Below are 72,089 nucleotides of genomic sequence, written 5' to 3'. Positions count from 1 at the left end.
GAACGCTCTCTCCCCTGCCGTGTGAGGACACAGTGGGAAGGCAGCTCTCTGTGAGCCAGGAGGAGAGCTCTCACCACAGCCTGACCTCACTGGCACCCAGATCTCAGACTTCCAGCTTCCAAAACTGTAAAGAAATACATTTCTGTTGTTTAAATTACCCAGTCCATGATATATATATATTTTTTAAATAGAGGCCTGAGCTGACTAATGCAATCCATTAGTATTTCCTCATTGGAAATTATTTTTTCCCCGATTGTACATTAAATTTTCAGAACTTATTCATTTTATAACTGAAAGGTGTACCCTTTGACCTAGATCTCCCCATTTTCCTCCTTCCATGTTCCCCCCACCACCCAGTTAGTTCCTGGCAACCAAAATTCTACTCTGTTTCAATGACATTGGCTTAAAACAAAAGTTTCCACATACAAGTGATATTGAGGAGATAGAAGAGGGGATTGGTAGTGAGGGACGGGACCATGGGAGGAAAGGAAAATAGGGAAGTCCAAGAATAACAGGATACAGCAGTGATGGCGAACCTATGACACGTGTGTCAGGTGACACGCGCACTCATTTTTTTGGTTGATTTTTCTTTGTTAAATGGCATTTAAATATATAAAATAAATATCAAAAATATAAGTCTTTGTTTTACTATGGTTGCAAATATCAAAAAATTTCTACATGTGACACGGCACCAGAGTTAAGTTAGGGTTTTTCAAAATGCTGACACGCCGAGCTCAAAAGGCTCGCCATCACTGGGATACAGCTTGCTGACTAGTTGCAAAGGCACTCTGGCTGGGCAAAAACCCAGCTAGGAGGGAGTTGCTGGGACAACCCAACTGGGCAGGGAAGACCAACACCCCTAGACAGAGAGTTTCCCCTACCCCTAGACCAGCGGTTCTCAACCTGGGGGTCACGACCCCTTTGGCAGTCGAATGGACCTTTCACAGGGGTCTACTAAGACCATCCTGCATATCAGATATTTACATTATGATTCATAACAGTAGCAACATTACAGTTATGAGGTAGCAACGAAAATAATTTTATGGTTGGGTTACAACATGAGGAACTGTATTTAAAGGGCCAGAACCACTACCCTAGACAGAGAGTTTCCCCTACCTCTATACAAACAGCCTGCCTTAGCTACCTCGAGAGCTTCTGCAGAGGAACCAATCAGAAGCCAGCAGGGCATATATATGTCCCCCCTAGACAGAGTGCTTCGGCAGCAACCCACTTGGGTCCCCTCCGAGCTAGAGGGAGTCTGTCTATCTCTCAGTAAACTTTCACTTACCTCTTTGTCCATGAACTCATTGTTCAGTTTTGCAAGACAACAAACCCGGCAAAGTCTGAACACAGCACTTCGGTTTCAATACCACATAGAACATGTCTCTCTCTATCTGGCTTATTTCACTCATCGTAATGTCATCAAATTCCATCCATGTTGTCACAGTGGCAATAATTTCTTCTTTCTGTGCCTGAATCCATATTTTTATTGATTTCAGAGAGAGGAAGGGAGAGGGAGAGAGAGATAGAAACATCAATGATGAGAGAGAATCATTGATCGGCTGCCTCCTGCACACCCCCTGCTGGGGATTGAGCCTGCAACCCGGGCCTGCACCCTGACCTGGAATTGAACTGTGACCTCCTGGTTCATAGGTTGACACTCAACCAGGCCTGAATAATATTTTTTTGTATATACATACCACATTTTGTTTATCCAATCACCTGAGGGTAAGAGGGATTCCCCTACCAGTATCAAAGGGAGCACAGTGCTTCCAATACCATGATTTCAGACATCTAGCCTTTAGAACTGTGGACAAAAAATTCCCATTATTTTAAGCAACCCAGTCTGTGGTCCTTTGTTATGGTAGCTCTAGAAAATGATTATATTGGATCTTTATGTGCTAATCAGACTAGGTTCTAGAGAAGTTACTTATATGAATAATTTAACACCTCAGATGAAGGTATGTTCTCCCAGAGATCATTCATTTCTTTCAAAGATGATTTGTTTCTGCTTCTGGTGGCACCTGGTGGCTGTCTCTCTTAGTCTGTTCAGACTACTAGCATATCATAGACTGGATGGCATATAAAAAACATAAGTTAATTTCTCACAGTTTTGGAGGCTGGAAAGTCCAAGACCAAGGTGCCAGCAGATTCAGTGCCTTCTCACTTCCTGGTCCATGTCATAGTTGTCATCTTCCCATTGTGTTTTCACACGACAGAAGGGATGAATGGCAGAAGGGGTGAGGGCGTTCTCTGGGGTTACTTTTATAATTTTTTCCAATCCTCATTCAAGGAGTGAGGATATTCCCCATTGATTCTAGAGAGAGTGGAAGGAAGGGGGGAAGGGAGGGAGAGAGAAGGGAAGAGAGAGAGACATCCATGTGACAGAGACACACACATTGGTTGCCTCCCACATGCACCCAAACTGACTGGAGGTGAGGACCAGACCTGCAACCATAGTATGTGCCCCTGACTCAGAATTGAACCCACCACCCTCCAGTGCGCAGGCTGACACTCTAACCATCGAGCAATGCTGGCTAGGGCTCGGGGTTGCTTTTATTTTATTATTTAAAAATGTATATGTTTTTTATTTCGTAGAGGAGGGGGGGGGAGAGAGAGAGAGAGAGAGAGAGAGAGAGAGAGAGAGAGAGAGAGAGAGAAACATCAATGATGCTGCCTCCTGCACATCCCAAACTGGGAATCAAGCCCCCAACATGTGCATGTGCCTTGACTGGGAATCCAGCCATGATCTCCTGGTTCATAGGTTGACATTCAACCACTAAGTGACACTGGCCAGGCTCTGGGGTCACTTTTAAAGGGTACTGATCCCATTCATAAGACCTCTACCCTCATGAGCTAATTACCTGCCAAGGACCCCACCTCTGAACACCATCACATTAGAGGTTAGGATTTCAACATTTGAACTTTGGTGGGGACACAAAATTCAGTCCGTAACAGTGGCACTACTTGTCCAACACAACTTTAAACTGGTTAAAGATTTCTGACCACCAAGATCATGTGTACCTAGGCTGAAAATTAATATGCAGGCTGGTTCTTGCATTAATGTAAATACTGCAGTAGCAGTTTTCCTCTTTTACTTGAAAATTATTTTAAAAGTATATTTAATTTTGTTGTGGATTTTTATTGATGTTTAAGCTTCTACTATCATTTATAATTTTTTATGTTTAGAAAAATGTTTCTGAATGATGAAGAGCCTTAGCATCCACACATTACATCCCTAAGCCAACTCTGGAGGCTCAACTCCCAATACGAACACCAAGTCTATAATTCTTTGCTACTCCGAGAATAAGTAGCAGACACAATGGGAGAGCAAGAGAGTGACACTGGAGGTAGCAGGTGCATGTGGATCTCAGTGCTACAGGCTGAGCTACTGGGGAGGAGCTGAGGCTGCTATTACTTGAGGGTTGAATGCTTCAGGCTCAATCCTAGAGCACAGTCTGTGGTATATTTGAAACAGTATTTATCACAAACAACAGGAGCCAAAAGTATATTGTTTGGGGAAAAGGGATTGATTGGAAGAAGGTGGGGGAATAAGTCACATCACATAATTGTTGAGCTTATGTACCTTGGAATCAATCAGACAAATACAAGTTTGCCCCTCAATTCCTCAAAGTTCTAACTCTGTGGCCTTTGGCAAATTACTGAATCACTCTGAAGGTCAATTTATTTATCTGTGAAATGGAAATAATAAAGGGGTCTATTTCAGGGAATTGTTTAAAGGATTGATTGGGATTCAGTGCATATAAAGTTCATGGTGTGATGTAAACAAGCACCTGGCAAATGTTACCAATTGTTATGGTAGTAACAACATCCGTGGTCTCCTACTAGGAACTTTGTGTATTACTTCATTCAATCCTCCCAGCAACCTGAAGAGGGGCTAGTACTCTTATTGCAGAGGCAAAAATACTGGGGTCCAAAGGGGTTCAGTCGCTACTACTAATTGGAGAGCAGGACTATTCATCTACAAAGTCCAGCAGTCTTCACGAAGAGGGTAGGCTCTCACATGGACGATGGGAGTATTTCACTGAGGAGGACATGAGAGTCCAAGGGCTGCACTACACAACCTCTCCAAATTCCTGTCTTTCCTCCTCTCTCCTACTAGGCTGTCATCTTCTAAGGTCCTGGCCCAGAAGCTAGTGGTAGGGTGCATCTTCCCAGGGGCCCCCGGGCCCTCCCAGCACAGCACTGCTCCCGCCACCTCTCAGAATCATTATGGGGCTCCCACAGCACGGTCTCTGTGGCCCTCACTAACAAGGCCCCGGGAGAGAATGTACGTTGTTCCCGAGAATTCATTAAGAATTTGACATTTGAAAAGGCTTCTCCAGTTTCTGCCTCCTTTCTTGGGTTTCTCCCTCATCTCCAGCTTCAGAAGTCAGCTTGTCTCTGTCCACAGGTCCTATTTGGACTACACATCTGAGAGAGCCAAGTTCCCTGGGTGACAAACAACTCCCCTATGTCCTAGGCATTAAGTAGAGTTATTACAGTAACTGCCCAAATTATCCCTGAAGATTAATATGGAAAGGGGGGGTCGGAATGTTTGGAGAATTTCTAAATCACCAGAGTCATGAGACCCCACTGCTTGGCTGCTGTAGTATTAATTAGGGCTTGTATTATCTCCTGTCCTTAGCTCTCCCCCTATTCTCCTCCCCCTTCTTGGGCTAATTTTGAGGTCCCACAAGGATAATACTATGGTGGAGAAGTCCATGTCAGAAATGGTCTCAGCCTCTCTTTATCTCATTTCCATATATATGGCTCCTTATCTGCCTCCTGAGTAGCTGACGGAGCTTGGGCAGATTCTCGCCCCCTTTACATCCCTTTTCATAAAACCCCACTGACCTCTGTGCCAATGCAAGGTGAGTTCTTTCGTGGCCCTCCCTCTGCTCCCATGTAAGAGGGAAGGGACTTGAGTAGTCAAACTTCCTGGTTTTACAGATGGAGCCACCAAGGTCTCATAAGCAAAAATCAGAGACTTGCTCAGGATGACATATCAGGAAGAGCGGGGACTTTGACCCAGAGATTGGGGTTCCTCCTTCAGGCATCTTTATCAGTTCTCTCTCTTTTAGATGAAAGCTTGTTGTTTTTATTTATTCTGTTAGCGGTGAGTGAGGTGAAATTCAGTGTTTGACTTCCATGCTCAGAACCCAGTCCTTACTAGGCAGCCTGACCAGTTAGTTCCCTAAGACCAACTCCTGTAGGCCACAACGATGCCCTCTTTGTCAGAATATATTAACTTATCCATGAACGGAACATAGCTAAAATGAATTTGTGCATATAGCTCTCAAAGTTGAATCAGTCTTGAATCTTACCTAAAACGGACTGTAGGAGTACCCTGAATGACTAACTGATAGGGCCAGAAGGTGAAGTGGTGAGTGCCACATAGAAGACAAAGTGCAGCTGGAATGTTGACGATGTAACTATCACTTTAAGATGGGCACAGATCAGGGAGGCATTTCTGGAGGAGGGAGCATTTGCGCTGAGTTTTAAAAACTTTGACCATGTGATGTTGGAACAAGGACATTCTATATAGAGGAGATAGCCTGAGCAAAGATGGGGATATAGGAAGTCACAAAGTTTGCAATCTGATGACATGGGTTAAGACAAAAAGGGAAATTAAGGGGCAGCTTCTGGCTGTGACAGTGACCTACCCAAGGCACTCATCTGGACTTCAGCTACTGCAGACTGGAATCTAAAAGGGCACAGCTACACTGACGGTGGGACTGGGTCTTTGAGTCATAAGAAATAGATTTCGAGAGAATTGCAGGAGAAGGACATGGCCTTATGATCCTTGAGATACCTTGGTTTGCTTAGAGCAGCGGTATGTGTAAAGGTTAAGGGCAGGCTCTGGAGTCAGACGACATGGGTTAAAATCCTGCCTCTGCCACTTGCTTTATGTGACTTATGTGACTTAAACAGGGATTAAAAATGGTATGCATCTAATAGGAATGGAATAAATGAGTTCATACATGCAAAGCACTTAGACCTGTTCAGGGTGCCTAGTCCAGAGTCAGTGTCTTGGGAACTGTTAGCTATGATTATTATCAGGGAACGCTCCCAGGAAAGTCTGTCACAGTATTAAAGATACTGGGGCAGCCTGTGCAGTAGAAATCACAGGAGAAGTGGTTTCTGGTTTCTCTTTTGTTCAGTTAGTTTATTGTGATGTGGCACTTAATAGGCATGTCTTGATCATGCACAGGAGGTGGTATTTTATAAAATATTATTAGAATAAACGATATTCATTGTAGACACATCAGAAAGTGGAGAAGATTAGAAGGAAGATAATAAAAATCAACTGTATTATTGCTCAAATCACGGATACATTTTGGTCTTTCCTTCAAGCCTTGTTTCTCTGTGAGTGAGAGTGTGAATATTGAGTGTTTTTGTGTTAATATTAAAATGATATTATGTTGTATGGTTTTGCAGTATTGGGGTGCTTAATATTTTTCTGCTGCAGGGAAGTTTATATAGCATGAGGATATTTTATTCATTAAAGTTTAAACAAAATTTCTTTCAACAGTTTTGTGAGCCTAGAGATTGTTACTAGAGTAATTATTTTTTGATATTTTTTTCTCTGTTTAATTTGCATTTTAAGATTACTTAAAATATATTTTAATTTACATTTTTCTATAATTGTGCCTATTTACTTAAATTTTTTATTTAAGTAATATAGAGTTATAGGGAGTATTCTCTTAAAATTTATTTTTTTTCTAGTGTTTCTCTGGCTGTAATATTTTCTATATGATTGCTTGCATTTACCCATTTTTTTTCTTGCTTATACTTACTTGCCCAGATATCAGTTTATTGGCTTATTTAAATGGATTTACTTTTCTTTTGTTTTTCTAATATATTGTTTACTCATTCATTCTATCACTCTGTCTCCCACCTACTCAGTCTTCTTCCCCAGAGAAGACCAATACTTCCAGTGTCTCGAGTATTCTTCTGAATATATATTTACAAATAAAAATTCATATTATATTTTATTATATCATACTATACTATACTATATCAGTGTGCATGTGTGTGTTCTTTTCCTCCTTTTCAATGAAAACCAAAGCATACAGTATTCAGTCTACAAGTTATATTTTACATTTAATAATATGGCTTTGATATCTTTCACATCAGCACAGACAGAGCTGTTTTCTACAGCTGCATAGTATTCCTTTGTAAGGATATACCATTATGAATTTAGCCAGTCCTCTAATAATGAACAGATAGGTTATTTCAGTGATTTGCTATTACAAACAGTGCTGCAACAAACAGCCTCACACATATGGCACTTTTCACATGTGCCCATATCTCTGTTGGATAAATTCTCAGAAGTGGAATTTCTGGGTAAAAGGAAAAACACTTTTGTAATTTTGAAAAATATTGCCAAATTTCCCTTAAAAAAGATTTTTATTGACTTCGGAGAGGAAGGGAGATGGAGAGAGAGATAGGCACATCGACGATGCAAGGGAATCATTGTCTGGCCGCCTCCTGTATGTCCCACTTTGGGGATCTAGCCAGCAACCCAGGCATGTGCCCTGATGGGGAATCGAACGCTGACCTCCTGAGTCATAGGTTGATGCTCAATCTCTGAGCCACACCAGCTGGGCCCCCTTTTTCCTTTTCAATTCTATCTGATAACTACCATGCAAATTCCCCTGTGGCCAATCCTAACCTGGAAGCATACAGAGAATGGAATTTGGGAAATGTAATCCAGCTTAGCTCAATTGCTGGAATTTTGAAATTTTTATAGATTAGTCAATTTTGGTTATTTTTCAGTTTTTTTCTATTTTTTGAGTCATCCTTACACTATTAAAATTCCACATTTCCCCCAACAATTTTAATTTTGTATTTAAATATTTGATCCATTTAGAATTTTATTTTTGCAAAATATATGAGGTATGTATACAACTTACGTTTTTCCAGGATAGCTATGTTATTGCTTCTATTCATAGAATTTATTGCATAATACATTTTCCCATTCATTTAAGATGCCACTTACATCATGGATTAAATTCCTACATTACCTTAAGTCTATTCCTGGACTTGTCATTTTTTTTTAGAGCTTATAAAATGTTGTTTTATTTTAACTTTTTTTCTCAGCTTTTTTGAAATGTAACTGACAATAAAATTGTAATATGTTTGAAGTGAACATACATGATGATTACATTTGAAAGGATCCCTACAATTGAATTAGCACATACGTCACCTCGTATAGTTACTTTTTTTTGGTGAGAACATTGAAGTTCTCTTAGCAAATTTCAATGATGCAATGCAATATTATTAACCATATTATTAACCATAGTCACCATCATATACATTAGATCCTTAAACTTCATTCTTCTTTTAACTAAAAGTTTGCACCCTTTTACCAACCTCTCCCATTTCTTATCGTTTTTCTAATTTCTTGATATGATTATTTAAGCAATGTTCTTTCTTTTTGTTTTTTTATATATTTATTTAAGGTTATAAATTTTCTTCTGAACATTGATTTAGTGATAACCCTTGATCCTGGTGTGTGTTGATTTCACTATCTCCCCTTTTCCTCCCACAAATATTATTTATTGTTAGTTTTGTTTCCCTCTTTGGTCCACCTGTTTCTTAAATTTTTAAAAAATATTAGGATTTATTTGTAAAAATCATTTTTCTTCAAATTGGATTGTGATTAAATATTATTGTATGAATTATTTATTCTTTTAGAATTTGCTGAATTTCTAGTTTACATATGCTCTTTGGGGAGGGTGAATGTTTCATGGGCACTTAGAAAAGGTGAGCATATCAGTTCTACCTCTTGAATAATTAATTATATTAAAGTCTCTTAGAGCCTTACTTTTCTGTCAAATTAAGTCTATTATAAAAGTCAATAAAATCCACTAGCTATTATTTTATTTCTGCCTGAAATCCTGCACTTTTGGCTGTATGTATCAATACCAGACTGAAAGCATTCATTTGCATAACTATTGTGTCTTCTGGCACATAATAGGGGTGAGTTACTTTAGCATTTCCCTGTCTGTAATCAATGTAGATAGGTAACAGGCACTGTTTTCTTTATCCCTCACCCCAGCTTTATGTTTTGTCTACAGCCGTCAAATACAGCTTGCCTGTGAGATTTGTCATTTAGCTCTCCCCTGCTTCTTGAATCCAACTCAGGATCACAGAGGTAATGATGCCATACTATGCATCCTACTCCCATTATGGCAAAGAAGGGCTTTTGGTTTTATTCCCTAGTGAGTGCGCTTTTTCTATGGAGAATTGTACTTGTCTAGACTTTTCTATGGTCATGGATTTTATTCTTTCTGCCACTCTATTTTATGTCCACTATTCTTGAAGTCCTCTGAACTAATTTGTGCATTAAAAGTTTTGGATATTTACCAATTTCTTTGAAGATAGAATCTATATTTTTATTCTCGTTTTGTTTGTCTTGGGAAGAGATGAGATTTGAGGAGAGAAATTTCCAGATTTACTCTGCTATGTTTAAATAAAATATATACTTTCTACGTATTTATTTTTCCCAAGGGTTTTGTCCTTCAAATCTCTACAAATAGATTCTTTCACTTAAGACAGGGAGGGAGGTCTAGAGTGATGATGTCACCTGTCCATATACCTGAGAATGAAGAAAAGCTACTGAGGTGAATGTTGAGAGAGTTAAAAGTCGTGGTGTGTCCTTGGGAATAAGAAAGTCATTCCTTGGAGAGGTGGGACTAAATAGAGGGCTCAACACATAGAAAGGAGTCTATTTTCTTCTTTTTGAATAAATATATCAAGAAGAATGATTCTTTATCTCCTTGGATGTTTCCTTGCAGGAACTAATGCAGCCAAAATCTGGGGCCAATGGAACAGCTGTTACTGAATTCATCCTGCTGGGCTTGGTGGACACACCGGGGTTCCTACCACTTGTCTTTGTGCTCTTCCTCTTTGCCTACCTGCTCACAGTTGGGGGCAACCTCAGCATCCTGGCTGCCATCTTGGTGGAGCCCAAACTCCACACCCCCATGTACTTCTTCTTGGGGAACCTATCAGTGCTGGACATTGGGTGCATCACAGTCACTGTTCCCTCAATGTTGAGTCGTCTCTTGTCCCACAAGCATGCAGTTCCCTATGGAGCCTGCCTCACACAGGTTTCCTTCTTCCATCTCCTGGTTGGTGTGGACTGCTTCCTATTGACAGCCATGGCCTATGACCGGTTTCTGGCCATCTGCCAGCCCCTCACCTATAGCGCCCGCATGAGCCAGATGGTCCAGAAGATCCTGGTGGCTGTGTCCTGGGCTTGTGCCTTCACCAATGCACTGACCCACACTGTGGCCATATCCACACTCAACTTCTGTGGTCCCAATGTGATCAATCACTTCTACTGTGACCTGCCACAGCTCTTCCAGCTCTCTTGCTCCAGCACCCAACTCAATGAGCTGCTGCTCTTTGCTGTTGGTTTCATAATGGCAGGTACACCCATGGCTCTCATTGTCACCTCTTATGCTCACGTGGCAGCTGCAGTGCTACGGATCCGCTCAGTGGAGGGCAGGAAGAAGGCCTTCTCCACATGTGGCTCCCATCTCACTGTGGTTGCCATATTCTATGGTTCTGGTGTTTTTAATTACATGCGACTAGGCTCAACCAAGATTTCAGATAAGGATAAAGCTGTTGGAATTTTTAACACTGTCATCAACCCCATGCTGAACCCAGTCATCTACAGTCTCCGGAACCCCGATGTGCAGGGTGCCCTCTGGCAGGTGATCACAGGGAAGCGGGCACTGACATGATAAGGTCTCCAGTGTCACTACCTTCTTTTCTCTTCTTGGACTAAAGGAGAAATCCTCTGGGGCCAGTATCTAGGATAAACGATTCAGAACTGCTATCTCTCTGAGCATGAGAATATTTTTTTTTAAGTAAGGGATAATAATTATTGTTTCTCCAAAGATGCCCTGCCCAGCTATAGGCAATGGATATGCAAACTAATGTGTCAGTTCCCTCAACAAATTACAACCCCAGTCACTGTGTGCTCCCTTTTCTGGGTAGAAGTGAAACTTAGGGAGCCCTGAATGCTTACAGGTTCATATCCCACAGAGAATGGCTCTTTGGCCTGGTTTCCCCAAAATATCCCTGCAAGTTTCCCCACCAGGAGGTCGGGTTCAGGTATAGTTGGTCTGTTAATAAAACATAGGCCTAGAGATCGGAATTATTTTATTTTTCTCATCAGGCTTCTACAAGTCTAAAAATGCAGCTCATCTTTTTGTATCACACTAAGCTGCCCTGAGCTATAGAGGGGACAAATGGGGAGCTGAATGGTCATGTGTTCTCTAGTAACTCTGGAGAGCATGATCCCTGTGTGCAAAAAATTTGTTTTTAAATCCTCATCTAAGGATATATTTAATGATTTTGGAGAGAGGGGAAGGGAGAGAGAGAGAAATATTGATCGTTTACCTCTCACAGGTGCCCCCACTGGGGATCGAAGCCACAGTTTAGGTATGTGCCATGACCGTGAATTGAACCCACAATCCTGCTTGTCCAGGGACATATCAGAAGACACATTCTTCTTCTGTGTCCTCAGAGGTAGGCCCAACTGCAGATCTTGAAGTGACCCCATAACCCAGCTCCTACCCTTTGAAGCATAGGTAGGAACACATCTGCCTATCCAATGACTTGGAGGAAGACAGGGTCCCACAGGTAGGCCTGCCAAAATGGCCTGACTGTGGTTCTTGCAGAGGCCCTATAACCAATATCCAACTTCAAAGAGACATCTCAGCAGTTTATTGGGACCAGCTCCAGGCATCCCTGCCAGAATGTTAAATCCTGAATCCTGAAAAGTGCCCCCATGCCAGTGAACTCTTCCTGTTCAGCCTTACATTCTACCTACTTCTTCATTCCTCATGGTCCATTCCCATATTACTCCTGTATAATCTGAAGGAACTTCCAGTTTATGCCAGGACATAATAGCTAGTGTATTAGTTTCTTATTGCTCCTTTACCAAATAACTATAAAGTTGGTGACTTAAAACAAAAGAAATTTATTCTCTCATGGTTCTGGGGGCCAATCCAAAATGAGTCCTACAGAGTCAGCTTCAAGGTGTCAGCAGGGAAAGTTCTTCCTGGAGGCTCCAGGGGAGAATCCATTCTTTGTCTCCTCCATCTTCTAGTGGCTGCTGGCATTCTTTGGCTTGTGGCCACATCACTCCAATCTCTGTTTCCATCATCATATTGCATTTTCTCTTCTGTAATAAAATATCTCTCTACTTCTCTCTTATGAGGACTCTTGCAATTACTTTTAGGGCTCTCTTGGATAATCTAGGATAAGCTCCCCAGCTGAAGACTCCTAACAATCTACAAAGTCTTTTTACCATATAAAAAGATGATTTCAGGAATTTGGGCCTAGATATATATATCTGGGGGCCATTATTCAGCCTGCCACAGCCAGGCATGGGAATTCTTTTCAATGAGAAAATTATTTCCTCTTGGATTATTGATGGGATTTCTCCCCTCAGAATATGGTTAGAACTAACCCTATTTTTTTCTGGAGGCACTGTGGAGAAATGGAAGAAGTTCTTGAGGAGGACAAATATCACCTCCTTTGCATGGTCTTCAGGCAAAAGGAGGTTAACTTCCTCTAGCAAGGGAGCAGAGATATTTTTACTAGTCAAGTTAAGAAGCATTGGAGGGTTCCAAATTCTCATGCTCAGCTTCTCAAACATCTCCATTCAGGACCCAGGTTGCACTCTTTCCCTATCAGGGCTCTGGATTTAGTGTAGGAGATGCTACATATTCATCATCCCTTATAGCTCTACCACCCTTACAATTAGCTTTAGGTTGGATTTTCTGCACTGTCTGCCTTGTGGCAGCATAAGACTCATGTCTCATTCAGTGTTGCCATGGAAGTATTCTGGCTTTTACAACATACCTCAAATTGTTGGCTGGCTGACTGGGGCCCACCATTCTGTTTCGTGAAGACTTCCAAGAAAGTTAACAAACACCACCCTTTATTCTTAAAACTCCCCTATTCTTATAATTACCATGCTTCTCATAATATTAGTGTGCTAGTACTGATACACAACCCAGTGTTTCACCTTCCACACGCACCTCATCCCAACCTACCATATGCGAGTACTTATGCTAGGGGTTATCACCAGCCCCATTTACCCCAAGCAGTGGTGAATGGTCCAGTTCCAGAATTTCATTTGGAGGATATGCTTCCTAGGGCTATCCCATGGCCAGCTGTCAGAATTGGGCTCCCATCAAAGCAGAGCCCAAGACAAGATGCATATGCAGTTTAAATAGGAAGTCATCTCAGAAGCAAGAGCAAGTTTATTTATCTGGAGGTGGTCCCAGGGAGCAAGACTGAGGCGATGAAGAGAGTGAGACACAGAAGGAAGAACTGTCCCTGACTGAGGGTCATTACCAATGTCCCTGCTGTGGACAGCAGAGTCAGGATTGTGCGAGAGCATATAGAATGCCTCTCGGAATTGTCTGATGAAGAGGCAATGGGGTGTTTATCCACTGGTTCTTGTATCCTACTTTCAAGTTGTCCTTTAGTCTCTGAGCTCCACATGTGCTCAGATCTAGTGAGCTTCTCCTCACCACCCCCCCGCCCCGCCCCCTCACCCTCACCCCTGCCCTCTATCGTTCAGGGCATTAGAAGATCCCAAGGAAGTGGTTACAGTCTGTCAGCTCACAGTGAGCAGAAACCTGCAGGGAACTCTCCAACCCAGCCAGGACTGAAACCAGAAGAAGGGCCAAGCAAGACATGAGTCAGAACATCAGCTCTGAATGCTCTAATCCAGTGGTTCTCAACCTTCCTAATGCCGCGACCCTTTAATACAGTTCCTCATGTTGTGGTGACCCCCAATTTCATTGTTACAAATTGAACATAATTAAAGCATAGTGATTAATCACAAAAACAATATGTAATTATATATGTGTTTTCCGATGGTCTTAGGCGACCCCTGTGAAAGGGACATTCGACCCCCAAAGGGGTCGCGACCCACAGGTTGAGAACCGCTGCTCTAATCTACTTCATAGAATTGTTGTGAGGACAGATAGGGACTCCAGGCTTGTAAGGTTCTGACTACATTCCGTGTCTGTAACAAGCACTCATAAATGCTGTCAATTGGTATGTTCATGTACTGCTGACCCTCTACTAGTGGCTTAATGGGTCTTAGTTCATTAATAATCTTCACTAATAACCTGTGATAGAAGATATGCTCATTTCACAGATGAGGAGACTGAGTCCCTGAAGGGTGCAACAGCTTGCACACAGTCAAACAACTAGTAACCAGAGGAACAGGTCTGTCTACAGTGCTTTTCTTCCTGCACTAGGCTTCTCTGCTGGGAGGAGAGAGAGCCCTCTCTCTTGGGGGATGGGGTGTTGGGTGAGTAGTTACTGGTGGGTATAGGGGTGGGGGGAACACATCTCTCCACCTCACACATCTTCTGTTTGTTCATCTATGCCTTCACCAGGGCTTTCCATTTTCAGGGGCCTGGCCTAGATCATCATATTGGTAGGCAGCATCCCTGGGGTCCTTCTAGTAGGTAGAGCTCTTTATCACCACTTCCAGAAACATTACAGGCGCCCCAAGGCACAGTCCCAGTAGCCCCCACTAACAAGACCCCGAGGGGGAAAACACCACACTCCTGAAAACTCATTAGGAAAGTGGGTTTGGAGAAAGCTTCTCCCTCTTGCCTCTCTTCTGGGGCCTCCTCCTCATCCCAGGGCTAAGGCAAGTTTGGGAATGAGCTCCTCTCTGTTCAAAGGCCCTGCTTGGGGCTGTCCTCTGGGAAAGAAAGCCCGTCCCTAGGAAACCTGTATCTAGTCTTAATTACACCTCTACTTGGCTGGGTGACTTTAAGGACATGGACAAGTCCTGCAGGCCTCAGCAACCCACCATTAAGGGGAATTTATATCATCTGCCCCAACTCCCTGCCATAGGACAGGGCAGAGATAAGGCCTTTTGAAAGGAAATCTAACTACCAGAAGGTGTAAGACATTGTTGCTATATTTATGAAGAGCTTGAGTTGTTTACAAAACAACTTGTATCTCTCCCCAGCTGTCCCCTCTTTCCTGGGAGGGCTCATTTCTGAGGTCTCCCCAGAGGATAACACCCAGTGAAAATAGACCTTGGATAGAGAAGCTGTCAGCTTGCTTTTCCTCATTTTCTTTTATATACTGGTAGCTCCTCATTTTCTGAGTAGACAACTGAGCCTGCACAGCTCATAGCTTCTTCCCTGAAGGAAACCCACTGGCCTCTATGCTCATGTCAGGGTGAGTGTTCTCAGGGATCCTTCCTTTGCTCCTCTGCTGCCATCAGCTCAAACCCAACTCTACATAGTGCAACTGATGGGAAGCCTTTTCAGGGAAAGATCTGGGAAGATAGCATGGAGGTCCTGGTTCCTCTCTGGCCCCTTTGCCCAAGGCCCCCTTTCCTGGATGAAGCCACCTGCTCCCTGTTACTCTGAGGGGAGAGTGTGAAGGGACTCCCTGAGTCTAGTTCACTGCCCAGGACGACTTCATCAGGCAGCCTGGAGCCTTCACTCCAGTCGCAGGCGTTGTTGAGCCTTCTCATCACTAGGAGGAACTGGTGGAGTTCCAGAGTAGGGAGCTGTCTTAGCTCAGTGAGGAGAACCTGGGGCTCATTACAAGGCCCCAAGAGTGGTCATACAGGAGGGCTCCTCATGTTGGGCATCATGGTGACCCTGTCAGATCCTCTAGATGTCACTGGATGATTGGAGGTCATCTCAGAATCCCACTGATTTCAGGTAAGTTGTACCTCTGGCCACCTGAGAGTTGGCAGCAGCTGTTCTGTTGTTCTTCTATTCCTGACTATAACTTACTTATCTGGAAGGTTTCACCCACCTAAGGGGCCTTATTCTTTTGGGTGATTTACATGAAAAGAAACTTATCAGTGTGTGGATTGCTACATTTGCTGCCTGTTCCATCAAAACCAAGGAAAGCAGTAGTCCCTGCAGCAACCTCGTACCCTGCACTGGGCCCTCCCCCTCCTCTACATCAGACTAATGCATTAAAATGTCTAGTGCAAATGCAATATTTCCACAATGTCTTCCATAACAATTCCAGCTCATTCTAGAGCCTCTTTCTCTGAAATCCTATAAACACTGGAACCATCATTTATTTATCTAAGAAATATTGAGGACCTACTATGTGTGAAATATTGTGGTAAGTACTGCTATTGGAAAACTGAATCAATCTACAGAGAAGTAGGGGAGATATGCTTTTTAGAGAAGTGACTTAGCTAGAAGGTAAACAGTAATAATGTGTAGTGGTAGTTGAGATTGATCTATCTATCTATCTATCTATCTATCATCTATATATCTCTATATCTATCTATCTATCTATCTATCTATCCAGAGAGATAGAGAGAGAGAGAAAGAGAGAGAGGGGGAGACAAAGGAGAGAGTGAGATAGGGAGAGAGAGACCCTTTTGAGATGGAGACTATTTTTTTTTTTTTTTTTTACAAAGAATTCATTCATAGCCAGTATTTGAGTCAAGTCTTCATAAACTTGGCTGTGTAGAATTGGAGGGAAGCCATTGCAGGTAGAGAAAACAGCATGAGTAAAAAAAAAAAATCAGAGGGTCGTAATCGAATGCTTATGGTGAAATGGACACAAAAGGGAAAGTGAAAAGTAGTTAATTACTCTTTAATATATGGAAAGAGCTGTTATTCATCTATTGATTTGTCAACTTGCAAAGTATTTATCAATTATCAGTTTTATAAATGATGATTACCCCTGAGAATGACCCCCGTCCGCATCTCACCAAGTATGTGCGCTTAGAATTTTAAGACTATGTTAGAGTTCCCCGCATCCAACTTTTCATCCATGTGAGCTCAGGCCCTCATCACCCTTTCCCTTTTGTTAGAGTCACCAGACTCCATCCTCTGATGCTAGTGTGTTCTCTGCAAGGAATAACATAATCTTAGTGAAGCTCCAACTCTGCTTATACCATGGGCAGTAAAGGCGCATAAATATTTTGACCAGGAGTTTATTATAAGAGCTGAAGAACTTAGCTCCATCTGGCTCAACGTCTGTGCTTGCTTCATGTGGGGACCTCTCCTTAGAGCTATTGGTCAATGGACCAAGCCCGAGGGAAGGACAAGTGGAAGCTAGTGGCCTCCACTAGCAGCAACCACCAGGTAGGTTATGTTGCAATTTTTATTTCAGAAGCAGGTAGCAGATACCATAAAAACAAATCGTTTAAAATCAAGCTGTTATTCAAGGTCTAGAGGAAGGGCTTAATTAACAACAACAACACCGGCAATTTATTGACTGAGAGATTTTGAATTTATATTTCAGAGTATGTCTCTCACCTTGGGAAAATGTACTTGGCTAGAGTGTCCAACGTCTACAATCATAGGTTCGTCTCCTTGATTCCTGCCATATCTTTGCTTCATCTTCACTGTTTCTAAAAGCTTTGAGATTAGGCTATGTTTTAAAAGTCCATCGGCCGAAACTGGTTTGGCTCAGTGGATAGAGCGTCGGCCTGCGGACTGAAAGGTCCCGGGTTCGATTTCAGTCAAGGGCATGTACCTGGGTTGTGGGCACATCTCCAGTAGGAGATGTGCAGGAGGCAGCTGGTCGATGTTTCTCTCTCATCGATGTTTCTAACTCTCTATCTCTCTCCCTTCCTCTCTGTAAAAAATCAATAAAATATATATTTTTTAAAAAAGTCCATCTAGTTTTACTGGAAATATCATTAAATTTTTATTTTGAAATCTGCTTATTGGTTTGGACTAATCCCTCAGAGTAAAATGGGGAATTCCATCTTAATCTTACTACATCAAAGAGGAAGTCTGCTTTTATCTTAATGTATTTTCCCAAATATTCTGGCCCTTTCAATAAAGAGAGTATGGGAGGGGCAAGGTGATGGTGGTTCGGGGCATCTCAGCTAAGAATAGGGTACAGGCTTTGAGGTGGTGGGAGGTCAGTGAGTGAGGTAGTAGGAAGTGGGAAATCATCAGCTAGAGCACTGGGAACTTATCAGGTAGTTGTGAACATAGGTGGTTTAAACACCTATTTATCTATATATTTAAAAGACTAATATGCAAAGTGTCCCCTCGGGAGCTCGACCAGGAGACTGGGAGTTTGATTGCTCAATATGACATATGCTGACTACCAGGGGACGGCACAGAACGAAGGAAGGCCTGGCCAGCAGCCGGAAGGCCCCATTCGGCCCTGATCGCCAGCCAGGCCTAGGGACTCTACCCGTGCATGAATTCCATACACCAGTCTCTAGTGTTGAATAAATACATTAGGTAGACTGATGCTTCCACACCTGGGACATTCCCTTACAGGGACTCATGGATCCAGAAGCTGGGACCAATGGGACTGCTGTTACTGAGTTCATTCTGCTGGGCCTCGTTGAAACAGAGAAGCTGCAGTCTCCGGTCTTTGTGCTCTTCCTCTCTGCCTACCTGCTCACAGTTGGGGGCAACCTCAGCATCCTGGCTGCCATCTTGGTGGAGCCCAAACTCCACACCCCCATGTACTTCTTCTTGGGGAACCTATCAGTGCTGGACATTGGGTGCATCACAGTCACTGTTCCCTCAATGTTGAGTCGCCTCTTGTCCCACAAGCGTGCAGTTCCCTATGGAGCCTGCCTCACACAGGTTTTCTTCTTCCATCAGTTGGCTGGTGTGGACTGCTTCCTGTTGACAGCCATGGCCTATGACCGATTTCTGGCCATCTGTCGGCCCCTCACCTACAGCGCCCGCATGAGCCATTCAGTCCAGTGGATACTGGTGGCTGTGTCCTGGGCCTGTGCCCTCACCAATGCACTGATCCACACTATTGCCCTAACTACACTCAACTTCTGTGGTCCCAATGAGGTCAATCACTTCTACTGTGACCTGCCACAGCTCTTCCAGCTCTCTTGCTCCAGCACCCAACTCAATGAGCTGCTGCTCTTTGGTCTGGGTTTCCTTATGACAGGTGCACCTGTGGTTCTTATTGTCACCTCCTACATCCACGTGACAGCTGCAGTGCTACGAATCCGCTCAGTGGAGGGCAGGAAGAAAGCCTTCTTCACATGTGGCTCCCATCTCACTGTGGTTTGCCTCTTCTATGGTACTGGTATCTTCAACTACATGCGTCTGGGTACAGAGGAGGCTTCAGACAAGGATAAAGGGGTTGGGATTTTCAACACAGTTATCAACCCCATGCTGAACCCACTTATCTACAGCCTCAGGAACCCTGATGTTAAGGGTGCCCTGTGGCGGGTCCTTGTCGGTAGGCGGTTACTGAACTGAGGGGTGATGGGGTCTCTTCTTTCCTGCCTTTTTTTGGGTTGAGGAAAATTTCCCATGAAGTCAGTAACTCGAGAAATGATTATGAACCATTCATTTATAGATCCTCATGTTGAAAAATTTTGTGTGATGTGTTTGTCCTGCAAAGAAATCCTGCATAATTTATTCATACAATAAACATTTATTGAATTGCTTCTATGATCCAAACACTCTTCTAGGGCACTGGTGAACAAAATAGACAAAGTTTTTACACTCAAGCAACTCACATTCTAATGAAGGGAGAAAAAAAGATATGAAATAAATAGGCATCCTATATGATAGATCACATAGTGATACATACTATAGAGAAAAACAAGTAGATAAGGGGACATGCGGTCAGGATCTGCAAAGCAAGTGTCCCTGGCAAGCTGTTCCTTGTATTTAGTTATGCTCACTTTCCGGGTAGAGTTGAAACCTTGGAAACCAGGTAGTTCTGGGTAGCGAGGAAGGATTATTCGCTTAATCACTCCGTAATTTCCTATATCACTGTGAAGTCTTCTTCTTGTGGTAAATGTGAGATTCCTTCTAGAAAAGAGTGCAGAAAGCTGTTTTAAACCAGTGCTAAGGAAGATTCTATTCTACTGTTCACCTTTCACCTCCAAGAAAATCAGTTCCTTCTTTTTACTAACATAGATTCCCATAGGATGTCTAGGTGATAGGTAGGGCCTAGAAAGGGAAATAGCCTATTAAATAAAAGCTACATTAATGCATAAGGGACAGACACAGCTTCAGGTCGAAAAAGGTGTGCTTCATCTCCATCCTCCGCCATATTTTTCTCTCTTATTGAGTCATCTTCCTCACATATATGGCAAAGCCTTTGAAAGAGTAAGCACTTATGCTCCAACCAGATCCCGAGACTTTTCAATGTAGAATGTCCAACATAACCTTCTCCTCCAAAGTCTTACTTTTCTCTCCCAAACCTCCTAGTTCAGAAAATATCCATCATGTTGTCCCTGGGAGTAATGCTTCTTTCTGAATTTACTTTCCTGATTTGTGTCTCTTCTCCAGCCTCCATCGGAAGGCTACTTACCTTGTCCTGGCAGTTCTGCTGTGATATCCCTCAGCTGTATCACTCCTAAAATTGCCCCATGGCTACACCTGAAGCTCATCTGCTCTCTGACCTCTTCTTGGAGCCAAGGAACTGGAAGAATGAGCTGGAATGGGATGGAGAAAAAGACATGAGAGTGGGAAGTGGGACAAGATTGGGTGTGGAGGTATGAAGATGAGATGTGAGGAGATAGGGAGGGATGGGACAGGACGGCGAGCTGAACCCAGAAAGAAGGATAGAAAATAGGGAAAGGACATGAGAAAATGGGAGATGAGAAAGGGTGGGAGAATTAGGAGCATCAAGCAAGATGACTAAGGAATGTTGAGGTCAAAGATGGATATAGAGAAAAAGCAGAATGAGCAGGGGTTGGAGATAAGAACAAAATTCATACTACGGAACGACTTCCCATTAGCTGTGCCCATGTAATAAACAGCAAATTTGATGTTAATGTTAGCCCCCACCTTTCCCAGCAGAAAAAAAATGTTTAAGTTTTACCAAAGGAATAATGATGCAAAAATGTCTGGGAACTCCTCCGATGCTTCCTCTGGCTGGCTGACCATCTTAGAAGGTCAGGGTAGGACTGACAGATGGAGGAGAGGGAGGAAAGATGTGTTTGGTGAAGGTTTATCCTCCACAGCCCCCCTGGGCCATCTAAGTCACCAGCCTCCTGCCTTTGCGGGCAGCACCTGCCAGTACAGTCTAATGAGCAGAGGTGAAGTGTGTCGCTTTCCTGACACTCTTGGTTCTGCAGACACTGTGGGGTTGGAGAGAATGAGCTTCTCTCATAGGGCAAAATTCTTGTTGAAGAAAACCAGGCATGTGGGCTGTAACCACTGCTCTGTGACCTTAGACTCGCAGGGGTGGGCAAACTTTTTGACTCGAGGGCCACAATGGGTTCTTAAACTGGACCGGAGGGCCAGAACAAAAGCATGGATGGAGTGTTTGTGTGAACTAATATAAATTCAAAGTAAACATCATTACATAAAAGGGTACGGTCTTTTTTTTTAGTTTTATTCATTTCAAACAGGCCGGATCCGGCCCGCGGGCCGTAGTTTGCCCACGGCTGCCTTAGAGACTTCCTTTCTGTGGGCGGGCTTGTTTCTACCTTTCCCATAAGGACCCAGACCAGATCATCTCTCCATGGTTCTTCACATTTAACTACCTTTGGTTATACTATTCTGGATGAACTATTTCCTAGGGAAGAACCCAGAAAATATTTTGAGGGCATTACAGTACACATTTTCATCACTTCATCTAGACTCTGAGCAATTAGTACTATTCCCCTCCACCCCCACCCCCAACTCATCTATTACCCCAAAGGGTAATCTCTTACCCCCAGGCCTTGGCATGCTTCCCCCTGAACATTTATCTCAACTCTTAAGGGTGCTTTCCTTAGAAATTGTTTCCTACGTTCTGTCTCGCCTCCAAGACCAAAAAGGTTAGTTAACAATGGATATCAGCTTTTTGACATGTAACTTGCAAATGGTTTCTCTAGCTTGCCATTTGTCTCCATTTGATGGATGCATGTTTAGCTAAACAGATGTGTTACATTTTTATGTGGTCAAATCTGTCTTTTCATGGCTTTTTTATTTTATGTCTCATTTTGAGTGGAAAAGATGTTTTCCATCTTATCAGGAAGATAGGCTAGGTTGTACTGTGCTAGCAAAACCCTAAATCTCAATGGTTTGCAGCAGCAAAGGTTAATTTCAAAGTCATGGAACTTCAATGATCTGATGGATCTGAAGAGTTCCTTTTTTTCTGGGTTGTTCATCTTTTTTTCTTTTTGTAAGAATGAGAGTAAGGACTTCCAAGCTCTTATATGTCAGAGTGGAAACCAGAAGTCAACATCTTATTTGACAATGGCCTGTGGTGGGCATGACTTCTATTTCCTCCTTTCTTACAGCTGCCAGTTTCCACATCCAGGTGGTTCCGGGGAGTGTGGTTCAGGGCCCCAGAGTGGAGGTGTCAGCACAGCTCACTGGCCTGGCCACAGAGAGGATGGCTGTATGTGGACATGTGACTTGGTTAGTTTAATAAAATTCTTTATATTACACCAGAAAACAATTCTGGATGTTCTCAATTAAATTAGAGCAGCTGGAGAGCGAGAGGAAGAGGCATAGCAGATAGCCTGTCAATAGCTGGGAGCCAGTGGACTGAAGGGTCTCAAGTCTGACTCCAGTCAAGGGCATGGGCCTCGATTGCAGGCTGGCTGGATCCCCGGCCCTTGTTGGGGCATGTGCGGGAGGCAATCAGTCAATGTGTCTCAATGTTTCTCTCTCTCCCTATCGCTCCCTCTCCCATTCACTCTCTTTAAAAAATCAATGGGAAAAATATCCTCCAATGAGGATCAATAACAACAGAAATAGCTGGGAGCCAGCTCACAAAGGGCTGCTCCCACTTCTGAGTGTCGGTTGGAACGTGAATTAACTTCCAGGCAACTATTTCCATGATGATCTGAAAGAGAGAACGAATACCCCTATTTTTAGTAGAATGTTAACGAGCACCATGTTGCTAACAAACACAATGTTACGTTTGCGTTTGCCTATTGCACTTAAGAGTTCCCGCAGCTTTCTCACCTTTCTGAACCTCAACAGGCAAATAAACCCAAACGAAACAAAAACCACAGCTTGTGTCCCTCTCCTGGTGAAAATGTGGGGGTGGATTTGTAGAGGTCGTTTTTGAAAAACGTACCAACACTCTGAACAATAAAAACGTTTGGCCCAGCAAGTGCACTTCGTCAATTTCGCGTAAGGAAACAATCAGGTAAGTGAACAAAACTAAGACATTTTCTACGGTGTTGCAAGCAACGGGGAGAAAACTGGAAGCAACTTTATATTGACTACTGAGAAGCACGTAAATGAATTCTGATATATTTATTGAACCGCACATTGAACTACTGCCTCGGCATTAAGCTGTAATATAGCCGGATATTTACTAACATAGATATTATTCTGTAAAAAAGCAAGTTTCAAACTAATTTGATTTAGCTGAGATCAAAGTGTAACATTTAAATCCAGCTAATTATTTTGGGCTTCTTTTTACTTGAGTATTTCTACAGTAACGCATATTGTTGGTTTAATAAAAACAATGAAAGCTAAAAATAGTGAACATTCAGTGGTATCTCATCGCCTACACAGTATATTCCAAGCTCTTCAACAAGGCCTCGGTGGCCTGTCCCCGACGATGTCCTCCTCAGCCACAGGGCTTGCTGCGGCTTGGTCACCAGTTACACTCAGCTGGGACAGTCTTTACTTGCCTTGGGTGTTCCCATCCTCTCTACCTTTTTGTCCAGCTGTTCTGCTAACAACTACACTGACTATGGATCATGCCTTCTGCTCTTGCATATTATCTCATTTAATCCTCACAGCTGCCCTCCGAGTGACGCAATGCTGTTGTTCTCAGTTTACAGGGGAGAAGAGGACACGTAGAATGGTGAGATGACTTCCACACATACCCTAGGGATGGGAAGAGCTGTCCAAGGCCTATGGGAATATCCCCTCTACTCCGTGCCTCCGCCCCTCTGGGAGGGATCTCAGTTCCCCCTGGCCACTTTTCCTGGCTGACTCATCAGCATTCCTTAATCATCGCTCAGCTGTCACCACCTTAGGGAAGCCTTCCCTGAATCCTCCATCACTGACAAGGCAGGCTAGGCTTTCCTACTTTGTGCCCCCAACTCTTTTGTCCCGACCATAACCCTTCAGGCATTGCATTAAAGTTGTCTTCTTCCCTGTCCATCGTGAGCTCCTGATTCATGTTTGGAGCCCAATTTGAGTCATCTAATAGGCATTTGGTCATTAACAATGGAATGAAGTGAAACTTATCAATTCAACTGTCTCCAGGTCGAGGTCCGTGCTGGCTCCCCTGCCTCATCGGTAAAGGATTGCTCTCTCTTCCCAACTGCCACCTTCCAATGACGCATCTTTGTATCAGTTACTATCCCTTTTCTAGCCAGTGCATTGTACAGGGCAGGTTGAACCTAAGTAGAGATTGGATCTCCCTTTTATCTCCTTCCTGTCTAATGCTTCTACCACCACTCCTGTTCAGGAATGTGTGTTGATATGCTTGAGAGTTTTGTTTTGAGTGAAGAATGGAGTTGTTGCCAGGGCAGTGGAGTGAGGAACCACAGTCATAAAGGATATGATGGGCTGCCCAGGGGTAAGGTCTTCCCACAGAGAAAAGGAAAGCAGGAGAAAGGCACAGTCACTATTGGTTAAGGCCCAAGAGACAAAAATAAACCCAGAGCAAAGGAGAGAGCTTTTCAAGTGTTGCCTGACTTGGAGGGGGTTTTGTCCAGAGACTCTGGGTCAGACGGAAGCAGTGGGAGCTGTGCCCAGCAGAGCATCAGGAGCTGGGCAGCCTCACAGAGGACACTTGCAGGGAGGGTAGTGCAAGGTGTCTCCTCCAAATGGCTTGCAAGTAGTGGGCTCCTAGGAGAGGGCCAGCGCTCACCAGCATGAGTGGGTGTGTGCTAGCACGTAAGACCCCTCCCAGATCATAACCGGGTATGTTTTGAAAGGCTGGGTTGGGGGCACGGTGGCCCTATGGTCAGGTAAGGGAAGGATTTGAGCTTACACATTTCTAGTATTAGTGTTTGCATGACCTTATTTATTGCCAAGGCAGGTGCGATTTGGGGCGATTGGGTTACCATGTCTTTTCCTCGTCACAGATCTGTGAGCTCATTCTGAGCAGGAGCACTGTCCTGTTTACACCTGTGTTCCTCAGGGGGTAATGCTCTTCACATGATGGAGCAAGTTCCCAGTCTCCACTTCAATGCCCCAAATTACCCTCACGTCAATCTCTGTGACGGTTTTCCCTAGGAGGCGTCGTCCCAAGGCCCCATGCATGTCCTTGTTCCTCAGATATAGATGAAAGGGTTCTTCACCATGGGGATGGCCACAGCCTACTGCGGCCACCGAGTCCTTCATGGAATAGGTGAGGAGAGGCTACCGATATACCATGTCAAGTGCCGCATAGAAGAGGGAGGTGACATCCAAATGTGGGGCACAGGAGGAGAAGGCTTTATACTTCCCAGTGGCTGAGGGTATTCGGAGGATGGCTCAGACAATCTGGAATAGGACATGATCATGAACCCTAACGGGGTAAAGAAAATTAAACAGCCTGTGGCCATCAGCAGCGTGTAATTCATCTGAGTGTTGGAACACGTGAGTCGCAACAGGACATACAACTCACAGAAGATGTACTAGATCTTTTGGGACCCACAGGCAGTCACCTTGAGCATGAGGAGGGTGTGGATGAGGCCACAGAAGGTGAGGAGCACCACACAGAGCCCAGGGCTCATGGCCATGGTGTAGTGGAGAGGGCCTCAGATGGCCAAATAGTGGTCATATGCCTTAGTGGCCAAAATGAGGCTGTCCAGGGTCACCAAGGGGACCAGGAAGTTGAGCTCTGTCAGACATCCCAACTAGGAAATGGCTTTGTTCAGGGACTGAATGTTTACCAGCGTCTTGGGGATTGTGTTGGTGACAAAGAAGAGGTCAGTGAAGGAGAGATTGGCCAGAAAAAAGTACATGGGAGTGTGCAGGCGGGAGTCAGTGCCTACGGCCAAGATAATGAGCGCATTTCCCACACCATGACCAGGTACATATACAGGAACAACTATCATAGGACCTTCTGGTCTGCAGGACTCTCTCAGTTCCCCGGAGCAGGAACTTGGAGACTTGACTCTGGTGGCCTCCATCCATTTCCTCAACTGTCTGCAACATTGGCACCAACAAATGTTTGTTTCCTAAGTGCCTTCAATTTAACAATGACATTCATAGAAGCAAAATCAAGTAGAGTCTTAGCATTAAGATAACTTACACTAAACTGTATAATATTTTTAGATTAGTAAGAAGATAAAAACAGGCACAGACATATTACTTGGAAAATCTTTTTGCAACTTAGCCATTCCAGCTACTTTTTATCTGACATACTCAACATTGCAGTAATAATGTCTTGTCTTATTTCAAACCCTGCATTTCACAGTACTCCTGAGCTTAAAGATTACTATATTATTATATTTAATGGATTTAAAAATGATATTTAAAATAGTGTATGTATTATAACAAATGGCTATTGTTCTTTGGGCAAAGGGGTGGAAGAAAAATATTGGAAAGGAGAAGGAAAAAGTATTATTATTTGCTGATAAGATGTCCTATCTGGGAAACCTAAGGTGAAGAAATGAAATGCCATCAGAAATAAAAAGCAACTTTAGCCCGGCCAGCGTGGCTCAGTGTTTGAGTGTCAACCTATAAACCAGGAAGTCAAGGTTAGATTCCTGGTCAGGGCACATGCCCAGGTTGTGGGTTCAATCCTTCATAGGGGGCGTGCAGGCAGCAGCTGATCAATGATTCTCTCTCATCAATGATGTTTCTATCTCTCTCTTCCTCTCCCATCCTGTCTGAAATCAATAAAAATATATATATTTTAAAAAGCAACTTCAGTAAAGTGGCCATTTACAGTGAATGGACCCAAAAGCAATGGTGTTCCCAGCAGGCCATGTAATGCAATGGTTAAGATTGCGCTGTCAGATGCTGGGATTCATGTCTGAGCTTTGTCACTTGCACTGAAACCTCAGGCAAGTTAGCTGAGCTCTTTAAGATTTGCTTTTTTCATGTGCTAATGAGTCGTAAGAATAAAATTAATAACGTTCTTAACACAAAGAGTTGGCATGTGGTGAACGCTTAATATATATGGCCAATTACTATCATAAATACATATGTATGTCAACAACCATCAGGTGGAAATACAATGTGTAACATCAACAAAATAATCTAAAGCAGTAAGATGTTAATAGGAATTAAGCCCAGGGGCTTCCAATGCTCTATTTCTCCATTTAATCATAAATCATGGACTTACTCATTTCTAGATAGAAAGATAAACTATTGCAAAGGCACAGATTCTCCTGAATTAATCTAAAATTTACTTATTTGAAGTCAAAATCATAACAGGATTTTGAGGAAACAAAAACTGTTCTAAATTTTATCTAAAAATAAATATGCAAACAAATCTGGAAATGGTTGAAAAGAATATAAGAAGGGGACTTTCTCAGTCAAGCAGTGCGGTCCTGGTGCTGGAGCGAGCAGGTCACGGTAGCTGGGCAGCAACATCAGGAACAGGGCCGAGCACACGTGGGACTGAGTGGATCATTATGGGGGCCCTTTGGCATCAAATAGCACTGGGACAGCTGTTTAATTATTGAGGGGAAAACATTAGATCAGTGATGGTGAACCTATGACACGCGTGTCAGAGGTGACATGCGAACTCATTTTTTTTGGTTGATTTTTCTTTGTTAAATGGCATTTAAATATATAAAGTAAATATCAAAAATATAAGTCTTTGTTTTACTATGATTGCAAATATCAAAAAATTTCTACATGTGACACGGCACCAGAGTTAAGTTAGGGTTTTTCAAAATGCTGACACGCCGAGCTCAAAGGTTCGCCATCACTACATTAGATCAATATTTCAGATCTTACCAAAGACATTTTAAAGGTATTTAAGATGAAAAGAATTTACTGTGCCTTTTCCTTTTAAAAATCTAATGCAGGTGGAACGAAAATTTTAAAAATAAAAAGAATGAGAGAATATAAATAGACTCCATTTAATTTTATGATGTAGAGATGACACTTTCCACAATTTGATGTCTTTTTTTGGGTGAGATGTAAAGGAGAAAAAAGGTCAGTCCTATGAAGTCCTGAGTAAAGAGCCTTGCAGACAGAGAGGTGTGTGTGCAAAGGCCGGAGGTGGGAAAGAGCTCACTGGGGTGAAGGAATGACATATGGGCCAGTGTGTCTGGAGTAAAGAGGGGGGTGTGAGACAGGAAGTTGTGCAGGCCAACGGGGTCCCCGAGCCTGCAGGGTCTTGTTCAGGCTGTAAAATTTATTCCAAATGCAATGAGGACTTTTAGAGGATTTTAAGTGAAAGATATTTAGCAACTATCTTTCTGTTTGTATTTGACAACAGTACTTTAATAATCAGATACGGCTGCTGCATTTTTGATCAGATGCCTTTTCAGTGCCTATCACATTTTATTAACTTTTATAAAGATATGTTTTTAAATTTTAGAATATTCATTCCTAGGTTTAATTTTCTAAAAGCCTACAGCATCTGAGATATTTCTTTTTTTATTTTTAAATTTATTTTTATTTAAGTATAGCTGGTATACAATCTTATATTCTTGTATTATTTCAGGTGTATAAGTGATTCGACAATTTTATACTTACAATGTGATCACTCCACTAATTCTTATAACCATCTGTCACCATGCAAACTTATCACAATATTATTGACTATATTTCCCTTCCCCTTTTCATCCATCCCCACACCCTCTCTTCTGATAACCATCCCTTTGGTCTCTTTTTTTATGAGTCTGTTTTTTGTTTTGTTTTTAGAGTCCACGTATAAATAAAACTCTATGGTAATTGTCTTTCTCTGCCTGACTTAGTTCACTTAGCATAATACCCTCTAGATCCACCCATGTTGTAGCAAATGGTAAGATTTCCTTCTTTTTTATGGTCCAGTAATATTCCATTGTACATATTTACCACATCATCTTTATCCATTCATTTGTTGGTGGACACCTAGGTTGCTTCCGTATCTTGACTATTGTAAACTAGTGGCCTGGTGTATGAAATTCATGCATGGGGGTGGAGGACATCCCGCAGCCCAGCCTGCACCCTCTCCAATCAGGAACCCCTTGGGGGATGTCTGACTGTCGGTTTAGGCCTGATCCCACAGGATCCACAGACCCCTCAGCAGTCAGTGCTGGATCACTGTGCTCGCAGTGGTGGCAGTCAATGGCACCGACCCAGCACTGACTGCCACAGGGGCTGTGGATCAGACCCTGCTTCTCTCTCTGGGCCTCTCTCCAGGCCTGATCCACAGCCCCCTGGCAGTCAGTGCTGGGTCGCGGCACCCACAGCTGCAGGACTGACTCCCAGTGTTCGGTAGTCCATTCGATTGTTTTGGATGTTACGGACCTTGGCTCTTTATATATATAGATAATGCTGCAATGAACATAAGGGTAGTGCAAATCACATTTAATAGCTCTCCTAATATTAAACCACACTTGTGTTCCAGTATAAATGAATGAAGTTGATATGCTAATGCTTTATTTAGGCTTTTGTAGTCATATTTATTAATAAGTTGGCCCACAGCCGGGTTTTTTGTATGTGCCAATCTTACTTTTTATTATGATATCTACTGCATTAACTTCCATAGTCAACTTGCAGCCCTGCCAATCTGATCCGTGAAACATGTTTAATTTTCACAGCTCTCCTTACTGATAAATCAAGGTGAAGATAAACAAGTTTTCTTATTTAATTCAATACCTTAAGAAAAGAACAAAAGGAATGTTTTGGAGCTAAATCACGAATATTGAGAAGGGTATCTCTCCAGGAAGCAAGGATAACAATCATAAATTATACTGATAATTATTGCAGACACTTGAGACCCAGAAACTTCTTTTATGCTATAAATCATTGTGATAGGATTAGACACTGAAACAAATATCAAACTGCTTACATTTATTCTACCAGATTTTTGTATATTTAATTTTATATTTCTTAAAAGTCATGGAAGTATGCTACACAGTCAATTTAGAGAAGTAATTTAGAGGATATATAAAAATTAAAATGTTCATTCTTTTTGAGACAATGCCACTCTTTGAACTTTATAGGAATTCAAGCAACAGTGATAAAAATAAAACATGAGTACTAGTAAATTTATGGCAACATTGTCATCATAAAAATTTGGAATTACTCCAACATCTACCAATAGACAACTGAGTAAAATACATTATTGTGCATATATTAAGAAATACTTCTGCATTTGTAAAAAGGAGTCATTTTGTCTCAACGTCTTTGTCCCCAACCAAGGATTCAAGCGATCACTTTTGATCCATAGGCGTTTATTGATACCTAATGGGTGTCGGCTCCTGCCCTGGGCACCGAGGCACAGAGCTACCTGTGCCTAGAAGTTTGGTCCTCAGATCTCCTGGGATTAGGTCATAAACTTGTGCAAAGGGGAAATAACAAGACATTTTAACCCAGATTATATGGGATCCCAGAGAGAAGACCCGGCTTCATAGAGCCCCAGGGAAAGGAGGAACTAGGTTGAGAGGGAGCATCAGGAGCCCCCACCAGGTCAGGCATGAAACTGCCTCAGGGCTCCCATCTGTGTCCTTACTAATGAGGCTCCAGGGTGGCTCTGCTTCCTCTTCCCTCCAGGTTCCTTGACTCAGATGCTGCCTTAATCACTAGGGAAGTCTCCACCATCCCTAGTTTGGATTATTTGGAAGGTCTCTCAGAAACCTAGGTCTGTTCCTCATCCTAGAAATGGGTCTCCACAAGGAGAAGGAAAATAGTGGGTAGGGAGTGGGTGTTTGCTGTTGTTTTGGTTTTTGGTTTTCCTGGTGCAGGGCTCAGTTAATCATATGCCTCAATTCATGACACCTCATCACCACCATTCCTTGCATGATATCCTCTTAATATTATTCTCTTTTATTACAGCTAATCTCCATTCCCTTCTTCTCCCTCCACAAAGGTAGCCACTTAAAAATAGGTATGTGCGCTTGAATAATTCATGTCTTTGTATGCTTGTGTGTTTTATACGCACATAGTGTTGTGCTATAAATCCCATAGTGTTTCTTACTTTCTGTCCTAACACTATAATTTTTATGATCCACTCTGCTTGCTGTGTGGATACTCAAATGCCTGCTTCTCTTGTCTTTTTTCAAACCATTCTCTCTACACACAGACACATTTTCTTAGTCTAAATCAAATCCTATCAATTTCTTGCTCAAAGCTATTAAAGAACTTCCTATTACAATTAGAAAAAAAAATGGAAACCAGCCTATGAGGTCTACTTGTCTGGCTCCTACATACATCTCCAACCTCAACCATTATTTTTCTCTTTCTTCTGCTCCCCACACTTCAGCCACACTGGCTTTCAATCAGTTTGTTGAATTCACAAACCTCTTTCATCTTAAAGTGTTTGCCTTCTCCCCCTCCCCCACCTCATTTCTTGGAACAGCTTTCTCTTTCTCAGCCTTCAAGCCTCTCCCAACTGTGGACATGGGTGCAGCTCTTTTGGGGAGACTTTGGCAATATTAGTCATCTTGGGCCAGGTTTCCTGGAAGCAGTGACTCCTGGGAACTGGGACAGAGTTTAGTGAAGGAGGGACCTCAGATGAAGAAGATGGAAGGAGGTGAGCAAAGAGATGTGGACTCAGCACATTATGTTCAGCCTGGTCCTGAGAGGGGATCTGGAAGAGGAATTGTACCCATTGAGTGAGTCTCATTGGAGGTAAGGAGCCAGGCTTGTCTACCCAGTGCCAGTCATTACTGGCCTCTGGCTGAGCCTACATCCCAGGGCAGTGGAGGGGGAGCACCTACTCCCTCTGGACAGGGAAAGGGCCCTCAGGAGCCATGAGCAGCCAACATACACAGCAGCTGAGAGGCGGGCATGGCTGAACCAGCCAGTGAAGTTGCACCCACTAGTAAAACCTAAGGTGTGTATGGCCTTCCTGCTAGAAACTCATTCTTAGCAGCATACTCTAGATAACCTTCATTCACGTGCCCATGAAGGATACAGGAAAGTCCATTTCAGCATTGTTTATGATGGTGGAAAACTAGAGATAACCTGAATGTCCTTCAACAGGAGAATAAAGTAATCATAGTAAATACCTATTAAACCCGTAAAATAATGGACTGGAGTCTGTGTAGCAAAAGCGTGATTTGAGTGAAATAGCAAGTGTCAGGATACATTCTGAATGATGCTATTGAAATAAAATTTCAAAAATACAAAAACAACCCTGAGGATATTTTGTGAGTACACAACTTTCAAGTAAAATTATAGAAACCTACTTAAGCACAAAGTGGATGATAGTAAGTAGCTCTGGGGAAGAAAAAACTGGGGTGGAATCAGGAGTTCAACCGTCTCCCAACTGTCACCCTAATGTTCTCTTTAAAGACACACAGGCATTGGCAGCATTTTAAGATTTAGTAGTGACACAGGTAACCACAATTTATTCTACATATATTTTATTCTTTTGCTTTTAGTCCATAATATTCACACTTTAAAAACTACAAAAAATATTCATGTGGTTATATGTACACCTGCAGTGATATTTTGCTTCTACACCCCCGCCCCCCCCCCCCCCCCGATCAACCCCCAGTGTTATCATTTTACTTACAAATGACAGCAGAAGAAAGTACACAGATGGTCCATTCTCTTTTTTTAGGCTCCATCACAGCACTTTGCCACATTTCATCATGCCACATGAGTTTGTTAGCCATGCTGCTCATATACAATACAGTTAACATCGCGTGAGGATGTTTATGTCAGTGGAAAAAATATTCATAAAAAGGCTAATTTTCTTTATGGAATTGCCATTGATACAGTTTTGGAATTCACTTATTCCAGGTGTCTCTTTGCTATCTATTCTAGCAAATATTTCCAGTGGTCCATTCCCACTCAATGATGCTGGTCTGAAGAGCCAGGTTCATGCTCTTAAACTCATAGGGATATATTTTGACACAGCATGCTTTTTCCCCTGTGTCCCAGCTGAGCAAATGTTATTCAAAATGTGATCAGTTCAAGCTTCAGAATGAGAGGCATATGTTATAGGTTCTTCTATGGTGATTTTTAAAAAAACTTTTTTTTTTTTTATGGTGATTCTTAATGCTCTTTGGACTTAGCAAAATTATGTATATTCTAGAGGCCTGGTGCACAAAATTCATGCATGGGTAGGGTCCCTAGGCCTGAACAGTGATCAGGGCCAATCTGTGGGGTAACCGGCAGGGTGATTGAGGGGCCTCCGCTGGTACCCACCTTGGCCGGGCTGGCTCTGCCAGCTCACCGGTCCTGCGCTCCTCTCTTTCCCCACACCGCTCCCCTTACCCCCCACCCCCACCCCACCCCGCTGCCGCTGGTCACCTCCCTCTGTCAGGGGGCCGGTGGGATGATCAGGGGAGCCCCTGCTGGCCTATCTTGGCTGGCCTGGGACCTGTGGGCTGGGGACAGCTCCTGGTGGTCATGTCATAGTGACCAGTCATTCCACTGGTCGTTCCGCCATCCTGGGCTGCCAGCTGGAAGAACTTCATGTCATTCCACACCACACCTTTGATGAGGACCCGCAGCCTGTTCTGCTGGTGTTTGGTCCTGCAGACCGGGAGGCTTGTGCCCTCCACCCACCCTGGCTTTTGGACTCCATGACCTTGTCCTTGGTTTTCTTGGGCAAAACCAGTGCTTTCTGTTTCTTCTCCTTGGTGCCACCATCAGGGACATAGAGGGTGTTGCTGCAGGTCACCACTGCTGGGCAGCCTGCTGACCTGGAGAGAGTGGAAGGTGCACTTGAGGGTGTTGTTGGCGGTAGGCGGGTCTTTTTTCTCTGTGTTTCTCTTCCTGTCTGTGGGCTGGACTGCCATCCAGTAATCCACCTGCCACTCCATCAGCGTGGCGCCATCGCCCTGGCTGGGGGAGGACACGCCTCCACTCACGAATGGGGAGGAGAGAAGGATGTGTGAGGCCTCCTTGTTTGCCACAGACCTGTATGGCGTTCTCCGGCATGTTCTCCAGCATGTTATACAGAAGATATCCACCTAAAACTGGTCAAAACGCAGTTGTCTTTGCGTGCCTAAATTACCTTCTTGGAATGCAAAAAGAATTAGAAAAATGCCAGCTCTAACATTAAACTGAATGAATGAATGGAAGCACATCTTGATTTGGAAATGAGGAGAGTCTAAGGAGAAGCAAAAATAAATTATTTTTTAAAAAGAAAGGAATTAGAAATTTTAGGAACTGTCCCTGAACTCTTCTGAAGCTAATAAATGCCAACACCCTATCTTCCCCCTTTTCTAGCTCCCTCACTATATCCTTCACCCTTTCCCATCCCTTCTTCCTTCCCCTTCAGTCCCCTCCACTACCACTCCCTACTGACTTAAAGAAAAATGAAAATAGGAATTCTACCAGCTCCCTTTGGAGAAAAGCTGCTCTCAGCCAGGGAGGAACAAGCAATTGTTCCTTGTTTTTTCTATGACTTGCTGGGTTCACAAAGGCATTTAACTGTTAGAACATGTAATCCTGGCTCTTCTAATCTATGCCAATTAACATACCTCCTGGTTTCTGTGAGCAAATGTAACACAATTATTAAAAAAGGTTTGCAAGAAAATTCCTGTAAAGAAGTCTGTCCACTGTTAGGATTATAGGAAGCTGAAATAGGATTTAGGAAAAGAAAAACAAGAAAAACAAGCATAAGGTTGACCCAAGGGTGTTTCCCCTTCTCACTGATAGTTTGGGAGCAGGTGAAATTATCATCAAAAGGGATGCCATTAAGACCCCTGTAGATACTGGGGCTACTTTATTTGCTCCTAACCACATCCAACTAATTGTCTTCTCCTTCAGAGTAAGGCTTCTTTACAAATGGCAGGAATATTTAACCAATGTCTGTTTTTTAATCAAAACCTGTTTCCTTCCAGCTAGAACAGCCGTGGGCAAACTACGGCCCGCGGGCCGGATCCGGCCCATTTGAAATGAATAAAACTAAAAAAAAAAAAAGACCGTACCCTTTTATGTAATGATGTTTACTTTGAATTTATATTAGTTCACACAAACACTCCATCCATGCTTTTGTTCCAGCCCTCCGGTCCAGATTAAGAACCCATTGTGGCCCTCGAGTCAAAAAGTTTGCCCACCCCTGAGCTAGAATATATGTATCTCACCAGGCAAGATGGTCATTTCCTCAGTATGGAAAAGGAGCCCAGCTTTGGAACCCACAGCTGTGCACCTCTGTCCACAACCCACCCAGGGGAGAGGGAGCTCAGGCTTACTAGTGTGCAGTTCTGAACCCAACCTCAGTGGAAAATTTGGAAACTGACCTCAAGAGAGCGGAAGATGCTGCCCCATGTACCAATGTCCACGACACTCAGAGTCCAGAGTTCAGGAATGTTCAGGCCTTCCAGGCCGAGGCTCCAAACTCCTACAGAGTTGGTCTCCAAATCTACAAATCCTGACAGATTGCCTATTCCTCAGTATCCGGGGCCCAAGAGGGTGCTTTGTTCTGGGACACACACACACACACACACACACACACACACACACACTCACACGATCTAATGACTTTGGCTGGGATTAGAAGAAAAGCAGACACAGGTGACAACAGGAAGGAAAAGGAGGTTGGAGGCACTACTGATAACTTTCATTTCTCCTCCTACTTTGTAGCTACCATCACATGAGCCTGAACATCGCTAAGAAGCACATGCTGCAAGAATCCATTGTGCGGGCAGGAGAGAGACAGGCCCTAACAGAACAATGACTTATCCAGGATCAAGAAGAGGTAAGAATGAGGGGTTGAATTTGAACCCAGGTCTGTCTCCTCAACTCTCAGACCCTGACTGTGCCCAGACTTTCTAGGGGCTGTGGAGAGGGTGTGTTGGTGTCACTGTGTACACTGTGGGTGTTCCATGGAGCAGGTGGGTGAGCAGTCAGCAGCCCACAGCACTGTCTATACCTGTTATTAGGTGAGGGGAGTCAGGGAGGCAATCCCAGGAAGTGAGGTCACTTCCTAATAGAACTTGGAACCCCCGTAACCAGGCACCCACTTTCTAGCAACTGCCCAACCGCCACTCACTTGGCAAGAGACAGTTGACACTTCAACATGTTCTCTTGTTGTGTTCCCTGTTATCGGGGCTCTGGTTCCCGGAGACCCTGCAGGGAGAGTTGTTCCAGACTCTGTAGACGGTTCAGCTCTCGTGCCCGACATCTCTGGCCATTTTCAAGACGATCCCCTCAGGTAAGAGAAGGTGGCCTGGGTCAGACCCATTCAGGCCAGGCCAGCCTCCTCTGTGGGCCATCCCTGTGCAGCGCACATCCCTCCCCTGCATGTGGTGGGAAGAGGAACCCAAAGGGAGAACCGCAGGGTAGGAACACTTTTCAGGGCAGTGGATAACGTCGAGGTCCTGCTGTGATCACACCCCAGGGCAGTGCAGGCAGGTGGAGATGGGCTTCCAGAGGGGCCCCTTATCTGTGCCAATGGGAGTCCTAGCCCTCAGGCTGTCCCGCCTTTTCCTCCAGTGGAGGTCTCAGCAGATCACACAGTGTGCATGTCTGGCGTGGAGGGTCACAGGGTCAGAGAACCAGCAAAACAGGGCTCTGAGGCTTTCCCCTGGTGACTGGGAACTGTCTTTACAGAGCTCCGCACAGGAGACTGGACCGGAGCCGACAGATGGGGTCCTCACCTCCATGCCCCTGCAGGAGGCACAGATACCTGATACACCCACAAGTATGCAGCATGACCACAGGGTGAGTGTAGGGGCCCAGCTGACCCAAACTCCAGAACCCCAGGGAGTCAACGGGACCTGGGTTCCAGAAGGCTCCCTGCTACTCCCCTGAGATCCCTCGTAGTGTCCAGTTTTCCAAGGAATCTGTGTCCCCGTCTCCTCCAGGCCAGGAACTAGGGTCTCCCTGGGCTGCACCACATACCAAGAGGGGGACCTGTTATCAGGGCTGGCGATCCATCTCTTCACTGCTGTGGGACCTGGATTTTATCACCTTCTGTTGCCATGACAACGGTGCCTCCCTGAACATACCACATGTCCTAATATCCAGACCCTCCACCCCAGAGAAAGCCTCTGTGTCTCATCTTACATTGGGATGTTCTGTCAGAAATCGCACGGGTGACACTGTTAATACAAGCATGTGCTGTCTGTCCTCTGCTAAGAAAATGACCTAAGATACTAATGTGTTTCCTATTCCTCACCTGCAATTCTACTTTTCCTGCCAAGAACCTTTTCTCTTATTAATGCGAAAAACTTTCAAAGCTGTGAAAAAATATTGTGTGTTTTTTTGAACCAAAGTGTCAATAATTGCGGGCAAGCAAAATCTCAATGGGTTGAGAGAATGCTCTGGAGAATGATAATTTTGCATCTTATTTTATAAGTTACAAGCAAAGTGCAGACTTATGTGGGTTCCATGAAATCCATGGGTGATAGATTAGGGAGAGAGGAGAAAGCAAAGTGGGGAAACTTCGGTGATTGGATAAACAGTAAAATGATAGGCACATACTTCTTTTACAATGTGGATGTAGGATAGTTTCAAGTCAACAGTGAACTCAATAACAATGAGGGGATTTGTGGTCTCCGCAGCACAGGGCGGTGCCTGTGCATAAGGTGTCGAAAATAAGGAAAATTCCTTTGATAATTTAGAGCTATGTTATCAGAGATGCAAAAAGGCCGTACACAGGCTCTGTTAAGGTAAAGCTTGACCTTTGTCAGGGAAGATGCCAGACTAGGACATGACTACCCACCATGAGCTCCTTTCAGTTAGTGTTTTAATTTCAGACCATCCTTTGTAGTTACTTAAAGTCTCTGAGTTTGCAAGGTCTCCACGCAGGACTTCCCTGAGCTAGTCAGGTTAGCATGGGGCCCCTTTTTTCGTCCATACATATTCCTTTTGTTCATAAATTAATACAAATTATGCATTGATGATCAGTGTTAGTATTTTGTCTTGCTAAACAATAGACCATTGGGGATGAGGGAAGACTATAATCTTAAATGGCATTAAAGGTGGAATTACTATTCAAAATAAAAAGGCAGAAGAATGGGAGGCCATGAGATCCTACATGTCCTTGTTAAAAAATATTCTGTATCAATTTTATATTTTGAATTACCATGTGCAGAGTCCTCTTGCTGCTTGTCTTAAGATTTGGTATTTTGCATCTAGTATAACATTTACGTACCAGGAACAAAAGCAACAGCATTAAAGCAGTAACACCGTTTAGGAATAAAAAATGTCTAGTGCCTGACTGAGGGGATTAAGCATCCCAACCAACCAAAAATCACTTTCCATGTATTATCATAATTGTTTATTAAGCTAATTATATGTTTTCCTTCTTCATGCACTGTCCCTTGTACTCACGCTGTGTTTGGCCAGATGAATTAAGACTCTCTACTCTTTCGTTGTCATAACTGATCATCAGAATGTCACTGTCTGGTAGGTGGGAAAAACCAGCAAGTTTCCTAATTCAACTTTTCATATTTAATAAGGGAGGGGCCTGGGGAGATAGATATTGTTTCCATTAGAAAACCATAAGGAGGGTAATAACTATATAAAATCATCTGATGTACATTTAATCAATAACAATGAAGTGATGTAAGAACAAGGTCTGAGCAGCAGTAATTTGTCAGCATCCAGGCCTTGCTGACTTCTTGGGGAAGCTGTCAGCCCCCATGGCCAGTGGTTTCTCGTCCTTGACAAGTCTTCAATGTCCATGGTGGATGGAGGCCAGTGTCAGAGACAGATGACCATCTGCGGTTAGGCCTCTGATAAGGTAAGGTCCTTTTTAACACGTTGGAGAGAGTCTTTAATGACTGTGTTTCAATAAACAAAAAGCTCCTGGTTGTAGGTTTTGGTCTTTGACGTCTTTGTCTCTTGGGAGTCTGTGAAATGAATGTCACTAATTTCTCAGTCCCGATAACCTTAGTGAGTCATTGATAGTAATGTGGGATGTCTGCTTCTAGTTTTCCTTATATTTTAAAAACAAAAAATTTTAAAAATCAACAGTATTTTAAACAGAGTCATAACAACAATAATCATCTTCACTTCATTTAGTCCCATACCCATTTTTTTTGTTTATCCTGATTATTTGCCAGTATTTTCATAAATTCAGTTATTCCTTGGAGTTCTATACTTCTTCATTCAGTTCAAAGATGTGACCTGCCTAGAAACCTTAATTTAGAATAAGTCAGAGCTCTTTTCATGGATTTTTCTAAAGATGTAACATATTTGAAAATGCAGTAGAGTAAAAGAATAACTTTCTATGAATGACAAAACCAAGTGGCATGGTTATAGATTTGATTACAATGCAATTGATTAAAAAACTTTGCTTGTTTAGTAAGCTTTAACATTTTAAGAGAATAATTTTTGGAAAATAATAATTACTGTAAAATGAGAGAGAATAATATAAAATATATATATATAAGTACATGTATATTGAGATTCAATACATAATTTCAATATAGAAGAACAAATAATATATAAGGTTTTAAAACATTGTCCATGGCTTCTTGTATTGAGCCTTGGAAATAATTCATAAACTTCCAATGTTTGCGCCACAAATATGTGGAGTCCCACTGCCAGACGCCCTCCCAGGGAACCATCCCTCTTGGCTGGACTGGTGTCGCTGACAAGTGAACTGTTACACCTGAGAGCTTCCTATTTGAACTTTTCTTTGAATCTTGGTGGGTCCCTCTACTAGCAGGTTGAAATCTTTAGAACATCCATTTTAATAAAACCATATGTACACAAATAGCTTAGTCATTTTCATTTTTTTAATTTAGCTAAGCTTCCCATGTAATTTCAAGCATATAAAATAGGCCTAATTTAGTTTAAAAACATTCCTTCAATAAGGATAGAGAATAAATCCTTGAAGTATTCCAGGGCCCATTGGAATTAACTCAAAGTCATTCTTTTGTTTAAATTACAGTGGTTCTCAACCTTCTGGCCCTTTAAATACAGTTCTGCATGTTGTGACCCAACCATAAAATTATTTTCGTTGCTACTTTATAACTGTAATGTTGCTACTGTTATGAATGGTAATGTAAATATCTGATATGCAGATTGGTCTTAGGCGACCCCTGTGAAAGGGTCGTTCAACCGCCAAAGGGGTTGCGACCCACAGGTTGAGAACCGCTGGTTTAAAAAGTCTCTTAAACTGGAAACTTTGTGAAGGTTGCAAATATACATACACAAAAGCTTACAGCCTGGACTTTTTGTAAATCAGAGTAAAGCAAACACAGACTTATGGAAATAACTCTAAAAGACATTAATCACACTTAGAAACAGTTTTAATATTAAATATTTTGTCCAGACTACAGAATTCGCCTTAATTTACATAAGTATTTAATCTTTTTAGGCCAATAAAAGATTATATACTAGTAATGCCATCTGGAGGCTGAAAATTCACCATACATATCCCATAGATGAACACATCACATACACACCATACACATAATTTGAATTACTAATTTTTACAGAGAAAATGCAAGAATTTTTTTATAAAGTTAAAATTTTATAGCCTGTACCTGCTTTTACAAACCTTTTCTCAACTTTCACAAACCTTCTTACCCATTCAGAAATAAGTCTCCTTACCGTAAATTACATTTGTCCTTTTCCTTCAAATATGACTCTCCCTACCTCAAGCCTTTTATTGTTACAACTATATAATTTCTCCAACTTAACTGGAACTTTTAACTCTTAGGAGCCTTAATTTCCCCAATGATAAGCACAAAAGGGAACAACCAGCATGCCTTAGATTGACGTTAATGAACATATTTTAATCACACTCTCACTTCCAAGAAACACATCTTCAACAAAACACAAGTCATTATATCAACTGCTGCAAATTCATTTTACAAACCTTCTGTATTAAAAAACCCAAAAGCAGGTGAACTTGTCTAGCAATCAATGTTTCAGTATTTCATGTTATTTCAAAATATCTAGTTATTCAATAACTTTCATTAAAATTTATTAAATTAGAAAGAAATAGTTGAAATAAGCTAAAGTGATTTGTGTAGGTCGGGGAGGCATTATTTTTCTATTGGGATAAGACATACCTTCCAGAGATTTGTAGTTTTATTTTAAAAAATGAACTCAGGTCTTTTCACTTCAAAGGTTCTGGGACTTTGGTTGCATGAAGCCAATCCTATATAATAAAAGGGTAATATGCAAATCGACCTAATGGCAGAACAGTCACTATGATGCACACTGACCATGAGGGGGCAGACACTCAACACAGGAGCTGCCCCCTTGTGGTCAGTGCACCGGGGGGCGGGGGGAGGGAGGCGAAGAGCGGGCCTAAGCCATGAGTTGGACAGCCTCTGAGGACTCCCAGACTGCTAAAGGGCGCAGGCCTGTCTAAGAGAGCCCCCCCTCCCACCCCCAGTGCACGAATGTCCTACACTGGGCCTCTAGATATCTGTAAGTTTCTGAAATGAATTAGGGGGGTGGTTTGGGGAAGGTAAAAGGATTTGGTGGGCTTTGAATTGCTTCTGCAGGCAAACCTCTGGCCCCTTGAAAACATCATTCATAAAACAAGGATAGTCATTTTCAATACCCCAGGGACTGGGTTGCCGCCCAAATGGTGGCAAGGGACTGACAAATTCATTCGCCCATTTTTGGAATGTTTCTTTCTATTTGGGAACATTTTTCTAGCTTCCTGAAAGCACACACCTCTGAGAGGTATAAAGGCTCTCAGGTATATGAAACCTCTGTCCCTCTCCCCTGGGAATGAAAAGCAGGTTCTAGCTGCAAGATAGTCTTAAAATTAATGGTGCCAGACCTCTCTGTTACCCACTTTACATTGGGACCAGGTAGGTGGTGTAACACAAGAAGACTGGCTTCTTTCTTGGGTTTCTCAGGGTCAAGTTTCTCCCACTGGGTGAATATGTACTCCATAAGAGGACTCTCCAGTCACTGTGGGCTGGTTCCGCATCTATAGAGAGACCTATGAGCAAGCCCAGTGTTAGAGGCATGTGTGCACGTCTCTGAGCTGTCTGGAGACATTCTGAGTAGGGTGGGTACCCTGTTAAGCCATCTCTCAGGCTCTCGTGGAAGATACTAATAAAGAAAAGATGATTACCAAACCTTCGGTCAGTCTCAAGGTTAGTTTCCTCCTGGAAGGTTCCTTTAAAATCATTACTTTCCATTTTGGTTCAGTATCTGGTTCATTTATTCTAAATATATAAGTATTCTGGGGAAAGATATGTAGGCATCACTGATTTCATATACAAGAAAAAAAAAAAACCTCACCTGTCAGGTGAATTGGGAAAGATTTGATTAGCAAACTATATATACATGGGTCCATAACAACTCCTAGTTGAAAGGAAACAGGTTTTGATTAAAAAGCAGACATTTTTGTACAGAAGGTTTAGTCCGATGGAGAAAGCAATTAGTGGGTGCGGTTAAGAACAATAAGGTAGCCCCAGTATCTACAGGAGCCTTAGAAGCTTCCCTTTTTATGATAATTTCAAGTTCTCCCAAACTAACAGTGAGAAGGGGAAATACCCTTGGAGCAACCCTATGCTTCTTTTGTTTGTTTACTTTTTCTAAATCCTATTTCAGTTTCCTATAATCCCTAAAGTGGGCAGGCTTCTCTATAGGAGTTTTCTTACAGCCTTATTTAGTAATTCTCTTGCTTTTGCTCCCAGAAACCAGGAGTATATTAGTTGCAATAGGTTAGAATAGCCAGGATTACATGTTCTAACAGTGACATTTCTCTGTGAGCCAATCAGGGCCATAGAGAAAATGGAGAACAATTTCTGGTTCCTCTGGCTGAGAGCAGCTTTTCTCCAAAGGGAGTTGGTAGAATTCCTATTCTCATTTCCCTTAAGTCAGTAGGGAGGGGTAGTGGAGGAGACAGAGGGGCAGGAGGAAGGGAAGGGAAAGAACACGTCTGGACAAGGAAGCTCAGAGAGCAAAAGATGTAGTGGATGTGCTACAGAAGGGAGAGAATGGGTTCTTAGCATTTATTCACTTCAGGAGAGTTCAGAGATAGTCTCTAAAATTTCACATTAATTTATTTTTTAAAAGAATTTTCTGTGCTTCTCCTTAGAAGCTTCTAATTTCCAAGTGAAGATATGCTTCCTATTCAATCATTTTATTTTGGGGCCAGCATATTTCTAGTTTTCTTTTTTTCCCTGCAAAAAATTTATCTTGGCCATTTTTCAGTTGATATTTTCAAGTTAAATCTTCCCATTTCTGTAAAGCACTTGCCAGAAAAGGCTTCCTATCAGGGGTTAATGAGGGCTGGGGTCAGGGAGGTCCCAGCCCTGGAGGCACAACTTCCCATGTTAATTATAGGTGTGTTTGTTTTTATTGTTATGGTTGTTATTTTATATTTGCAGAATCTGAGCAAGTTTTCTAGGGATGTTATGGAGTGGGTCGAAGTGTGCTGCTCTGGGTTGAGCTCCATTATGCGCACACCCCTCTTATGTGCCTCGGCTTCTCTCCCAGTTATCTAAAGCGACCTGAAGGCCTCTAGCCAGTTTGGCTCCATGGGTAGAATGCAGGCCCTGAGAGGTCCTGGGTTTGATTCAAGGTGAAGGGCATGTACCTCCGTTGCAGCTTGATCCCTGGCCCTTACTGGAGTGCATGGGGGAGGCAACCAATCGATGTCTCTCTCATTCTCTCTCTGTATCTCCCCCTCCTTTCCTCTCTCTCTAAACCCATGGGGAAAATATACTCCAGTGAGGATAAATAAGTAAATAAAAATAAAAACCACAGGAAGGGCTAGGAACGCTGGTGGACCTAACCTTATGGGCTCTCCCCCGGAGGAGCCAGTCAGGTGAATTACAGTTGAGTTGGAATTTCCTTATGGGGCTCCTGCTTGGCGTGAGGAATGACTTCTGACACCTCCACAAAGATTCTTAGTTGCTTAAGAACAACCGAGATTCAGGTCAGAAGGACAACGTGTGCCTTCGGAGCTGAGCAAGTTCAGCTCTCACTTATACAGTGAAGGTGTTTTGCTCAGACTCTCAGAAAGCAAATCCAAATGAAAACCCAGAGTCAGAAACCAGCTGCCCATGTTTCCTCTGGTCTCTCCTTAGCCTTGATTCTGTCCACCCTTAGCCTTAGTTCCACCTTGGGGATTTAAAAATACAGCTTAACTAAAGTCGAACCCTCTATCACAAGCAAAGGAAGGCTCTGGATTCAAGAGACAACGTAGCCAAATGCTCCTGACAGGCAGGGAACTGGTGGCCCAACGGGCCCTTTGCTGGATCCCAGCAATGGTCTGGGTCTGCAGGGCGGTCCTGTGTGACCTTTGGAATCCTGCCGCAGTAAGCCAAGTAAATAGCAATGTAAGCAGCATTCAACCCTGTGCAGAATTCTTGTGAGTTTATTGGAGCCCAACTGTCAACAGTGGCCGGAAAACAAAATCCCACTGTATTGAGGTAGTGCTCCAAGAATGGCAGTACTGCACCTGCTTTTACACATACAATCAAAAGTGGAGATGTATGTGGGTCACATGAAATCCGTTGCTTAGGGAGGCAGGAGAAAGCAAAGCAGGTAAATCTCTGGGATTAGATAAAAAGTAACACGACAGACACATACCTCTCTCATACAGGTGCACACAGGATAGTGAGCAATGAACTCAATAGGAATGAGCAGCTTTGTGGTCTCTGCAGAGCACAGAGCAGTGCCTGTGCTCCCAGGTGAGGAGAAAAAGGAAAATTCCTTTAGCATTCCAAAGGTATGTTATCACAGATGCCAAAAGACACCAGACAGGCTCCGTTAAGGTAAAGATTGACCTTTGTCAGGGAAGACACTGGCCTAGCACATGACCACACACCATAAACTGCGTTTAGGGAACCAGTTTTAATTTCAGGCTAACTTTGTGGTTAATTTCGGTCTCTGAGTTTGGAAGGCCACCATGCAGGCCTTTCCTGTGCGAGTCACAGATGAGCGTGTGACTATTTGTCTTTTACTCTCTCCTTCGATCACCTGTGCCCCACCTCTTGCCACCAATCATGTCCCTCCTCTGTCCCACCACAGGGGGAGGAACCAGCAAGTACCTGTTCGCTGGAAGCAGCTGCAGCTTCCTCGCCACCTGCGGGCCTGGCCCGCCCGCCCACTGTGCTCAACACGCCAGTGCCCATGACTTTCTTCTCTACCTGGGAGGTGGACTGCTCTAGACCTAGCTGCGTGCCCAGATTGTGCAGCTGCACTTTAAAGAAGCTGGTGGTCTTGAAGGAGCTGGAGAAGGAGTTCGTCTCCTTGGTGATAGCAGTGCAGATGCAGGGCGCCAAGGGCATCTTGAGATCCCATGAGATTGTGCTGCCCAGCAGCGGGCCTGTGGAGACTGACCTGGCGCTGACCTTCTCCCTGGAGTACCCCCACTTCCTCAAGGGAAAAGGCAACAAGCTGCAGATCACGCTGCAGCAGAGGAAGCGCAATCACACCCGGACCGTCCTGGGCTACAGGACACTGGCCACAGGGGCCGTCCTCATGGCTGAGCTGATGCAGCGACCCCCTGAGGGTGGCCAGGTGCTGAGCCTCAGCAGCAGGATCCAGGGGTCCTCCATCACAGTGGCTGAGATCTGGATCTCCTCCCTGTCCAGTCAGCCCATCGACGACGAGGATGGCAGCATGCAGGCCAGCCCCAAGGCCAAGTCCATGGAGACCCACATGGAGGGGAAATCTGAAAGCCTCACTGAGCTGGACGCCAGCTACAATCTCACACACAGGCAGGACCTGGAAGAAGCTGACTTTGACCTGGGGCAGCCCAAGAAGCAGCAGCGATGCATGCAACAAAACTTGAAGCAGAAAGTCATGGCACTGCGTCCCAGGTCCCACATGTCAGAAGAGGTCCTGGACTCGGATCAGGACCCTAAGGAGCATGTCCCTGAGGTGGAGGAGGACCTGGACCTTCTCTATGACACCCTTAAGAATCCCAGCGACAGTGGCACAGACATGGAGGACGATAGCAGCATCCTCAGCAACACCAAGCCCAAGACCAGACAATACTTTGAAGGCCTGGCACACTCCAGCTGGCAGACGGAGGCGAGGTGCTTACACAGTGCCCGGAGCCAGAAGGAGCCTCCTCCGCTGGCCGACATGCCCGGGAAGACCCAGGGCCCGGGCAGCAAGCTGATCAGTGGCAGTGCCTCTGACTCGATGGCCTACAGCTCCCCACCCACCAAGGCAGTCAAGGGCTGGATCTTCTCCCAATCGAGCCAGACTGTCAACCACCTGGACAACGCCATGCCGGCCAGCACCGCGGCGGAGGCCACGCATAACTTCTCTGAGGGACAGTCTGAGATCGTCTGCTCTGAGCTGGAGGTCAGCTACAGTGCCGCCTACAGGCATGACCTGGACGAGGATGACTTGGACCTGGAGAAACCGATAGGAACGAGGAGGTCCACCATCAAGCAACAGAACTACCAGCAGAGAGTCGCAGGGTGGCTGCACAGGTACCACATGACGCTGGAGGTCCTGGACTCGGAGCAGGAGTCTGAGGAGGAAGTCCCCGATGTGGACAAGGACCTGGCCTTTCTGTTTCAGAACGTGGTGTGCCCCATGGACAGTGGCTCAGACATGGAGGATGATGACCGTCTCCCAACCCCTCCCATGCCTGAGCTCATATCATATTCTGAAAGCCTGTCCAGCCCAGATATGGAGGAGGACGACAGAGTCCTCAGGACCCACAGGCCCAGATTATACTGTGAAAGCCTTTCAAGCGACAGTGGCTCCGACTGGGTGGCCCACAGCATGCCCAACCCTGGGGAGCAGCCGGCACAGCCTGGGGACAGCCCAGAGGCAGGGACCTCTGCCCAGGACATGCTCACTACGAGGCGCACCACCAAGACCGAGTCTCTGGTCATCCCTTCCAGCAGCTCCAAGGGGAAGCAGCCCGCCCGCCGGGGCTGGAGCTGGTCCCTGAATGAGTCGGCCAACAGCCTGATCAAGGAGCGCTGCCCAGCCCCACAGAGCCAACTGCAGGTCCCCAGTCAGACTGTGTTCGACCAACTGAACCACAGCCTCATCTCCGACGACTATCTGCCCAAGAACATCATCCTCATCAACACCTCCGACAGGCAGGGGCAATCCCTGTCGGACGTCCTGCAGCAGCACACGCTGCCCGTCGTGTGCACCGGCTCCATGGTGGATGTCCAGGAGGCCTTCAGCTCCATCATCTCCTGGATACAAAGATACCGCAACTGCAGTACCGAGGCCACCATGCCAGTGAAGATCGCGGTGGCGGGGGACCAGCACTACTTCAGCACCGTGCTGCGGGTCTTTGTGCAGCAGCTGTCCCACAAGGCCCCGGACTGGCTGGGCTACATGCGCTTCCTGGTCATCCCGCTGGGTTCCCACCCCTTGGCCAGGTACCTGGGCTCCGTGGATTGCCGCTACCACAAACTCTTACAGGACCTGGCCTGGTGGGAACTGTTCTACCACCTGGAGGCCCAGGATGCTGTGCAGAACATTGTGTTGAAAATCAGAGAGTACCTCACAGGGGCCAACTGTGTCCTCCAGCTGCCCATCGCAGAGGCCATGCTCATCTCTGAGCTGAAGAGCCCGGACGAGCTGTCCTCCCAGAAGTTCATTCCCTTTGTGGGGGCCGTGAAAGTTGGAAGAGTGGAGCCAATTTCAGCCACGTCAGGAGACTCAGCTGAAGCCGTCCCGTCATGCTCCAATGTGCTTCTGTCCACCGCCAGGGAGGCCACACACAAGCTCATTTCCTTGTCGTCAGTGAGTGGGGGCCTGTCCTCCCCCGGCCAGAGTGTGGGTGTTGAGCTGATGGAGCTGCGGGTAGATTACTGGACGGCAGCCCAGCCCACAAACAGGAAGAGGAGCGGGGAGAAGGAAGACCTGCCTGCCACCAAAAACACACTCCGGTGCACCTTCCGGTCTCTCCAGGTCAGCAGGCTGCCCAGCAGCGGCGAGGCTGCAGCCACGCCCACAATGGCCATGACTGTGATCACCAAGGAGGAGAAAAAGAAGGAGATGTTTTTGTCCAAGAAAGACAAGGGCACGGACTTGGAGTCCAACAGCCAGTGCATCCAGGGCATCGGCCGCTTGGTCTGCTCAGCCCAGAACCAGGAGCACAGGCAGCGGGTCCTCATTGACGGCGTGGAGTGGAACGACGTGGCGTTCTTCCAGCTGGCAGCCCAGTGGTCCTCCCACGTCAAGCACTTCCCCGTCTGCATCTTCGAACACAACAATCCCACCTTCTAGCCCCTCCCCTCCCCCTGCCCTTCACTCTGCCTGGGCCAAGCCCTGAGGACCCAGCTGCTTTTCTGCAAACAGTTCAGTTTACTATAGACACAGACCCTGGAAACACAGAGAAACTGTTTTGAGTTTGAATGCGCTCACAGCCTGGAAACTAAGGGGGTTGCCCTCAGTGGGACCCCCAAATGCTCTGTTCAATAACCAGAACACTCCGGCAGGGGGGAGTCAGGCGGGCAGTGTTCAGCTGGAGCATCATGGAAGGTGTGTTTTGGCCTCAGGATACCCAGCACTGTCAGTGAGAAGGCTTCTGGCCTTGGAGACCTGCCCTTCCTGGAAACCAGGGCTCAGCTTAACCCTGGGATCTGGCACCAGCCTCTGCCCACACTCAGAGCTGAGCGGCCAGAGACAAAGGGCTGGCCTCCCATTGGGGCATCCGGAGCACAACACGGGGGCCAGCCAGCCCAGCCTTGGACCCCAGCTGCCAACCAACCCAGTGGCCCCAGCACCATCCACTATGGTTCCCAGTGAACTCACATCTCACAGGGCGACATAAAAAGAGCTGTACGGTGCAGATCTCACAGGCACATGGTCTGGACAAACCAGTGCCTCCTCGCTGGGCAGCGACCCACCTTCGTCCCTACCTCTTCAGGTTATCACAGAACGTTCGCTGCCACCCAACAGCTGTACCAACTATTTACAAGGTGAGCAGCCTGCCCCTCCCCAGCACTGTGGTCATGTGGCCCCTTGCTTCAGCCAGGACAGGGTGTGAACTCTCAGATCACTGCGTCCCTCTGAGTGCTTGTTTCTAAGAACATGAGGAGAATCAAGGAGCAGCCTCATAGGGTTTTTGTAGGGACCCTGTAGGGTGCTCCCCTAAAGCTTTCTCTGGGTGCCCGGACAGGGGATAGGTCCGCAGCAGGGGCTGTGGTTGTACTAATTGGTCCTTTTTCTTCCTCATCAGTGATTCTTTCAGGGCCCAGGGCTAAGCTCTTTTCTCATGTCATAAAGAGACTGAAGGTTCTGTTATGGGTCCCTGTCCTGGCTGAAGCCAGAGCAGAAACCCCAGGGGTGAGCAGTGGGGCCCAGGGTCACCCAACTATCTGTGATGGGTCAGGTTTGGGCTCATTCACTCAGCAAATATATCAGAGTCTTCCAGGTACAGACACGTCTCTAGGCACTGACCATGATCCAGTGCACCGAGCAGACCCCAAGCCTGTACTGCAGAGCTTCCCTCTAGTCGGGAGCGATTCAGTCACACTAGGCTGCACAGGCTCGGAGTGTCCACAGGACAGCCGATGTGACATCCTCCGGCCTCCTCTCCCTGTGGCTGCATCTTCCCGTGTTGTGAAGAGGAAGGTGAACCTCTGTTCCAGCAGAAAACGTGAGTCGGTTTTGGATCAGAGCCATGAGGGGAGAATTGGGACTGTGAATTCAAGGTTCTGGCAGAACCCTGTATCCCACACATGGTGGGATTTCTGCAAGAGGGCAGAGGTCTGAGGGCTCCTCCTAGAAAAAGGACAAGAGTCAGAGAGCTGTGCATGTGGATTTGGGTGGTGTGGGAGAGCAGTGGGAGCTCAGTGGTGAGTCAGCCTCTCAGAAAATTCATGGTCGTCCAATCCTAATCCAAGTCTGCCTGCACCCCTAATCAGAGATCATGCTCACTAATTGGTAGAACCTCCTCAGGGCCAGCTTGGTAAGTGTACCCAGCCCTGAGGGAGTTGAGTTTCAGTGGGAGTCGAAGAACCCACAGGGGGGCTAGTGAGTTAGGCAGAACGTAGGTGCAGGAGCCAAAGTTTGAGGTGATAGGAGGGCCTTGGGAAGCCAAGGATGGAGACAGAGTTCATTTTTTCACTCATTGCTCAGCTATTCCTGGAACACCCCCTGTGTGCTAATGAGTGACATGAACAGAGTGGACACCAGCCCTCCTTGTCCTTATGGAGTTGACATTTCGGTGGGCAGGTATGGGAGGAGACGGGGACACTGAGAGAGCATGTCAGGTTCCACTGAAGAAGGGGACAGGTGGTTCCCTCATTGATCCAGAGCTGTCAGGTAGGAGGGCTTTCTGCCTGCCCCTCCTGGGTGACCAGGCACGTCTCTGCCAGGACTGCCTGGTTGAAGGTGGACAAGGAGTAGGTCTGGCTTCTGTACGGGCAGGAGCAGCAGGCACAGGACCCCAGGCTCTCTGAGTGGTGCTCTGGGAGGGCCGTGTGGAAGGAATGGCCAGGCCTCAGACTCTGTTTCCAACTTATCTCTTTCCCCAGAGCCATCTCCTGCATCCTGGGCATCGGGCTGGACCAGCACCTCCAGAATTTCCCAGCCGATGATGCTGTCGGCTTCCATAGAGCTCAACTTTCAAATCTCCTACCTGCCAAAGCAGGCCCAGTGCCTCCATTCACAGTGGGAGCACCTGAGCCCACTGAGGCCGAGACAGGAGGAGGAGGAGGCCTCCGGGGGTGGTGTGGGTGTGTGTGCCTTTGGAAGGCACACAAAAGGCAGTGAGGGTGGTAACATGTCCTCTTCTTGGATCTACAGAACCAGCTCCAGAGCAACATCAGGAAAACCCTCAAGAGGCAACGCCACCGGAGTGGCCTCTCCAGAGCCAGAGTCGGATCCAGGCCCAGCTTTCACTGAACTTCAAGAGGCAGAAGAACCACCTGCAGCATTGGAGCAACTCACCCCAGTTCCTGCGCGGCCTGTGGTGCCAGATCCCGGGCCACAGCGCGTGTCAGCGGCCACGGCTGAGAGGGCGCCCCCCTACCCCCAACCCCCTTTAGATGCAGTGTTAGAAGTTTTCTGTTCATGTTATATATGTTTATAATTTTCCTATACTTTTATGATACTTAATAATATACAGTGTACTGATGAAAACATTTACTGAAATACTCCCAAATATTCCCTTAATTTAGATTCTATAAAATTTAACCCTATAAACCCTCAGAGCTTTGAGCAAGTCTGTTTTTCTGGACCCTGACCCACCCAGGGAGAACTGTCCTCACCTTCTCCACCTGCCCTTCCTGGAGCCAGGACTCTGCTTCCTAGGGAGCTGGCTCCACCCTGTGCCCAGACTCAGAGCTGGGCGGCCAGAGGCCAAAGGCTGGCCTCCCATTGGGGGCATCCTGAGCCCATCATGGAGGCCTGTCAGCCCAGCCCTGGGCCTCAGCTGTCAACTAGTCAAGTGGCCCCAGCAGCACTCACTCTGGATTCCTAATAAACTTAACCCTCAGAGGGTGTATATATATATACCTGTACCTTGCAGACTGCCCAGGAACATGGATTAGATAAACTGGTCAAATCCTTGGCGACTAGCTTCCTAGGCAGCTTCTCCACCTTGGTCCCACCCACCCTTCTGTGTGAATACAGAACATGTGCTACTAACCAACGTGTGTGGGACCAACCATGTACCAGGGGAGCCCTGCCCCTCCACAGCACCGTGGTCACTCAGCCACCTGCTGCTGTGAGTCTTCAGGTCACTGCACCTCTCTGAGTGTTTGTTTCTCTGAACATGGGGAGAGCCTAGGCCCAGCCTCATAGGGTTATTGGGGGGGAGTTCCCCTGGGAAAAGGCCCGCTGGGAACCTGGACACTGGAGAGGTGAGCTGGAGGGGCTGTGGCTGTTCCTATTGGCCTTTTTCTCTTCTCCTTAACCAAGCTCCTCCTTACTTGCAATTCTCAGGCCTTAGGCTAAGCTGTTTTCTCTCTTGATAAGGACATTGGAGATTCCATTAGGGGTCCCTGTCCTGGGTGCAGCCAGATTAGAAATCCCAGGGGTGATCAGGGGGACCCCAGGCTCACCCAGCTGTCTGAGATGGGGGTGGTTCAGGCTCATTCATTCAGCAAAGGCCCTTCCCCAGGGCTGCACTCCAGCGTTTCCTTCTAGTCAGGAGGGATTCAGTCACACTGGGCTGCACAGGCAGGTAGAGTCCACAGGACAGTCGGTGTGACCTCTTCCTGAAAGTATTGCTGATCTACACGTGTTGTGAAGCTGAAAGTGGATCTCTGGACCAGCAGAAAAAGTGAATGGGCTTTGGATCAGAGCCCTAAGGGGAGTATGGGGACTGTGACTTGGAGAAGGTGGCCACACCCTGGATCCGACATATGGTGGGATTTCTGCAAGAGGGCAGTGGTCTGAGGGCTTCTCCTCGCAAACATGGAAGGAGTCAGAGAGCTGTGCATGTGGAGTGGGTGGTGTGGGTGAGTGGGGAGGGGATGTGGCTGCCCACACAAAGAGCTCCCAGAGGCTGGGCTTAGGCAGGAGCACAGAGCCAGCCGCTCAGGTCAGTGCCCCATGCCCTGCAGTAGGAGGACTTCCTGGGGTGGGGGCTTGAACTGGGACTTCAGTGATGGAGATGGGAGGTTCCATCCATGGAAGGCACACAAAGGCAGTCATGGTGGTAACATGTTCTCTTCTTGGATCTACAGAAGCAGCTCCAGAGAAAGATCCAGAAACACTAGAAGAGGAACCGCCTACTCTGGTGCCCTCTCCTGAGCCAGAGCAGGCTCCAGGCACAGCTGTCACTGAGCTCCCAGATGTGGACCCACCTGCAGCATTTAAGAAACTCGCCTCAGCTCCTTCTGAACCTGAGGTCCCAGATCCTGGGCCACAGCGTGTGTCCGCTGCCAGGACAGAGAGGGCTCCCTCCCCTCCTTTATATGAAGTTTTTAAATATTTGTGTTTATCATATACATGTTTATAACTTTATGTATTTTTCTTATACTTTTCAGTAACATACAGTCTAATTAAAGAAAATGTAATGAAGTACTCTTAAACATCAATTTAATTTAGATTCTATAAAATTTAACTCTACCATCCTTCAAAGCCTTGAGCAAGTCTGTTTCTTCTGGGCCTCCGCTGTGTTACTGTGAGTCATAGGTTGGGAAGAATGAGTCTCTCAGGAGCCATCTGCTCTAAGGATGTGACGTTCTTGAGGCCCAGAACAATGGGACTTTACGGGAAATTGACCGATGAGCATCGGGGCTGGGACCCTTTATGTCAGGGCTGCCCCTGGGAACCCACATTTCATTTAACTTCATCTCCCACCAGCACATGGACAAAGCGTGGTCTTATGCGCCCCCTGGCGCCCACGTTGCAGAATGCTGCAGGGTTTCACCAGCAGCAGGCAATTCCTGAACCCTGACTGCCACCTGCACCTGGACAGAAACTCCACCTGCTCCATGCGCACTGAGCAGCATTCGGAGCATCTCCTCTGTGGGCCCACAGCACGGAAGAGGGGACAGGGAATGTCCCAGGGCCCGGGGTCCACACTCATCTCCTCCACAGGCACCGCTTCCAAATCTCAGGGGTCAGAGCCTCTCTCTGCCCTCAGACCCTAGGCTCTGGTTCAGCTGGGCTTTTTCCTGAGGCTCTTCTGTCTCACCAGAGCCCGGCAGCCATTCTTTCTGACGCCCGAAGGCTGAACAAGGTTGTGGAGACAGCCTGGCTTCTCCTTCAATCCTCTTCGGTGCTCTGAACCCCCCTGGTGAGGATGGACTACAGCCTTGTACGGCCCCCGCCATGGCACAAGCTACACTGTCTCAGGACAAATGGGAATTCACTGTGGCCCACACCCAGGGTCCCTGCTCTCAAGGAGATCAGCCCTGTAGGTTGACACGGAGAGAGAGGAAATTTGAATGGAGTGTGATGAGACCTACCACTGGCCCTGAGGGCCATAGGCACTGAGAACGTGAGCCCATCGTGGTTACATTGCACAGGCTCTCTTTAGGATGCGATTCCTAAACCAGAAAGATGAATAAGTACTTGTCTACCCTCATCATCCTGATTTCACAATGGCAGCCAATGAAGGCCTGCGAAATTAAATGGAGGTCTGGGAATCAGGGGGCAGGTCTATCTTAGAGGTCCATGGTGATGGCAGTGCACTTGCGCGCACTAGCAATGGGCCTGCAGGGGCAGCCGCTGTTATGCCCAGATTTCAAGACCCCCCAAAGATCCACCAGGGAGCGCCAAATCCGATGCAAAAGCAGAGAGTCTTTATTCAAGCCCGGGGCTTGGTCCGTCTGCCTCCCCTGCCGACGCAGGGATAGGGTGTGAGAGAGCCCAGAAGAGGGGTTAGGGACACAGCTATCAGTCCTGTTCTGTCCTTTCACCGCCTGCCTTGCGTGAAGCGTCTCCTTACCTTGGAAGCTCAGAACTGTGTTTTCAACAGAAGCTGTTTCCTATTTCAAATTACACTTTTCAGTTTGGCTCCACTTTGCAGGGTCCTTTCTAAGTTTCACAGCCGTCCTCCAAACTGGGGGCAGAGGGTGTTAGAAGTGAGGGGTGGGGGCTGGAGGGAACTGGGAGGAGAAAAACGGGGGAGGTAGGAGGGCAGGCCCAGGGCCTGGTGTGGGACGACTGTGCTAGTGACCTATTGCTGAGAGTTACCCCACACTAGAGACTTAACCAACACACACTTATTAGCTCACACGTCTGTGACGAGGAATCCCGCAGGGCTCTGCTTGGAATTCTGTGGTCTCACCTGAGGCAGGATCTGTGTCACTCAGGGTCTGAGCTCACTTGGGGAGGCCTTTGAAATTCAGTTTGGATGGAAGGCTTGACTTTCTATCTGTTGGTCTCATTCAGTGCCAGGCCATGTGGGTCTCTCCAGATAGCAACTCACAGCACAGAGGCTCATTCCTCAGGAGAGAGAGAGAGAGAGAGAGAGAGAGAGAGAGAGAGAGAAGATCAGAGTGAGCAAGAGGGTAGGCACCAACTTTTTAAAAAACTATTCATGTTGTGAAGAAATCAATCAAAATACTTGTATGCATATATGCATAACACAGGGACACAGACAATAGAGTGGTGAAGGCCTAGGGTGTGGGGTAGGGATCAGCTAGACGAGGACAAATGGGTAAAAAGGGGACATATGTAACACTTTCAACAATGAAGATGAAAAATAATGGATTTGCTTTAAAATTGTTACATTAATTTTTTTCTAAAAAATTGACGAGAGAGAGAGAGAGAACCAAAAGTGTGAGAGAGAAGCATCAGTTGGTTGCCTCCTGTATGCACCTGACTAGCAATCAAACACACAACCTGGGTATGTGCCCTGATAGGAACCGAACAGCAATCCTTCAGTGCACAGGGTGATGCTCAACCACTCGGGCCGGGCCAGGCACTGACTTTTAGAACCAAATCATGGAGGTCGTGTTGGATCCCTTTGCCGTCTTCTGTGGAGTCACTACTGACGCCCACACTTACGGGGAGGGCACACATTCACACCACATGAGGAAGGTGGAGACCATGGGGAGTCACTGAGGAGGGAACCGGTGACCCGAGAGGTCCATGCCTTGCCCAGGATCACAGACGGTCAGAATGCAGAGCCTGTGATAATCACAGTTGTGTCCTCAAAGGGGGATCCTAGGTGCACCCAGGTTTCCTCAGGGCTCTGGAAAAGGCTGTGCTGGTGGAATCGTGTACAGACATGGAGATGGCATGGGGGAGATGGTGGGTACTTGGCAGCCTCGACAGTATTTGTATGAAAAGGCACCCAGACCTGGAATCACGAAGGTCCACCTCTGTCCACAACCCACCCGCAGTGGAGAAAAGCTGGGCCCCCTTATGCCGAGCTCATGCTTACGCAGTGCTGAATCACACCCTCATTGGATAATACGGTAACTGAAGCCCGTAGTCAAGCAGGGATTGGCCAGGGTACATGACATTCAGAGTCCAGAGTTCAGGAATGTTCAGGCCTTCCAGGCCAAGGCTCCCACCTCCCAGAGTTGGTCTGGAAATTAGAAATCCTGACACACTGGGCAGCTCCTGCCTGTTCCTCCCTATGTGGGGGCCGTTTTGTTCTGGGATCCAGAAAAGGAGCTCTGGCATCTACACACACACACACACACACACACTCTCTCTCTCTCTCTCTCTCTCTCTCTCTCTAGATGTGATGACCTTGGGTGGGATTAGAAGAAAAGCAGACACAGAGGAGGTGACAACAGGAAGGAAAAAGAGGTTGGAGGCACGACCTACATGTCACTGTTCTCCTCCTACTTTACAGCTCCTCCCCCACAGGAGCCTGAACAGCCCCAAGAAGCACTTGCTCCATAACCCACTGTGCAGGCAGGAGAGAGACGGGCCTGACAGGCGCAATGACTTATCCAGGATCAAGAAGACGTAAGAATGAGGGGTTGAGTCTGTACCAAGATCGGTTTCATCAAGTCTGGGACCCTGGCTGCACCCAGAGCTTCTAGGGGGCTGGGCAGAGGGCTGTGCTGGTGCCACTGTGTACAGATAAGGTGTTTCATGGAGAGGGGTCTGCAGACAGCAGCCCACGGGACTACTTGCATAGCTGTCATGAGATGAGGCGACTCAGGGAAGACAATCCCAGGTATGAGGTCACTATCCAATAGAACTTGCAACCCCCGTAACCAGGCAACCACAACTAGCCCACCAGGCAGTTCACTTGCCAAGAGGCATTTGCCAGAGCAAGATGTTCTCTGGCTGTGTTCCCTGTGATTGGTGCTCTTGCTCCGGAGACCCCGCAGTGAGAGCTTTTCCAGACGGTGCCGATGTTGGTTCAACCCTCGTCCCCGACGTATGTGTCCACTTTCTGGAATTTGGCCTCAGGTAAGACAAGGTGCCCTGGGTCAGACCCATTCAGGCCAGGCCACCTCTGTGCGCCATCCCTGTGCAGCCCACACCCCCTCCCCTTCGCGTGTGGGGAAGAGGGACCTGAAGGGAGAACCCTGGGGCGGGAACAGCTTTCGGGGCAGTGGATCCCCTAGAGGTTTGCTGTGATCAGACCCCAGGCAGGTGGAGATGGGCTTCCAGTGGGACCCCTTATCTCTGCCACCGGGAATCCTAGCCCTCAGGAGGTCACAGCTTTTCCTCAGCAGTCGAGGTCTCAGCAGATCACACTGTGCGTGTGTCTGGAATGGAGGATTACATGGGTAGAGAACCAGCAAAACAGGACTCTGAGGCATTCCTCAGTCCTGAGCTCCGCACAGGAGAACAGAGAGGAGCTGACAGATGGGGTCCTCACCTCCATGCCCCTGGAGGAGGCACAGGTGCCCCATACATCCTCCAGCGTACAGCACGGCCCCAGGGTGAGTGCAGATGCTGAGGTGACCCAGACTCCAGGGTCCCATGTAGTCAAAGGGAGCCCTGGGTTCCAGAAGCTGCCCTGCTACTCTCCTAGGTCCCTCCTAGAGTCCACTTTCCAAAGGAATCTGGGGCCCGTTTCCTCCCCACAGCCCACTCTCACTGTCCAGCCCCTTTCACATGAGATGCAACGTCACTGCCCACAAAGTTTTTGGAATATCAGAAGAGAGACTTTGTACCATTTCCCATCATGTTCAGGCAAGAGTATTTTCCCATGTTTCTACAGATTTTCCCTTTTTCATGCCCATCTCCCAGTGTCCATGTTGGCCTGACAATCCTTACACACCTTCTGCACTCTTACACATCATTGTGATTACTGGGGATGCTTTTCCCAAAAGGACATGGGGCTCAAGGTTCCAAGTCTCTTGCTTTGCCATTTGCCGCCCCGAGGACCACATCCCTGTGGCCCCTCCAGGTCAGGGGTTGGGGCCTCCCTGGGCTGCACAACATACCAGGAGGGGGACCTGTTATCAGGACTGGCTATCTAGCTGTTCACTGCTGTGGGACTGGACGTGATCCCCTCCTGTTGCCATGTCAACAGTGCTGCCCTGAACACCCCACTTGTCCTCATATCCTGACCCTCCCACCCCAGGAAAAGCCTCCATGTTCCCATGTTAGAGTGGGATGTTCTGTCAGAAATCCCGGGGTGACCTTGTTAACACAGGGAGGTGCTGTCCATCCTCTGCTCAGAAATGACTAAGACACCAACGTGTCTCATCACAACTCACCTCCGAGTCTCCGGTGCCTGCGAGAACCTTTTCTCTTGTCCATGCAGAAAACATGGAAACCTGTGCCAAATTTTTGTGAGTTTATTTGAGCCAAATTGTAGCCAATTGAGGTGAAGCAAAATCTCAACGGAATGAGAATTACGCTGCGGAGAATGGCAGCTGTGCACCTCATTTTATACATTACAATCAAAAGTGGACACTTGTGTGGTTTCATGAAATTCATTGTTGATAGATGAGGGAAGCAGGAGAAAGCACAGCAGGGAAATCTCTGTGCCTGTAAAAAAGGTGAAATGATAGACACGCACCTCTTTCACGTAAGTGTGTGCAGTGTAGTTAACAGTCAATAGTGAACTCAGTAGCAATGAGGGGATGTGTGATCTTTGCAGAGAGCAGAGCGGTGCCTGTGCTCTGAGGGTCTGAATAAAAAGGAAAATTATTTTGACATTCCAAAAATATGTTGTTATAGATGCAAAAAGACAATAGACAGGCTCAGTTAAGATAAAGATTGACTTTTTTTCAGGAAAGATGACAGCCTAGGACACCACTACCCACCATAAGCTGCTTTTAGTTAAAAAAACAAACAAACAAACAAACACAACGCTTTAATTTCAGACCTTCCTTTGTGGTTACTTTAGGTCTCTGAGTTTGTAAGGCCTCCAGGTTAGCATGAGGTCCCTGGAATCACACCTGTCCCACCTCTTGCACCAATCACTGAGTGTGTGGGGTTCAGTTTTAGCTGGACGCCCCAACCCACCTGGCAGTTCATGAGCTGCTTCTGATGGCATGTGCCTCCTCTTCCAACACAGGATAGAAATCAGACCCCCATCTCGGCACTGGCGGGCCAGGACAGCATGCCCGCCGCACTCAACACACAGGTGCCCATTTTCCACCTGGGAGGTGGAATGCTCAAGCCCCACCTGCCTGCCCAGGCTGTGTAGCCTCAGCTTAACCAAGCTGCTCATCTACAAGAAGCTGGAGAAGGAGCTCAGCGCTGTGGGGATCAGTGTAAAAATGCAGGGCTCCAAAAACATCTTGAGGTCTGATGAGATTCCGCTGCCCCCTAGTGGTCAAGTGAAGACCAACCTGGCGCTGACCTCCTCCCTGCAGTACCCTCACTACCTCAAGAGAGAAGGCAACATGCTGCAGATCCTGCTGCAGCAGCAGCTGCGCCTTAACAACCAGACCATCCCGGGCTACCAGACGCTCGCCCTGGGCACCATCGACATGGCTGAGGTAACGCAGCGGCCCCTCGAGGGTGCCCAGGTGCTGAGCCTCCATAGCACCATCATGGAGGCATCTGCCCACATGGCTGAGGTCAACATCTCCTCCCTGTCCAGCCAGCCCATCGACCCCAAGGACAGCACACAGCAGGCTGACGCCAAAGCCAACGTCCGGGTTCTAACAGGGCCCTAAATCTCCATGGTTTGCAGCAGCAAAGGTTAATTTCATAGTCATAGTTAATTTCAGATGGATTTAACAAGAGTTCCTGTTTTTCAGATTGTTGTTTTTTTTTCTTGTAAGGATGGAAGTAAGGACTTCCAAGCTCTTATATGTCACAGTGGAAACCAGAAGTCAAATATTTATTTGACAATGGCCTGTGGTGGACACGACTTCCATTCCCCCCTTTCTAGCAGCTGCCAGTTTCCACATCCAGCTGGTTCTGGGGGGTGTGGTCAGGGCCCCAGAGTGGAGGTATCAGCACATCTCACTGGCCAGACCACAGTGATGATGGTTGTATGTGGACATGTGACTTCAGTGAGTTTAATAGGATTCTTTATACTAGTGACCAGAAGAACATTCTGGATGTTTTCAATGAAATTAGAGCAGCCTGCGAGTGAGAGAAAGAGACAGAGCTGTTAGCCTGGAATAGTTGGGAGCCAGTGAACCGAAGGGTCTTGGGTTTGATTCCAGTCAACGTAAATACCTCAGTTGCAGGCTAGATCCTCGGCCCTGGTCTGGGCCAGGGAACGTTATCCTTGGGTGAGGATCGACAAAGAATGTTAGTGAGAAGCATGGCACTGCCACTTGCATTAACACCTCAGGCACGTTAGCTGAGTTCTTTACGTCTTGTTCTTTTCACGTGAAAAATGAGCTGCAAGGATAAAACTGAATAATAAAGTGCTTAACATAAAGAGTTGACATGTGGTAGGCACTCAATACATATTGCCCATTACTATTATAAATACATAAGTATGTCAACAATCATCAGGTGGACATACAATGTGTAACATCAACAAAATCATCTAAAGCAGTAAGATGTTAACAGAAATTGCCCAGGGCCGTCGAACGCTCTATTTCTCCATTTAATCATAAATGCATGGACTTACTCATTTCTGGATAGAAACATAAAATATTGCAAAGGCACATACTCTCCTGAATTAATCTAAAATTTACATATACGCAAATTAGGCCAGGATGCTTTAAAGGGTCATGACCAGATTGGAGAAGGTTGCCTGCACAGGTGAGGCATGGAGCAGAGATGGAGACAGACACAGGGGGGCCTGCCCAAGACAGAGAGGACACATGCTGGGGGTCAGAGGGGGCCTGGGGCGGAAGTCAGGCGCGGGTCCTGGCCAGGCGCAGAGCGGGTCTGGCCCAACTCCTGCGGCAGCCTGCGGGGTGCCTCCGGCATGGCAGGAGGCGGAGCGCCTCCTCTAGTTTAAAGTAACAATTATAACAGGATTTGGGGGAAAAACACTGTTCTAAATTTTATCTAAAAATAAATATGCAGACAACTCAGGAAACAGTTAAAAAGAATATAGGAAGGGGACTTGCTCTGTCAAATAGAAAGGACTCTAAAGCAGTGTGGTCTGCAGCATGTTTATGGGCAACAGACATTTCTTGTGAGATAAGAATGACAAGATGGAAACTATGTCAACATGCACAGGAAAATACTAGAGCAGTGGTTCTCAAACTGTGGGTCGCCGACTCCTTTGCAGGTCCAACGACCCTTTCACAGGGGTCGCCTAAGACCATTGGAAAACACATACATAATTACATATGGTTTTTGTGATTAGTCACTATGCTTTAATTATGTTCAATTTGTAACAATGAAATTGGGGGTCACCACAACATGAGGAACTGTATTAAAGGGTTGCGGCATTAGGAAGGTTGAGAACCACTGTACTAGGGACAAATATACTAATACTAGGGGCCTGGTGTTGGATCTCCCGGAACAGTGTCTGAGAATATGGCTCTAGAGCGCCTCAGAGAAGCAGGCCATTGGATAAAGCCAGCATCCACTCTATTCTATCCACTGAGATTTGGTCTCTCAGGGCCAGACAGGGAAACAAAGAAAACACCTCAGCAAACTCTTTGAACACCAACTGACAAATGCATTTGCAGAGCATGCCATGTGCTTCTCTGGGCACTTGAAGGAAAACGTGGAGTGAAATCCCAAGGTCCTTGCCCCCAATCAAGGAAGGATTCAAGCGATCACTTTTGATCCACAGGCGTTTATTGATACCTAATGGGTGTCTACTCCTGCCCTGGGCACCTAGGCACAGAGCGACCAGACCTGGTGGAAGTTTGGTCCCCAGATCTCCTGGGACCAGGTCATAAACTTGTGCAAAGGGGAAATAACAAGATGTGTTAACCTGGATTATTTCTGACCCCAGAGGTAAGGCCCGGCACCATGGAGCCCCAGGGAAAGGAGGAACCAGGCTGAGAGGGAGCATCAGGAGCCCCCACCAGGTCAGGCATGAGACTGCCTCAGGGCTCCCATCTGTGTCCTTACTAATGAGGCTCCAGGGAGGCTCTGCTTCCTCTTCCATCCAGGTTCCTTGACTCAGATGCTGCATTAATCACTAGGAAGGCCTCTGCCATCCAGTTCCACCCACTTAGTGGGTAAAAGTTGGATTATTTGGAAAGTCTCTCTGAAAACCTGTTCTCCATCGCAGACATGGGTCTCCTCAGGTCGAAGGAAAATGATGGGTAGGGAGGAGCGTGGTTGCTGTTGTTTTGATTTTTGTTTTCTTGGTTCAGGGCTCTGTAAATTACATGTCTCAATTCATCCCACCTCCTCACCACCATTCCTTGCAAGACAACTTCCAGGTTTTATTGTCTCTTACTACCGCTGATCTCCACTTCCTTCCTCTCCCTCCACATAGCAGCCACTTCAAATTGGCATGTGTGCTGGAAGAATTTATGTCTTTGTATGTCTGTGTGTTTACACACACGTAGTTTTGTGTTAAAAATCCCATTGTGTTTCTTACTTTCTTTGTTGACACTAATTTTTATGATCTACGCTCCTTGCTGTGTAAATACTCAAATCCATGCTTGTTTTATCTTTTTCCAAATCATTCTCTCTACACACAGACGAATTTTCTTAGTGTGAATTGAACCCTATCTGTTTTCTGCTTAAAGCATTAAAAAAACTTCCTATTACAATTAGAAAAAACAAAATTGGAAACCAGCCTTTGAGGTCTACTTGTTGGCTCCTACGTACATCTCCAACCTCAACCATTATCTTTCTCTTTTTTCTGCTCCCCGCACTTCAGCCACACTGGCTTTCATTCAGTTTGCTGAATTCACAAAGCTCTTTCATCTCAGCACCTATGCCTTCTCCCCCTCCCCCACCTCATTTCTTGGAACAGCTTTCTCTTTCTCAGCCTTCAAGCCTCTCCTAACTGTGGACATTGGTGCAGCCCTTTTGGAGAGACTTTGGCAATATTAATCATCTAGGGCCAGGTTCCCTGGAAGCAGTGACTCCTGGGAACTGGGAGAGAGTTTAGTGAAGGAGGGACCTCATAAGAAGATGGAGGGAGGTGAGCAGAGAGATGTGGACTCAGCACATTATGTTCAGCCTGGTCCTGAGAGGGGATCTGGAAGAGGAATTGTACCCATTGAGTGAGTCCCATTGGAGGTAAGGAGCCTGGCTTGTCTACCCAGTGACTGTCATTACTGGCCTCTGGCTGAGCCTACATCCCAGGGCAGTGGAGGGGGAGCACCTATCCCATATGGACATGGAAAGGGCCCTCAGGAGCCATGAGCAGCCAACATCCACAGCAGCTGGGAGGGGGATGGCTGAACCAGCCAGTGAAGTTGCACCCACTAGTGAAACCTAAGGTGTGCATGGCCTTCCTGCTAGAAACTCATTCTTAGCAGCATACTCTAGAGAAGCTTCATTCATGTGCCCATGAAGAAGGATACAAGGAAGTCCATGTCAGCATTGTTTATGATGGTGGAAAACTAGAAATAACCTAAATGTCCTTCAACAGGAGAATAAAGTAATCATAGTGAATGCCTATTAAAGCCGTAAAATAATGGACTGGAGTCTGTGTAGCAAAAGCGTGATTTGAGTGAAATAGCAAGTGTCAGGATACATTCTGAATGATGCTATTGAAATAAAATTTCAAAAATACAAAAACAACCCTGAGGATATTTTGTGAGTACACAACTTTCAAGTGAAATTATAGAAACCTACTTAAGCACAAAGTGGATAATAGTAAGTAGCTCTGGGGAAGGAAAAACTGGGATGGAATCAGGAGTTCAACCGTCTCCCAACTGTCACCCTAATGTTCTCTTTAAAGACACACAGGCATTGGCAGCATTTTAAGATTTAGCAGTAACACAGGTGATCACAATTTATTCTACATATATTTTATTCTTTCACATTTAGTCCATAATATTCACACTTTAAAAACTACAAAAAATATTCATGTGGTTATATGTACACCTACAGTGATATTTTGCTTCTACACCCCCCGCCCCCGATCAACCCCCAGTGTTGTCATTTTACTTACAAATGACAGCAGAAGAAAGTACACAGATGGTCCATTCTCTTTTTTTAGGCTCCATCACAGCACTTTGCCACATTTCATCATGCCACATGAGTTTGTTAGCCATGCTGCTCATAGACAATACAGTTAACATCGCTTGAGGATGTTTATGTCAGTGGAAAAAATATTCATAAAAAGGCTAATTTTCTTTATGGAATTGCCATTGATACAGTTTTGGAATTCACTTATTCCAGGTGTCTCTTTGCTATCTATTCTAGCAAATATTTCCAGTGGTCCATTCCCACTCAATGATGCTGGTCTGAAGAGCCAGGTTCATGCTCTTAAACTTGTAGGGATATATTTTGACACAGCATGCTTTTTCCCCTGTGTCCCAGCTGAGCAAATGTTATTCAAAATGTGATCAGTTCAAGCTTCAGAATGAGAGGCATATGTTATAGGTTCTCCTATGGTGATTTTTAAAAAAATTTTTTGTTTGTTTTTTTATGGTGATTCTTAATGCTCTTTGGACTTAGCAAAATTATGTATATTCTAGAGGCCTGGTGCACAAAATTCATGCATGGGTAGGGTCCCTAGGCCTGAACAGTGATCAGGGCCAATCTGTGGGGTAACCGGCAGGGTGATTGAGGGTCCTCCGCTGGTACCCACCTTGGCCGGGCTGGCTCTGCCAGCTCACAGGTCCCGCGCTCCTCTCTTTCCCCACCCCGCTCCCCTTACCCCCCACACCCACCGCACCCCACTGCCGCTGGTCACCTTCCTCTGTCAGGGTGCTGGTGGGATGATCAGGGGAGCCCCTGCTGACCTGTCTTGGCTGGCCTGGGACCTGTGGGCTGGGGACAGCTCCTGGTGGTCATGTCATAGTGACCAGTCATTCCACTGGTCGTTCCGCCATCCTGGGCTGCCAGCTGGAAGAACTTCATGTCATTCCACACCACACCTTTGATGAGGACCCGCAGCCTGTTCTGCTGGTGTTTGGTCCTGCAGACCGGGAGGCTTGTGCCCTCCACCCACACTGGCTTTTGGACTCCATGACCTTGTCCTTGGTTTTCTTGAGCAAAACCAGTGTTTTCTGTTTCTTCTCCTTGGTGCCACCATCAGGGACATAGAGGGTGTTGCTGCAGGTCACCACTGCTGGGCAGCCTGCTGACCTGGAGAGAGTGGAAGGTGCCCTTGAGGGTGTTGTTGGCAGTAGGCCGGTCTTTTTTCTCTGTGTCTCTTCCTGTCTGTGGGCTGGACTGCCATCCAGTACTCCACCTGCCGCTCCATCAGCGTGGCGCCATCGCCCTGGCTGGGGGAGGACATGCCTCCACTCATGGATGGGGAGGAGAGAAGGATGTGTGAGGCCTCCTTGTTTGCCACAGACCTGTATGGCGTTCTCCGGCATGTTCTCCAGCATGTCATACAGAAGATATCCACCTAAAACTGGTCAAAACGCAGTTGTCTTTGTGTGCCTAAATTACCTTCTTGGAATGCAAAAAGAATTAGAAAAATGCCAGCTCTAACATTTAACTGAATGAATGAATGGAAGCATATCTTGATTTGGAAACGAGGAGAGTCTAAGGAGAAGCAAAACTAAATTATTTTTTAAAAAGAAAGGAATTAGAAATTATAGGAACTGTCCCTGAACTCTTCTGAAGCTAATAAATGCCAACACCCTATCTTCCCCCTTTTCTAGCTCCCTCACTATATCCTTCACTATATCCTTCACCCTTTCCCCTCCCTTCTTCCTTCCCCTTCAGTCCCCTCCACTACCACTCCCTACTGACTTAAAATGAGAATAGGAATTCTACCCGCTCCCTTTGGAGAAAAGCTGCTCTCAGCCAGGGAGGAACCAGCAGTTGTTCCTTGTTTTTTCTATGACCTGCTGGGTTCACAAAGGCATTTAACTGTTAGAACATGTAATCCTGGCTCTTCTAATCTATGCCAATTAACATACCTCCTGGTTTCTGTGAGCAAATGTAACACAATTATTAAAAAAAGGTTTGCAAGAAAATTCCTGTAAAGAAGTCTGTCCACTGTTAGGATTATAGGAAATGGAAATAGGATTTAGGAAAAGAAAACCAAGAAAAACAAGCATAAGGTTGACCCAAGGGTGTTTCCCCTTCTCACTGATAGTTTGGGAGCAGGTGAAATTATCATCGAAAGGGAAGCCATTAAGACCCCTGTAGATACTGGAGCTACTTTATTTGTTCCTAACAACATCCAGCTAATTGTCTTCTCCTTCAGAGTAAGGCTTCTATACAAATGGCAGGAATGTTTAAAACCAATGTTTGTTTTTTAATCAAAACCTGTTTCCTTCCAGCTAGAATATATGTATCTCACCAGGCAAGATGGTCATTTCCTCAGAATTGAAAAGGAGCTCAGCTTTGGAACCCACAGCTGTGCACCTCTGTCCACAACCCACCCAGGGGGGAGGGAGCTGGGCCCCCTGTCTTCTGAGCTCAGGCTTACTAGTATGCAGTTCTGAACCCAACCTCAGTGGAAAATTGGGAAACTGACCTCAAGAGAGCGGAAGATGCTGCCCCATGTACCAATGTCCACGGCACTCAGAGTCCAGAGTTCAGGAATGTTCAGGCCTTCCAGGCCGAGGCTCCAAACTCCTACAGAGTTGGTCTCCAAATCTACAAATCCTGACAGATTGCCTATTCCTCATATCCGGGGCCCAAGAGGGTGCTTTGTTCTGGGACACACACACACACACACACACACACACACACACACACTCACACACGATCTAATGACTTTGGCTGGGATTAGAAGAAAAGCAGACACAGGTGACAACCGGAAGAAAAAGGAGGTTGGAGGCACTACTGATAAGTGACAGTCCTCCTCCTACTTTGTAGCTACCATCACATGAGCCTGAACATCGCTAAGAAGCACTTGCTGCAATAATCCATTGTGCGGGCAGGAGAGAGACAGGCCCTAACAGGAACAATGACTTATCCAGGATCAAGAAGAGGTAAGAATGAGGGGTTGAATTTGAACCCAGGTCTGTCTCCTCAACTCTCAGACCCTGACTGCGCCCAGACCTTCTAGGGGGCTGTGGAGAGGGTGTGTTGGTGTCACTGTGTACACTGTGGGTGTTCCATGGAGCAGGTGGGTGAGCAGTCAGCAGCCCCCAGCACTGTCTATAGCTGTTATTAGGTGAGGGCAGTCACGGGGGGCAATGCCAGGAAGTGAGGTCACTTCCTAATAGAACTTGGAACCCCTGTAACCAGGCACCCACTTTCTAGCAACTGCCCAACCGCCACTCACTTGGCAAGAGACAGTTGACGGTTCAACATGTTCTCTTGTTGTGTTCCCTGTTATCGGGGCTCTGGTTCCCGGAGACCCTGCAGGGAGAGTTGTTCTGGACTCTGTAGACGGTTCAGCTCTCGTGCCCGACATCTCTGGCCGTTTTCAAGACGATCCCCTCAGGTAAGAGAAGGTGGCCTGGGTCAGACCCATTCAGGCCAGGCCAGCCCCCTCTGTGGCCATCCCTGTGCAGCGCACATCCCTCCCCTTCATGTGGTGGGAAGAGGAACCTGAACGGAGAACCGAGGGGGAGGAACACTTTTCAGGGCAGTGGATAATGTCGAGGTCCTGCTGTGATCACACCCAGGGCAGGGCAGGCAGGTGGAGATGGGCTTCCAGAGGGGTCCCTTATCTGTGCCAATGGGAATCCTAGCCCTCAGGCTGTCCCGCCTTTTCCTCCAGTGGAGGTCTCAGCAGATCACACAGTGTGTATGTCTGGAGAGGAGGGTCACAGGCTCAGAGAACCAGCAAAACAGGGCTCTGAGGCTTTCCCCTGGTGACTGGGAACTGTCTTTACAGAGCTCCGCACAGGAGACTGGACCGGAGCCGACGGATGGGGTCCTCAACTCCATGCCCCTGCAAGAGGCACAGATACCTGATACATCCACAAGTATGCAGCATGACCTCAGGGTGAGTGTAGGTGCCCAGTTGACCCAAACTCCGGTACCCCAGGGAGTCAACGGGACCTGGGTTCCAGAAGGCTCCCTGCTACTCCCCTGAGATCCCTCGTAGTGTCCAGTTTTCCAAGGAATCTGTGTCCCCATCTCCTCCAGGCCAGGAGCTAGGGTGTCCCTGGGCTGCACCACATACCAAGAGGGGGACCTGTTATCAGGGCTGGCGATCCATCTCTTCACTGCTGTGGGACCTGGATTTTATCACCTTCTGTTGCCATGACAACGGTGCCTCCCTGAACATACCACATGTCCTAATATCCAGACCCTCCACCCCAGAGAAAGCCTCTGTGTCTCATCTTACATTGGGATGTTCTGTCAGAAATCGCACGGGTGACACTGTTAATACAAGCATGTGCTGTCTGTCCTCTGCTAAGAAAATGACCTAAGATACTAATGTGTTTCCTATTCCTCACCTGCAATTCTACTTTTCCTGCCAAGAACCTTTTCTCTTATTAATGTGAAAAACTTTCAAAGCTGTGAAAAAATATTGTGTGTTTTTTTGAACCAAAGTGTCAATAATTGCGGGTGAGAAAATCTCAATGGGTTGAGAGAATGCTCCGGAGAATGATAATTTTGCATCTTATTTTATAAGTTACAAGCAAAGTGCAGACTTATGTGGGTTCCATGAAATCCATGGGTGATAGATTAGGGAGAGAGGAGAAAGCAAAGTGGGGAAACTTCGGTGATTGGATAAACAGTAAAATGATAGGCACATACTTCTTTTACAATGTGGATGTAGGATAGTTTCAAGTCAACAGTGAACTCAATAACAATGAGGGGATTTGTGGTCTCCGCAGCACAGGGCGGTGCCTGTGCATAAGGTGTCGAAAATAAGGAAAATTCCTTTGATAATTTAGAGCTATGTTATCAGAGATGCAAAAAGGCCGTACACAGGCTCTGTTAAGGTAAAGCTTGACCTTTGTCAGGGAAGATGCCAGACTAGGACATGACTACCCACCATGAGCTCCTTTCAGTTAGTGTTTTAATTTCAGACCATCCTTTGTAGTTACTTAAAGTCTCTGAGTTTGCAAGGTCTCCACGCAGGACTTCCCTGAGCTAGTCAGGTTAGCATGGGGCCCCTTTTTTCGTCCATACATATTCCTTTTGTTCATAAATTAATACAAATTATGCATTGATGATCAGTGTTAGTATTTTGTCTTGCTAAACAATGGACCATTGGGGATGAGGCAAGACTATAATCTTAAATGGCATTAAAGGTGGAATTATTATTCAAAATAAAAAGGCAGAAGAATGGGAGGCCATGAGATCCTACATGTCCTTGTTAAAAAATATTCTGTATCAATTTTATATTTTGAATTACCATGTGCAGAGTCCTCTTGCTGCTTGTCTTAAGATTTGGTATTTTGCATCTAGTATAACATTTACGTACCAGGAACAAAAGCAACAGCATTAAAGCAGTAACACCGTTTAGGAATAAAAAATGTCTAGTGCCTGACTGAGGGGATTAAGCATCCCAACCAACCAAAAATCACTTTCCATGTATTATCATAATTGTTTATTAAGCTAATTATATGTTTTCCTTCTTCATGCACTGTCCCTTGTACTTGTGCTGTGTTTGGCCAGATGAATTAAGACTCTCCACTCTTTCGTTGTCATAACTGATCATCAGAATGTCACTGCCTAGTAGGTGGGAAAAAGTAGCAGGTATCCAAATTCAACTTTTCATATTTAATAAGGGAGGGGCCTGGGGAGATAGATATTGTTTCCATTAGAAAACCATAAGGAGGGTAATAACTATATAAAATCATCTGATGTACATTTAATCCATAACAATGAAGTGATGTAAGAACAAGGTGTGAGCAACAGTAATTTGTCAGCATCCAGGCCTTGCTGACTTCCTGGGGAAGCTGTCAGCCCCATGGCCAGTGGTTTCTCGTCCTTGACAAGTCTTCAATGTCCATGGTGGATGGAGGCCCGTGTCAGAGACAGATGTCCATCTGTGGTTAGGCCTCTGATAAGGTAAGGTCCTTTTTAACACATTGAAGCGAGTCTTTAATGACTGTGTTTCAATAAACAAAAAGCTCCTGGTTGTAAGTTTTGGTCTTTGACGTCTTTGTCTCTTGGGAGTCTGTGAAATGAATGTCACTAATTTCTCAGTCCCGATAACCTTAGTGAGTCATTGATAGTAATGTGGGATGTCTGCTTCTAGTTTTCCTTATATTTTGAAAACAAAAAATTTTAAAAATCAACAGTATTTTAAACAGAGTCATAACAACAATAATCATCTTCACTTCATTTAGTCCCATACCCATTTTTTTTGTTTATCCTGATTATTTGCCAGTATTTTCATAAATTCAGTTATTCCTTGGAGTTCTATACTTCTTCATTCAGTTCAAAGATGTGACCTGCCTAGAAACCTTAATTTAGAATAAGTCAGAGCTCTTTTCATGGATTTTTCTAAAGATGTAACATATTTGAAAATGCAGTAGAGTAAAAGAATAACTTTCTATGAATGACAAAACCAAGTGGCATGGTTATAGATTTGATTACAATGCAATTGATTAAAAAACTTTGCTTGTTTAGTAAGCTTTAACATTTTAAGAGAATAATTTTTGGAAAATAATAATTACTGTAAAATGAGAGAGAATAATATAAAATATATATATAAGTACATGTATATTGAGATTCAATACATAATTTCAATATAGAAGAACAAATAATATATAAGGTTTTAAAACATTGTCCATGGCTTCTTGTATTGAGCATTGGAAATAATTCATAAACTTCCAATGTTTGTGCCACAAATATCTGGAGGCCCACTGCCAGACGCCCTCACAGGGAACCATCCCTCTTGGCTGGACTGGTGTCGCTGACAAGTGAACTGTTACACCTGAGAGCTTCCTATTTGAACTTTTCTTTGAATCTTGGTGGGTCCCTCTACCAGCAGGTTGAAATCTTTAGAACATCCATTTCAATAAAAGCATATGTACACAAATAGCTTAGTCATTTTCATTTTTTTAATTTAGCTAAGCTTCCCATGTAATTTCAAGCATATAAAATAGGCCTAATTTAGTTTAAAAACATTCCTTCAATAAGGATAGAGAATAAATCCTTGAAGTATTCCAGGGCCCATTGGAATTAACTCAAAGTCATTCTTTTGTTTAAATTACAGTGGTTCTCAACCTTCTGGCCCTTTAAATACAGTTCTGCATGTTGTGACCCAACCATAAAATTATTTTCGTTGCTACTTTATAACTGTAATGTTGCTACTGTTATGAATGGTAATGCAAATATCTGATATGCAGGATGGTCTTAGGCGACCCCTGTGAAAGGGTCGTTCAACCGCCAAAGGGGTCGCGACCCACAGGTTGAGAACCTCTGGTTTAAAAAGTCTCTTAAACTGGAAACTTTGTGAAGGTTGCAAATATACATACACAAAAGCTTACAGCCTGGACTTTTTGTAAATCAGAGTAAAGCAAACACAGACTTATGGAAATAACTCTAAAAGACATTAATCACACTTAGAAACAGTTTTAATATTAAATATTTTGTCCAGACTACAGAATTCGCCTTAATTTACATAAGTATTTAATCTTTTTAGGCCAATAAAAGATTATATGCTAGTAATGCCATCTGGAGGCTGAAAATTCACCATACATATCACATAGATGAACACATCACATACACACCATACACATAATTTGAATTACTAATTTTTACAGAGAAAATGCAAGAATTTTTTTTATAAAGTTAAAATTTTATAGCCTGTACCTGCTTTTACAAACCTTTTCTCAACTTTCACAAACCTTCTTACCCATTCAGAAATAAGTCTCCTTACCAAAAATTACATTTGTTCTTTTCCTTCAAATATGACTCTCCCTACCTCAAGCCTTTTATTGTTACAACTATATAATTTCTCCAACTTAACTGGAACTTTTAACTCTTAGGAGCCTTAATTTCCCCAATGATAAGCACAAAAGTGAACAACCAGCATTCCTTAGATTGACGTTGATGAACATATTTTAATCACACTCTCACTTCCAAGAAACACATCTTCAACAAAACACAAGTCATTATATCAACAGCTGCAAATTCATTTTACAAACCTTCTGTATTAAAAAACCCAAAAGCAGGTGAACTTGTCTAGCAATCAATGTTTCAGTATTTCATGTTATTTCAAAATATCTAGTTATTCAATAACTTTCATTAAAATTTATTAAATTAGAAAGAAATAGTTGAAATAAGCTAAAGTGATTTGTGTAGGTCGGGGAGGCATTTTTTTTCTATTGGGATAAGACATACCTTCCAGAGATTTGTAGTTTTATTTAAAAAAATGAACTCAGGTCTTTTCACTTCAAAGGTTCTGGGACTTTGGTTGCATGAAGCCAATCCTATATAATAAAAGGGTAATATGCAAATCGACCTAATGGCAGAACAGTCACTATGATGCACACTGACCATGAGGGGGCAGACACTCAACACAGGAGCTGCCCCCTTGTGGTCAGTGCACCGGGGGGCGGGGGGAGGGAGGCGAAG

General features: G+C 45.5%; 3 protein-coding genes and 1 pseudogene across 4 annotated transcripts; 3 read left to right on the top strand and 1 right to left on the bottom strand.

Annotated features, from left to right (window-relative positions):
• Positions 1-9,803: 9,803 nt before the first annotated feature.
• On the top strand, positions 9,804-10,760 carry LOC308532927 (olfactory receptor 3A1; the record flags this gene model as incomplete). The annotated part of the gene is made up of 1 exon (XM_081110612.1): positions 9,804-10,760. The coding sequence occupies exon 1, from the start codon at positions 9,813-9,815 to the stop codon at positions 10,758-10,760; it is 948 nt and encodes a 315-aa protein (XP_080966738.1). The 5' UTR covers positions 9,804-9,812.
• Positions 10,761-18,284: 7,524 nt separating this feature from the next.
• LOC308531816 (olfactory receptor 3A2-like) lies at positions 18,285-19,250 on the top strand (the record flags this gene model as incomplete). The annotated part of the gene is made up of 1 exon (XM_081108925.1): positions 18,285-19,250. Exon 1 carries the CDS (start codon positions 18,303-18,305, stop codon positions 19,248-19,250), a length of 948 nt encoding a protein of 315 aa, XP_080965051.1. The 5' UTR covers positions 18,285-18,302.
• Positions 19,251-25,052: 5,802 nt separating this feature from the next.
• LOC308531815 (olfactory receptor 1D2-like) lies at positions 25,053-26,057 on the bottom strand (annotated as a pseudogene). The gene has a single exon. The product of its transcript is annotated as an olfactory receptor 1D2-like (transcript).
• Positions 26,058-44,948: 18,891 nt separating this feature from the next.
• LOC308531814 (phosphofurin acidic cluster sorting protein 2-like) lies at positions 44,949-48,068 on the top strand (the record flags this gene model as incomplete). Its single annotated transcript, XM_081108924.1, has 1 exon — positions 44,949-48,068. Exon 1 carries the CDS (start codon positions 44,985-44,987, stop codon positions 48,066-48,068), a length of 3,084 nt encoding a protein of 1,027 aa, XP_080965050.1. The 5' UTR covers positions 44,949-44,984.
• Positions 48,069-72,089: the final 24,021 nt, after the last annotated feature.

Source organism: Myotis nattereri, assembly GCF_964212035.1.
Source record: "Myotis nattereri genome assembly, chromosome: 16".
NCBI classification, from domain to species: domain Eukaryota; kingdom Metazoa; phylum Chordata; class Mammalia; order Chiroptera; family Vespertilionidae; genus Myotis; species Myotis nattereri.
Note: the sequence above shows the minus strand (reverse complement) of the source record. Positions and strands in the feature narration are given on the sequence as shown.